Source organism: Pan troglodytes, chromosome 2 (genome assembly GCF_028858775.2).
Source record: "Pan troglodytes isolate AG18354 chromosome 2, NHGRI_mPanTro3-v2.0_pri, whole genome shotgun sequence".
Classification (NCBI taxonomy): Eukaryota; Metazoa; Chordata; class Mammalia; order Primates; family Hominidae; genus Pan; species Pan troglodytes.
Genome location: NC_086015.1, coordinates 90,485,142 through 90,557,230, shown reverse-complemented (window position 1 = coordinate 90,557,230; position 72,089 = coordinate 90,485,142). Strand labels below are relative to the sequence as shown.

Below are 72,089 nucleotides of genomic sequence, written 5' to 3'. Positions count from 1 at the left end.
TTATAAGTGATAATATAATTTTTACTATACTAACAGAAAATAAAGAATAGTTGTTAGAGACCTGAATTTTGTATACAGAGCTGAGTTTAAATCCCATTTTAATTATTAATTACCTATAACAGTAGGTAAGTCATACTCTGGCTGAGCTCCTTCATCTGTAAAATTAGTGTTTGGAGAGGGAAAAAGATAGATTACTTAAAATGAGTTTGAAGATGACTACCTAATTATTTGTGAGAAAATAAACATGGATACCAAATGCCTTAAACCAAAATAAATCCCTTGTGTTTAAAGATTTAAATCTAAATACAAAACCATAAAGTAACTAAAATTATTTTACTTTGGTTATTATATATGTATATTTTAGAGTTGAGGAAATCCTTTATACCCATGATGAGAACCCAAAAGCTACACAGAAAAAAACATATTTGATAAATGTGACCACACAACTTGTAAAAAATCCTTTAACAAAATATATACAATTTTAAAGGACAAAAAATAAAATAAATTAAATATACAGAAAATAAAATGAGCAAAAAGCATCTAATGTCCTTAATATGTCAAATGCTCTTAAAATCAGTGATCAAAATTTTAAACTATAAAAAATGAGCACAATATTAATAGCAGTGAGATAAAGACAACAAGAAGTGAAAGAAATCTATTAAAATATATTTAAGTATATTTTAAACATGAATATGATGTTTAAAAATGCTTCTCTGTCTTTTAAATATAAATCATTTGGCAAAACTTTTGCCCACTAAAAGCATCTGGAAATTGGAGATAAAATTATTTTAGAATCATAATTTAATTCATAAAGAAGAGTAAGAGGAGGAGGAGGAGGAGGAAATAAGAAAGAGAAAGGAAACACAAAAGTAGAATGGTAAGAATGTAAGCAGATACTCTCATTACCCAGGGAAGCATTTATTGCCCTAGGGAAGCTAAAGGATTAGTTTTGACTTTATACAGGTAGATGAAAGGGCCATAAATCTGTAAAGGATGAGAAGTAGAAATGTGACCAACCCTTGAAGAGCTTACAAGTACGTAGATGGCTTGATGAGAAAAAGCAAAAACAACAATAACAATACCCACGGGGGAGGGAAATACCAAAGAACCTTGTATCTTTTTGTTGAGAATTTGACGTGTAGCTGTGCCAGTGACACCCACAGACAGGGCATGAAACTTTACAATAACTTTCAAGGTCTGGAAATCCTCAAGTTAAGAAATCAATGTAAAATTTTGTTCCAGCAGGTGTGATGGTTAATTTTATGATTCATCTTTGCTAAGTCATGAAATCAAGATATTTGGTCAAACTTCACAATGTGTCTGTAAAGGTATTTTATTAATGGAATTAATATGTAAAACAGTAGACTTTGAGTAAAGTCAGTTGCCCTCCATAATGTCGATAGGTCTCACCTAATTAGCTGAAGGCCTTAAGAAAAAGCCCAATCTGCCTCAAAGAAGAGGGAATTCTCCCTAGATACTGCTTTGGACTTGAACTGCTACTCTTCCTCCTTGGCCTGTGCTCCAGCCTGCTAGCCTGGTGCTTTTAAATATGAATAACATCAGTAATATGGTAATATACTCTATGTAATATTATAGTAATCTGAAATCGAACATAAAATAAGTATATTTAATATTATTACAGTCATAAAAAACATACTTGAATGCTTAAGAGGAAGAAAAACTACCAGGAAGATTTGAGAAAGACACAAATAGAACAATTACAAATAAAAATATATAGACAGTGAAATTAAAAAAAACAAAATTAGATTTATGTTTGTAATACGTAAATTATAAATAGTCCAAAGATAATTGGATAACTGAGTCACTGCACTAATTAGCTAGAATGCAACAGAGAGAGACAGAAAATATCACAGAATAGTGAAAAGACATAAAGACATTAGGACTAAAATGAGATAATCTAACAAAACACTTAATTTCTTAAGGAAAGTATGAAAAAGAGGCCAAATGCGAAGATAACACAATAGCACACACATTTCTTATTACATCATGTATTCTTTGTCACACCACAGTGAAACTACATAATAATAAAACATACAAAATGCTATTGAAGCCACTGGAGAAAAAAACCACTTATTTGAAAAAAAAATCACACTTAGATTCAAACTTGAACTTCAATCACAACATTAAAAGATGACAAAAAAAATCTTCAACTTACTAAGTGAAAAGATATATAAATCTAGATGTCTATACTTTGAGAAACCCACTAAAAACTGAGGTTGAAATGAAATTTCAAATGGTGACTGCATAATAGTTACTGTTTCTGGACCCAGGCCTGCTATTCAACAGGTATACCAGAAAAATTGTATTAGCTGTTAGAAAACTGAAATAATTCCATATCAGTTGGAAATCTGCTGATGCACCAAATCTTGTGATGGCCTCTATCTGAATAGCAGAATGAGACAGGAGAAAAAAATTAATTATATAAATTGTCAAACATTTAGTTAAAAATGAATCCAAAACCGACTGAATACAGCAGGAATATTATAACAAAAAATATTTCAATTATGAAATGAAGATGGAATTAAAACACTGGTAAAAAGTAACATGTAAGATAGAAGAAAATTTACTTTAACATCATTATAGTATCCTTAAATTTTTTGTTAATTTTAGAGATTTTTAGTTTATTCTTTGCTAAATCAAGTATGCCAGTTAAAAAGAAATAAAAATTGACCACCAAAACCCACGTCTCCATAAATGGCAAAGAGTAATCAAACAGACCTAATTATCTGACTCCAGAAAAGTTAAGAAATCAATAACAATAATAGTGATAATGCTAAATCATTCTATGGGAACTTAACTTAAAATGTACGTTAAAAATATTCAGAACTCAACCATGAAATCTCTACACATCAATGCCTGTAAAATGCAAATAAAGAATACATAGAAAGCCATTATGGGAATGGTCCAGAAATAATATTGGCCTAAAACCAAATGGTTTATAAATGTAAATAAAATAGGGCTTGTAAAAAGCAAGTACAAATCATGTTGGAAATAGCATAAGTCAATGATTTTTTGGACAAAATATAATTATTCACAACTTACTTAAAAAGCTATAGGGAAATCTCAGCAGCCCCGTGCCATTAAGAAACTCAAGTCATTAGTTATAATTCTTCATCCTTTCTTACCCATCTTCTACAATAAATATTTCAAAAATATCTAAATCCAGCCATTTTACAAGGAAGTATCTGAAAGTCTTTTAGAAAAAGATATTTGTCTTATTCAAACTTAGACATTAGAAAACAAAAGGAAATATACCCAACTAATTCTTGCTTTGATATGAAAACTAGATAAGGACATTTTAAGAAAAATTGTAGGTAAGTTTCAAATAAAAACACAAGTGTAAAAGTTTTGTAAGAATATAATTTAAATGAATAAAATATTAGCAAATCACCACTAAGTCAAAATTATTTGAGGAATACATGATTTTATATTTAAAATATTTAAGAGACAAAGAGTACTATCAACTCATTAGAGAAGGACATCTCTTTCTATTTTATAGTAGTCAACGTTTCTTCTTGATTAAAGAAAAATATTTTATACAAGTAATTGTGGTAGGCTAAATAATGGTTCTAAAGATATTTGCATTGTAATTTCTGGAATCTATGAATTATACCTTTTATGGAAGACAGAACTTCTCAGAAGTGATTGAATCACACATTTCAAGATGGGGAGATTATCTAGATCATCAAGTGGGTCTTAAATGTAAACAGAAGTATCCTTATAAGAGGGAAGCAGAGGGCTTTATTACCATAAAAGAGAAGGTGATATGATGATGAAAGTAGCAAATGGAATGTTGTGTTTTGGTGATGGAGGAAGAGGCCACAAGCCAAAGTAAACAGGCAGCCCCAAAAAGCTAAAAGAAAGGCAAGGAAATGGATTTTCGTACCAGAGCTTCCAAGAGAAACCAGCCTGCCATTACTTTGACTGTAGATGGTAAAACTGATTTAGAACTTCTATTTTTGGAGCTTTAAGACAATCAATGTGCATTCTTTAAAAGCCTGAAATTTGTGGTATTCTGTTACCACATCAATAAGTAACTAATACAGAAATATGTGGGTGCTTTGTATGTAATCTTGTGAACATTACAGGTCAGATAACAAAGGATGAACTGATCAGTGAGCATTCTAGGACAGGTGAAGATACCTTCAGATCTCCATCATCTCCAGATACCTCTTCATTTTGTTTATAAAAATTAAGGGAGATGTACATTTATCAATAATAAAGGTTTATTGCAAGCATATAAAACTTTTTAGATGAAAATAAAACAACATTTATGTTCTTGGGTAAGAAAAAATAAAAAAATAGCTTTATAAAGGAAAAGAGAAAATTCTGAAAAATGATCATTTTGCATCAAAAGTGCTATCACCAAAAAAGACTATTTCTAGGTAGAGGAATAGTATCCAATACACACAAACATATACACACACGTATATACATATATTTACTATATGTGATATATTTTCAGTTAGTAAGGAAGAGGCAATGATGTGATGATGTGGGGAAAAAAGAAATATAAACAGGCCCCTAAAAAAACCCAGTGTATCCAAATAACCAATAAAATTTGAAAGATCCTCAATCAGATAGTGAATTAAGCAAATGTGTAATAAAACAATAATAATTATGTGCAATTTAGTCTCACTAGTTTGGCACAATTTGTGTAAAAAGAGTTGGTGAAGATGTAGACGCACTCAAATTCTGGAAGGATATAAATTAATACAAAAACTTTAAAGAAGAATGAGCAATACTAGTATAATTACTCTATGGCCAGGCAATTGTTTTTTGGCTATCTCATTTGTAAGTGAAAAAGTAAGAAACAACCTAAATAGAACTACCTAACTGCTCCTTAGTATGGAAATGAATAAACCATTCTAATGAGAATAAGTATTGTAATAGCACCAAAAGTTTCATATGAATGAACTATATCAAAAAGTATTAACATGACTAGGTTTCAAAAACCTAATGTTAAGTCAAAAACATTTTCAAAAGTAAATATACATTATGATTACATTTATAATTTTTTGTAGAATATACAAAATATTGTTACATATGTTTGTGGTAAAAGTAAAACATGAGTGTGAATACATACCCCTATTAAATCATTCATTATTCTTTTGACATTTATTTATTGAGTACCTAAAATACGCCATTTTCATCCTAGTGACTGGGGATTCAAAGTGAACATGAGTCACTGCCATAATGTTGCTTACATACTAATGGAGAATGAAGATGAAAAGATAACTGTAAGAAATATAATACGTTAAACAGAAAAAAATTCTTCAGGATAATGTTTACCTGAAGTGGGGAAAAGAAAGGAGAAAATATAGGGTCAGAATTAAACTGTATATGGAAATTCTATTTTCCAAAGGACATAAATAGAAAAAAAAAAAAAAAACTAGAGACCTGAGACAGCAATGGTCAACTATTAAAATCATTTCAAACTTATCAGTACCTACATGTATTTTATATAATTTTTTGATATATTTAAAATGTTTCATAGTTTTAAAAATGTAAAACAAAAAGTGGTGCTGAAACTCTTTAGAATAATAAATATATACTTAAATGAATTATCATTTTTAAAAATATCTAGTGTTGATGAGAATGTGGAAGAGAATAAATGGTTATGCTTTTCGGCTACTCATTTACTAAAAACTATGAAATAGTACATACTCTGACTAAGCAATCCTTCCTCAAGTAATCTGCATTAGAGAAATAATACAAAGACAAATAAACTTCTGTGAATAAGGATGTTCACTTTTGCATTACCCATAATAGCAAAAACTGGAAATAACCTAAATCAAATAGTGATTATTTAAATAAATTACGCCTCACAAAAACAATAGCATATTATGTCACTGTAGAATGAGATAGATCTTTAAGTACCAGCATGGAAGTCTGCCTGTGATTTATTGCTGAGTGAAAAAAAGTAAGTACCAGAACCATATGAATAGTGAGAAGCAATATTTTGCTTAAAAAAACTACCTATTTATGTATTCATAGAAAATGTCTAGAAGGATAGACACAAAACTATTTATAGTGGCTACCTCTGAAACCTGGAATTAGAACGGGTTTTAATGTGAATTTGTTTATTCTACCTTATACCCATTTATAGTGTTGAATTTCACTACTAATATTATTTAAATAATAATGATATTAGAATGAGCAGTACCAGGTGAATAAGTTATACATGTGGGAAATTGATCACTGACCTTTCACTTTCTACTCCTGTTATTACTCATCATACTAATTTAGCAAAACTCCACCTCTAGTTAAGTACAACTCACTGCTTATTCTATGTCTGTATCAATACAGCTGAATATGCTTGGAGAAAAATAGCCAACCATGGTGCTGGGCACACTTTAAATTCATAATCACTAAACTTCCAGTGTGCCCTTTAGTGGTGCTAAACAATCAAACTGCTTTTTCCTAAATCCAATTAATACCCCATGCTCTTCAGAAAGCTATTGTTTTCCTTTTTCTCTCCAGACTTCTAGCTCTGTCTCCCGAGTTATCACTCCCAGTAACCTTCTTTCCTATTTCACTGAGCAGGAAAAGAGCAATCAGGAAAGAATTTTCACCAGCTTCAACCAATCTACCTGCTCCATGCTCCTTCCCTTCTGTTATTATGCATGAATTATGTTCTGAGATCAATCCTTCCCATATGCATTTCACCCTGTTCTTTTTCATCCAAAAAAGGCATGACTTTAGTAATTCTTTTCTCATTCTGGTACATCATTATTAATTAATCTCTACTGAATTACCTCCAACAGCATATCAATTATCTGTAATTCTCCCTATTTAAAAAAATAAAATTAAAATACAAACTTCTTGGCTCCATATGTCTTTCTGACAATACTCCATTTCCCTGCTCTATTTTTAAAGCAAAAACTTTCAACATTTAGTTCCCTTTATTGGTTCTCTAATTTTCTTTCTTCCATTTTCTCTGGAATTCATTGTGTTCAGCCTGTTGTCTTTACCACTTCATTTAAGATTATTCTTATGAAAGCTACCAATCACCAGTTCTCAATTCTCTTATGACTTGGCCTATCTTAACATACTCTTGACTTTGCTTCCAGATCACTCTTACAGTTCTTTCCTACCTTCCTGGTTTTTTCGTTTTCTTCTTGAGCACTTCTTTATTCTCTTGTCTTGCCATTGGAGGGCCTTAAGGATTAATCCTTTCTCCTCTTTAATTCTCTGTCTTCACTCGCTTGGTAATTTTATTCAGTCTCATTTCCTTAAGACCTACTCCATGCTGACAACCCCCGTACATGTATCACTACTTCAGACTTCTCTTCTGAACTCTATGTCGAGTTCCAGTTATCAATTCAATATTTCCATTCAGAAGTCTCATAGTCATCTCCCATGGTCCTTCCACCTTCTCCAGTCTTTGTTTTTGGTGTGTCTGTTTATTTTTTATAAACGGAAACTAGATCTTTTTAAGCGATTAAGCTAAAATATTTTTGCCATACCCTCAGCCTGTTGTCAGAAAATACTATTGTCTCTATTTTCAAACATGCTCAGAAACTGACCATTTACATTGTCTCTACCATGAACACCCTGGTTCCCACCATTGTTACTGCTTATCTGGATTACTGATATCGATTCCAACTTGTCTTTCTAGTCCTCTTTTCTCCCCTACTGCCTAGTCCCAACAATGTTCAAACTGTTTTCTTATGTAAGTCAGATAACGTTATTTCTCTGCCCAAAACCCTCCAATGGCTTCCCATCTCACTTACAGTAAAAGCCAAGTTTTTTTTTTCAATACCCTACAGGGCCCTACATGATCTATTTTCCTTTTTATTACTTTTCTGACCTCTTCCCCAACTACTCCTCCCCTTACTCAGTTCATACCTGCTGCTTATTGAGAACACTAGACAAATTTCCTCCTGGGTGACTTTGTCCTTTCTTATCTTCTGTCTGAAATATTCTTCCACTACAAAGACACATAAATGCTTGTTTTCTTATCTATTCCAGCACTTTGCTCAAATTCTACCTTCTAATTGACAACTTCCCCAGCAATCTTACTTAACATTGTAACCCTACCCCCTACCCTGGTACTTCCTTGCCCTCTTCTCTGCTTTATCTTTTTCCAAAGCACTTGTCAATACTAGAAATATTAGAGTTATTGGTTTATTCCTTATTGACTATAGTATGCAAAAAAACCCCACTTCATGATATAATGACTTGATTTTATTTCCCATTCTATGCTCAGCATTTAGGACATGCTTGCAAATAGTAGATTTTTAATAAATACTTCTTGAATAATGGATGAATTGATCCAGTTATAGCAGATCCGAGACAAATATTTTCAAGTCATTAAAGAGCAAACAAAGGTAATTAACTATTTTTTTAGACAACCAACCTAAAGAAAAATATAAACCCAATCACAGATACTTGTATATGTAATAAAATAATCTTAGTTATTAAAAGGTTCTATTTTCTTATTAATACAAATAGTTTAAAGCATTAATTTTCTCAATCAATGATAAGCAAATTTATTTTATCATTAGGACTTCGTGTTCTGCTGAGGATCTAATATTTATTTTTAGGTCATTTAATGATAGTTATTAATTTATACAATGACATAAAACCAGATATATTACAAATATATTATTTAATTTTATGTTGGTCCTTGGTATGAGCATAAAAACTCTTTATACGAACACTGAGAAAATCTCCTACCTATGCAGTAAATATCCATATTAGCATCAGATGGTAATATTATGTTAAAAAAATAGGAATTATTATTTTTTTTTTAGTGGTCTTGATATGTGATCCTGTAGAAAAATAAAGTGGTAGCTTGGTCAAAACATTGTAAAGCTCTGCAGGATGTAGACTCCTATCCAAAAGACACAAAACAAATTATTATAATATGAGAATAAAGATATTCAGTATTAATCTATTTAATGGGGTTTAATTCACAATTTCCTCAAATCATTTGAACTTGGAACTTTTTTACTTTCCTAAAGCAAATTGATATACCATGGACTTAAAAGTCTATTGAACATACATAAATATGTTATTGATTTGTTTGGTACATTGAGAATTTTGTGTTCAATATAAAATTCAAGAAATAGATGTATGAGAAAATTATTTTAGAGCAGAATATGTCATCAATATCGTATTTAGGGAATCTTAAATTTTGTAATATTTAGCATCTTATCATGGAGACTGTGAATTTGTCAATATGTTATTTAATAATGATATGGACAGGAAACAGGGAAATACTGGTTAGAAGAGGGCACTTCCCTGGCAGAGGCCCCACCCTCAAGCCTGGAAACTCAGGCCTGAAATGCCTAAATGGAAACAGACATTCCTGTTTTCTTGCCCCAGAGTTGCCTTTTGGCCCGCCACGCCCCCTTGTCTTGTACCCATATAAACCCCAGACCCTGGGCTCCTGCGCCTGCCCATCTGTGTGCTCCCCATCCCATAAGGGTTTTGAGCACACATGGTGGCCTAAGAGAGGAGCCATACCGCTGTCGCACGACCTGCAAGTGGGGTCAGGGAACTCTTGCTTTTGGTAACATATATAACAGTTTCTGAGTAACTTTTTACAAGCAAAAGAAAGTTATATCATTTCTGAGTGGATGTGCATCAAGTCAAATTTGTGCTCACATATATGTGCAGACAAAGAATATATCAATATTTAGCAAGAGAAGTCTGTCTAGAAGCTGGTACTGAATAGTTTTCTAGACTTCTTTTTTCACAAGCAAATAAACTATATATAATCAAATTTAATAAATTTATTAATTTTACTGAGGGTAGAGTTGATAACCAATTTTTTAAGTACTCAGCAAGAATCAGAAATTTGAAAAAGGAGCTACTCAAATCTTGGCTAAAAAACTGTGTTTAGCCAGGCGCGGTGGCTCACGCCTGTAATCCCAGCACTTTGGGAGGCTGAAGCAGGTGGATCACCTGAGGTCAGGAGTTTGAGACCAGCCTGACCAACATGGAGAAACCCCATCTCTACTAAAAATACAAAAATTAGCCGGGCGTGGTGGTGCATGTCTCAGGAAGCTGAGGCAGGAGAATCGCTTGAACCCAGGAGGCGGAGGTTGCAGTGAGCCGAGATATGGCCACTGCACTCCAGCCTGGGCAACAAGAATGAAACTCCACCTCAAAAAAACAAAAACAAAAACAAAAACAAACAAACAAAACTCTGTTTAACGTGGAAAAAAAGTTCTCCCAGTCATATATATTCAAGTGAATATTGTTTTCTCAAAATAGTACCCCAGGCTGACCATAGACTCGTTCAAATTTCACTGCTCTGCTGATCATGCTCAGTAATGAAGAGTTTTCATTTTTTGAAGATAATTTGGTAGTAAAAGTTTGGAGATTACAAACAATGGAATTTACTTTCTCTCAGAACTCTAAGCCATTTTAAAGGCAATTCCCCCCAAAAGGATGTAAAAATGTGGCTTGAATAACAGTATTTTAACAGTGCTACTCTCCCACAGTGAGTAAGCTAACACCTACTTGGATATTTAAATTATGTTGTAGCCCTCAATCAAACATATCATGAGTTTGGAATTATGTTTCTTGCATATATGTACAACCTCTATCTACATTCACAGGCATTTCTCTTCCTAAAACTAAAAGATGATGTTGTAAACCTCCAAGGACTTTAAATGATTCCTTGTTACCACTCAGATATCATAGAAAGAGTCTAGTGCAGCGTGCAGCAGAATTTCCCAAGCAGGGGCATCTGCAAACTAAATCACAGGAAATTCAAGACTTCTCTATCATATTTTATAAATATTTTGTTTTCACTTTGATATAATCTACAAGATTTAATATATCTGGATCTTCTGAATGATTGCTCATACAGCCAAAAGCCAACTGACAAAGAAGTTCATTGCTTGAGTTTGTTAAAATCACACTGACGCCTTATTGAACTATTATACGTTCAATATTGCAGATTAACCAATAAAAGAAAAGTGGTGACTCCATATAGAAAAAAATCCATTCTTGCCTAGAAAGAACAAATAATAACACTACGTGGTTTACTAGCAACCATGTAGTAGTTTAAATCAGTATGTGACAGATGTTGAGCTAAAAAGAACATGCTCAAAGAAGCCAAGTTTTTATGCATGCTTCAAGCATTGGTTACGTTTAAGCAAAACATATTCATCATATCAAATTTATGTTGATTATAGGCATGTAAGCGTTTTATACAAATGTACACTTGTGTGGATCCTATAAACATATAAGGGCTGTAAGCTTGAGAGATGTTCAACTAGGTTTATGCTTGCACATATTTAATAGTGTATATAAAATTAATCAGAAATAAAAATAATTTGTCCAAGTAGGGAACTCCTGAGAATATTTTTCTTTTATTTATTTATTTAAAAACTTGTACACATTTATAGGGTACATGAGAAATTTTGTTACATATATGTGATGATTTTTTCTGTTAAAATGGATCTCTATATTACCTTAATTAAGGAACTATGTCATGTACTATTAACAGAGCTGTCCAGTGAGAAATCACTAACACCATGTCTAAAAGGCACTGAAATATGGCTAGGCAGAATCGAGATGTGCTATAAATAGAAATTACAATCAGGTTTCAAAGACTGAATTCAAAAACAGTGCAATTTGTTTCATTAATAATTTGTGTATTGACTCTATGTTGAAATGATAACATTTTGGGAATATTGGGTGAATAAAATATATTCTTAAAATTAATTTACTAGTAATTTTTACCTTTAAAGTGTGGCTTCTAGAAAACATATACCTGTGTGGTTTGCATTACATTTCAATTGGGCAGCATTGCTTACAGTTATCTCCAGCCTCTGTGTCAAATGTACACCTTACTCCAGTTACAGCAAACTTTAGGTCATCTTGAACATACCATTGTGTTTTATTTTCATTCCTCTGTGTTTTTGCACTGGCCCTCATATCTTCTGTTTTTCAAGAAGCCCTGCTAATTCTTCATTACCTAACTCAAAAGCTAATATCTTAATGAAAACTCTGATTTGTTCCAAGGTAGAAATTTTCAGAGCTCCTCTGACCCTTATGCATTTCTATAATTCAGCACCTGTCACAACTGTCACTCTTTCTACATGCTTCTTCCCTGTCGAGATGTTGAAGATAAGGTATTGTTTTCATTAGCTTTTCATTCACAGGCTTTAGCACACAGCAAATGTTTGGTAGACATTTGTTGAATGAATTATTGATTATTATTTTAAATGAACAAATATTTACAGCTGAAAGTGTATACTTTATATTGATGTATAACTCTGATGTCTACTGGGTTATCTTTGCCCTTCAGATCTCTGAAAGATAGGCTAAATCTGAAAAAGTTTACAACCCTCTTTATTAGAGATATGAATTCTCATGTTGCCTAGATTTTTGATGTTCTGCTTTGTATTATCCCACTTAACACTGCCTCTCTTTTCTATGAATGCTATTTCTATTCCTCATTTTGTCTATACATGGAATTTACTCCATTTCCTAAATTTCAAAAAAAAAAAAACAAAAAACCACACACACATACAAAATCGCACAAAGCACTTGTGTTTGCCATACATCTTCTTTGGGTCTTAGATCAATGAAATGAGTTTAGAATACAAAAATAAAACAGCTTTAAAAGAAAAATCAGAAATAACCACTTAAACATCTTTTTAGGTATTCCAACACTGGAATATATATATATATATATATATATATATGTTTAAATTTTTCCCCACATAGAGTCCCAATCGTGTATCTTTTTTCTTTTTTGCTCCTTGTATCCCTTCTCTCTAAAACTATTTTCTCCTTCCTTTCACTCTTAAACATCCAGGTATTTTCTTTGACTTTTTTAGACATTTATTTTTAATTCCTGACCTTACTTTCAAGCTCAGCTCAGATGTGTCATAACTATCAAGAGAATGCAAAGAATAGAAAGATATTTTATGTATCTCTAATCATCATTTACTGGATGCACATACTCCTGTTTCAGAATAGGAAGTTTTGTACTCTACAACACATAGATGGTTAATATTATTCTTTTGTTGTTGTTGAATTTAACACATTGTAATGATTTCAGCATTTGTAAAAACAATTGCCTAGAAAGAATACTGTAAATTTTTATATTATTTTCCTGGATTCTAAAACTAATTGCTATATTCAATTTAATGTTTTATGGGATAAATGTGAACTGCCCCAGATTTAGATTTTCTACCAGTCTGCAAATTATTTAAAGTTTTTGCCAACTGGCAAATGTACTACTAAATAGTAAGCAAATTTTGGTAAGTGAATCGGTAACAGGGTAAAATAGTAGCTATTTTCATAAAGTAATTGGCATAAAAAATTCTAGAACCTCAACACATAAATAAGTTTTCAGGTTCAACATAAAATAATCAAGAGTTTAAAAGAACAAATAAGTATTTTGATTACCTCCACTTAGTGTTAACTATATATTTAGAACAGATAAATATAACATTTATTTAGAGGAAATTAAACATCTGTTATTCTATTGCAAAGTAATTGCTCTCAAGAAAAATATATGTGTGTATATATATTTAAAGCAATTTGTAATTTTACTCCATTCTGTGGAGCATCAGAATTAACTCAATTTTATTTTTATTATTTATTTTTGAGATACAGGGTCTCACTCTGTCACCCTGGATGGAGTGCAGTGGCAGGAACATGGCTCACTGAAGCCTCAACTTCCTTAGCTAAAGTGATCCTCCCACTTCAGCCTCCCAAGTAGCTGGGACTACAAGCACACACCACCATACCTGGCTAATTTTTTAAATATTTTGTAGAGAAATGGTCTTGCTCTGTGGCCCAAACTAGTCTCAAACTCCTAGGTTCAAGAAACCCTCCTGCCTCAGCCTCCCAAAGTTCTGAAATTACAGGCGTGAGCCACTGCACCTGGTCTAATCCAATTTTATTTTAAAGTGTGTGATTCACTAGTGCTATCCAACTGTAATGTGGGGCTTCACTAAGTCAAGAGCAGTAGCCAAGACGCTTCAAAGGGAAAAAAAGTATTTATGATACATTTAGAGGATAGAGTCAACATAGCATTAAAGTGAACTGGATGTGGAACTTGAATGATGACTCATCAAAAGATGAGTCTCACCTTTTGAGGTGCATACAAATAAAAGATACATTTACAGATATGAAAGGCAGGAAACATTATCTCTATTTTACGAAAATTAGAAAGTGAAGTCATGTGTTTTGAGACATGAAGGATCTGGTGGAACAGGGTGTCTTAGTCAGCTCAGTCTGCTATAACAAAATATCGTAGCCTGGGTGGCTGAAACAACAGAAATTTGTATCTCACAGTTCTGGAGGGTTGGAAGTGCAAGATCAAGGTGTTAGCCAGTTTGGTTCCTATGAGAACTATCTTCCTGGCTTGCCAATGGCTGCCTTTTTACTATGTCCTTACATGGCAGAGATACAGAAAGAGCTCTGATCTCTTACTTTTCTTATAAGGACACTGATCCATGGGGGCGCCCATATAATGGCTTCCTCTAAACTGAATTACCACTCAAAGTGTCCACTTCTAATGTTATCACATTGGGGATTAGGGCTTCAACACATACATTTTTGGGGGAAGCAAGTATTCAGTCCATAACACGGAGTAAACATTTAGAACAGCAATTGTTAGGAATTTTGGAGAAAGCTCAGCCTAGATAATTTTGGAATGACCACAAAATGGTGCTAAGTATCCACTTGAGGTTGCAGGCCATAGTTCCTCAGTGGCAACAATAAGCACATTCTTGAGGTCTTTTCCAGAAGTGTTCATGGGACAAAGATATTTTAGCTGAATAGATTTTTAGAATAGGTATGACAAAACGAGTAAGTGGAAAGTAATTGAGAGTTGAAAATGATAGGACTTGAAAAATGCATACTGTTTTAATATCAATATTTATTTATTTACCCTGATAGAAAATACAAGTTTTCTGGATTAGAAAAATTCCAATTATTTACTCGTGTAACAATCTTAGCTCTGATATCCCATGCCCAAGTTCCTCAAGGGACACACAGTGAGGATCAGACAGTACCTTGTATACATGGTTTGTACAAAATTATCTTCTGACCTAAGCATAGAACTTGAGTTAATGTTTGTTAAGCAGTTATTTGCAATCTTATATTAATTTCCTCAACATTCAAATTCATTTGTAAGCAAGTACTCAGAAGAGATAAAAGAATGGTAGACATTCGTTTTGAAGACACCGTAGAAAGCACCTCCACACGCAGCAGATCTGTGGCTGTGGGCAATGAGGAGGGCTCTGAGAGGAAGCTGGGGTCCGGATTAGGAGGAGCACGGAGACCTCTCTCAGGTCGGGTTTGTCTCACAGCCTTGGACAGATATTTAACTAAAAATCAAAGAAACTGGAGAAACCGCTACTATTTTACTATTTTTCCTCCTTCCTTTCTCCTTGAGCTTCACTTGCTCTTTCTTTTCCCTTATTTTTTGCTTCACCCCCCTTTTTTATTTTCTGAGATGGAGTCTCGCTCTGTCCCCAGGCTGGAGTGCAGTGGTGCGATCTCAGCTCACTGCAAGCTCCGCCTCCCGGGTTCACGCCATTCTCCTGCCTCAGCCTCCCGAGTAGCTGGGACTGCAAGCACCCGCCACTGCGCCCGGCTAATTTTTTGTATTTTTAGTAGAGACGGGGTTTCACCATATTGGCCAGGATGGTCTCGATCTCCGGACCTTGTGATCCGCCTGCCTCGGCCTCCCAAAGTGCTGAAATTACAGGCGTGAACCACCGCGCCCGGCCTCCTCCTTTTTTTTTTTTTTTTTCTTTTTTTTTTTTTAACTTTTCTCATTTTCTTCATTCTCTTTTCCAGAACATTGCTGACCACCTCCCATAAAAAAGGGAGAGTTGTGTTTGAACTTTTCAGCCTGTTCTGGTCCAAGGAGTAATATGCTTCTCAGAGGTTCTCTACATGCTCTATTTAAAAATCTATATTTCCAGTAACTGCTGATTGGCCTTAATTCATGTGACCCTATGCTGAGATATTGGTCAGTAGGTGGAAGAAGACTGAAGTGTTATGACGTGGTTCCTAATTTATTACTGAGTCCCAGTTTAAGTGAATGATAGTGCAAGTGGCAGTGTTGGAACCTTAATAATTAAATCTGTAAGGCGAATTCCTCTAGATTACTCATCTGTATTAATTCTTCTTTTGGCAACTGAGTTTCTGATACTAATATACAACCTTGAATCACATTTCTTTTCATTGAGATCCTTACCCCTACTTTAATCCATATTGCAGAACAGGCAGCTGCGTATTTATTCAGTCTGCTCAGAACATGACTCATCTAAACAATGCTGCAATGATCATTGAAATGGGAAATAACACAAAATGTACATTGGCATGCAATAAAATATCCAATACTCTTCCCCAAAAATCTTGTTGAAAACTTAAATGTTTAAGTTTTTTTTTGTCTTTAAGTAAAAGTTTTTTTCTTTCTTTCTTTTTTTTTTAATGTTTACTTGAGAAAAAGAGAAAAAGACCCCAAAATGAATTGACTTAAAACAGTAAAACTCATCCAACTTAGGGTTTTAAGTTTGGATTATTAAATTTTGGTATATGTTTTATTTGATTTTTTTAGTACTTCCCATTTAATCAAGTAACAAGATGTCCTCAAATTTTCATTGTAAAAACAGGGCATATGAAATTTGAAGAAAAAATGAGTTTCTGAAACTATTTTAATTCTTTTTTTTTGGTGTCATTTTAGTTCAAGTTTTGGGCAGAGATTCAGGCCAGTTCTTATTTTATCCAAACTAGTGCATCCCTAATCATAATGCTAGCAACCAGCTGTGTTGATTCACTTGCATTTGGTACATGTTTTATTGGGTTGCAGAGAAAAAGAACTTAATTTTATTATGTGCTCAAACAAGGGTACTTTTTAAGTGAAAAACAACACAGGACCATCTTTTATTTTTGCCACACTTCTTATGACAGTAATTAATAATCACATTATTTGCATCTTTTACGTTAGTCCATAACTAATTTGAAATAAACATTTTTCCTTACTAGAATATAAAATGTCTTTAATCTTTTTTATTATTTAATAATTTAAAATATCAAATCAACAGCCTCTTCCTTAAGTTATTGGTTAGAAGAATATGTTGAAAGATGCCCAAAATGACATTATATCCTATTATAAAGTCATCTGTCCTGTTATTTTTATTTATGTGCGTTCAAGAAAAGATAATGAAAATGTGGAAATTGACGACATAAGAGTTCACATATATAAACACACACACGTGCAGGTACACACACACCATTCAGCATTAGTTAAGTATCAATTTGTTTCCACATTATTGAAAAGAGACATCACTTTCAAATTGACTTTATACATAAATTCAGCTGACTTTGATTCATTTATAAATAAAATGTAAAGTAGAGTCAGCTAAATAACTGGCAGTATCTCAGAATATTTTACCTCACCATGTTATTTTAAGATACAATTTTAAATATGTGTGACTATGGACAAATTACTGCTCAATTAGGTGCCCCATGCACACATCATATTTGAGACTAACTCCAATTAAATTCTAATTAAATGCAATAAAATAAAATTATATTGTGTTCTTCAGATACCCCAAAATTGCAAATTAGGTAAACTGCTTCCAAAAATAAATGCAAATATGTATATAGGTGAGGGTTTCCATGATATAATCTAAATAAACTGGAAAGCCTATTAAGTTAGAATCTATACTTTGTAGTACTTCAAAATTTCCTATATTATATTCATAACAAAGTTATTTTAATTACCTTGATATATAGGACTAGTCTGCGTAAAATATTGTGTTCCTCTAGAATTGTTTTATGTAAACACATTTCTGAAACATCAGCGAATACATATTATATTTCCATTTTATTTTTATGATAACAAAAGCATGCATACCTGTTTGATAAGCAAATGATACATATTGTATAATGCATAATTCAGCATTTTAATATCAAAATAAGACTTTACATGATGCAACAAGGACTCAGAATCTGAGAATATAAAATAATAAAAACAGTCTATATTGTTACTGAGCAGTCTCAAACTGTAAAATTATTCATTTCTTGTCAAATTACTAACATATTAAATAAAACAATATTAAGAAAACAGTTTTGTCCGTTCATGCAAATAATTCTAATTCCTTTTCTCTTCACGTTTTTCAAATCTCAGTCCTTGGAATCTGTGGTCAGTGAAGGGCAATTCCAGCAGGTGGAGTAATAGTAAAGGAAATACTCTGTGTGACTATAACTCTCTGCTTCTGTTGTCATCTTGGGCAAAAATTAGCATAAATCAGATGAGGTTAATATAGAATAGAAGCAAAAAGCATAAGTATAGATAAACACATTGCTTTGCATGGTAAATGTATTGCTGTAGAACAAAAACATACTCCCTTTAGTCTTCAATTTTCTCTGTATTTTTCCTGTGCACTTTCAAAAGTTTCCTGGAGAACTTGCATTTAATACAAAAGTCTGAGAGACTAGCTCATTATCAGCAGCACCAAATTTGACAGAGAGCTCCTGTGTAATGTGTTGGGGGAAATCAGAAAGGACAGGCTCAGGCAAATTCAACGTTGGTATTAGGGTCGTTTGAGACTTCAGAGAGAGGCTTTTCTAATAAGGTCATGGCCTTGCCATCTCACACTAGTTTAGCCTGGTCAGAGCTTTCACTGGCCTGTGCAGAAGCATGACAGAGAGCTCTTTGCCAAGGAGAGGGGAGAGAGAGACACACACACACACACACAGAGGATGGATGTTCTCTATGCATCTAATTCTGTTTCTCCTAGGAATCATATTGAGCTTAACCAGAAGTTTACTTACCAAGCAAATATAGATAAATATAAAAATGTTAATTTATTTTATATCTGTTTTCAAAACTGAAGAAGAATATACATTTTCATACTTGACTGCCATCTTCCATGATTCAGAGCAGAAGTCTCCCCACCCCACGCCTAAACTCTGGTCATGAAATCTTACACAGAGCTCCACTTGAACAAGTAAATATGTGTCTGGTGCCAAAAGGAAGGCCGGGATCACTCCTGGAATGGACGGCAATTTACAAGGTCTCCTTCTGTGTGCTTTTTAGTTCCTGTAGGTAAATGTAGAGACTACTCCTCAGCATGCCAGAATATTCTGGTTTAGAATCGTAAAGATCTGATGGCTAGCTTGTTTTTATATTTTTTCTTTCGCCTGTGAAGCGGAGTATTTTAGTTAATGCCTTGAACTTTAAATTACATATACTCCTGTAGTCATACACAGAAACATAAAGCACCTTCAATCTTTTTATATATTCAAAGTACTACAAATAAATAATTGAGATCAATTGAAAAAACATACATTTCATTAGTCTAAATGTTGCTTCTTTGTGTTATGTCTGACACTGTCAATAAACCAGATAAATAAATGTAGGCATTATTTTACCCACTATGCATGAATGGGAAAACATTATTATAAACCATGGATCCCATATCCTGTAATAATTATTTGTTATCAAATATGTTCCTTTAAGATAGTTTAACATTATAATTCTGTATCATCACAGAAATAAAAAAGATGATGAAATAGTTAACTAGTATTCTACTGAAATTACTCCAAATAAACCACAAATACTTAAATTCATACTCTCACTTTTATTCTCTTTATCTCCCTGTATGTAGCTTCACTAATTTAGGGGAAAATATATAGGATGTGGCTTGTACACTTCTACAGTCTGCTTGAATTTACCTCAGTGAGACTCAGACAAATGAGCATAAGATTCCGAAAATCCAAAAGCACCTCATAACGGGCATTTACAGCAGCATAATTGAATAGCACAGAAGTTAACAAAAAATGTCTTAAGATCTAAACAAAAGTAAGCCTTTAATCAAGACACTCTTGATTCTTTTTATAAATGTTAAACAGAGAGAAAAATCAGTGCTTTCATGTAAATATTTTCCACATCATAATCAACTCAATTTTTTGCTAATTTCTCTTGTCTGTGTAATTCCATATCCCTCACAAGCACATAACCATTTTTGAACAGCAGAGCTGTAGAATCCCAGAAGACACATTGACATTTTTTCCTCATTTTGAGGGGATAAAAAATTTATGAGTTACTACCAGGAGGATAAAAGTATCTTATCTGGGAATAGCCAATCAATTAAGTGAAATAAATTTTATTGGAATATATTGTGTTGGTGGGAACTCTCCCTCTCTCTGATTTCATATGAAAGTACTTGTGTTAGAATACTACCCTTATGACTCTCACCAGCTTTTGTTTCTGTATTTACTGACTACCTGACTGGTTGATAACAAGACTGTCATTCACTGACAGGTTCATATGTCTTGAATTTGTAGAATTAAAGCATTGAAAGTTTTCAATTACAGAGCATTTGCTTCTTTTTTTCCACCTCAGCCAGAAGAGGCAGCTGTCTTGAAAACTCAAGTTGCTTTGCAGACACAGTCTTTTCCTCAGAGAGATGGGTTGTTCCAAGATATTCACAAGTATAGAAAATGGGGATAATGTAGGAAAAGGAAAGAATAATACCAAAAAAACCCTTTTAAACAGAAATCTAAAGTGACCTATACATTTGTGTGTTTATACATTTATATCCATCTAACTGTCTCTTGTGTCTTATTTCTCAATTAGCCTTTAATTTAGGAAGGAAGGAAATAAGTGCTATGAATTGACTGACACCCTCAATCCCTAGATAGCTTGAAGACATTCTGATAACAGCTCTGCTCTTAAGTATGGTATCAACTTCAAAATACTTTGCTTGAAATAACTCATTTTGGTTTACTAAAAATGGGAACATTATATCAGAGAAAATTTACATATTATCTATCATATAATCTAACTAGTAGTGTCTCCTAAAATTATCTTTAACCAGAAGATAGTTGTAAAATAACAGTACACTCAGCTGATGACATGACAATATTTTCCTTGATGAAGCAGCCATTTAAATGTTAAGGCCTTCTTATTAGGCCAATGTAACATTAACATGTTGAATCTTTTCTAATAAATTTTGGTTACTAGATCATGAATGAATTTTTGATAATATATTTCAGTTTAGGCTATGCAAATAGAAGAATTCATTTTGTCAAAAGATATCATACTGTAGCTTCCTGCATATGAGGCTTTAATTTACTAAAAAGCTTCAATGAAAGCATTGATAAAATAATATTATTTAAGATTATATAAAGGAGTGATAAATTAGGATGATACTCTCAGCACAATTAGAAGTATAATTTTATAATAATTAGGTCAAACTTCTGTAATGTCTTTCTCTTCAAACTGATATGCTATATTACCTTACAATCTCCTCTAGAGAAAAATGGGTAGTTCTGAATAATTTTACAATCTCTGCTTAAAGATAGCACCAATAGTCTTGAATTTTAAGTAAAAATTAAAACTGGCAAAAAATTGGTCTTATGGCCCTATTAATATATTAAGTCACAAAACTCAGGAGAATTAGCTCAACAATAAGGAAAAAAAAAACCTGCACGTCTATATTTGCAGACTATTGTTCAAGGATAGAAAGCAGACTTTTTTCCCTTACAAATGTAAAAGATTAATGAGTTTGTGGATAGGAAAGATATTCTAGAGACTGTCTTCCTAATCTCTCTGACATACAGGCACACACTTGTACAATTTTCAAGGCATAGCATGGTTTAAAGTAGAATATTATACATGGCACATTGTGACTTGAAAATGATGTTTCCAGTAGGAATGTAATGCTAGCACAAAGAAAGTACATTTTGGGGAAGGAAAAAAAATCATTATGTAGTAAGATCCATCTTATCTAGATGGCAAAAGAGGTCATGTCAGTCATGAAGGACAATTCCAAACTATAGTAGCTGAGCAAAATTCCATTATAAATCATCTCAATATAACATCTCAATCTACATAGAATCAATTTTATGAAGTCATCAAATTGTGACCTCATTTTGATAGTGATATTATATAAAGTAACTGCAGACCTGGTTTCACTACTGACTGGTTGTACAATCATGGATTGACGCTTCCGCCTTTTGAATATTATTCTCCGTATCTGTAAAACATGAGGATTAGAATAGGTGATCTCTAAAGGCCCCTGTGGCATGAACACTCTGTGTTTGCTTTCCTAAAAACACAGAAAGAATGCACTCAAAATATTATTCTTGTTTCTCAGTCAGCACTCTTGAATGTGATTATGTCATATTTTAAATGAAAAATAAACTATAGGTTTAGTTAAGCTACATACATCAATTACCTAGAAATGTGAGTGAATTCTCCATCTTCTCAGAAAAGAAAGTCACTTATGAAATTATTTATTTAACAAGCAATGCTTTTTGATATTTTGAAGCCTTCTAACTCAAATCTATATGAGTTACTAGTTCTCAACATATATACATTACCTACTAAAAGTATGGATATATAATAACCTCAAATGATTAAGTGGTTTAAGTTATAAAAGTAACTTGTATGCTTATAAAATAGTCTTCTGCTGGATTTCTCAATGTCAACACTATTGACATATTGGGCTGGATAATTTTTTGGTGTGAAGTGTCCTGAGTATTGTAGAATGATTAGCAACATCCTTGGCCTCTAGATGTTACTGTCAACCCCTCCCAATGAGTTGTGGCTATCAAACACGTCTCCAGGGAAGCAAATATCTTCCAGGAAGTAAATGGTCCCTGACTGAGACCCACTGGTCCACTGAAATGCTGTCTATATATGTATGCTATCAGGAAAGTGTTCCTTAAAACACTGTCATCCTAATGGACATAGAAAGTAGAATAATAAACATTGCCAACTTAAAAAGGTGGGTAGGTGGCAGGGATCAGAAATTACTTAATGGGTACAATGTACACTATTTTGTTGGTGGCTACATTAAAGCCCAAGCTTCATGTATACACAATATATCCATGTAACAAAACTGCACTCGTACCCCCTAAATCTATTATTTAAAATAAAGTTTTTTAAGAAAGTTTTCATCCTAATTTTCCTGAATATGTGCTTCAATCAGTTTTAAATGTTTATTACATTTTGTGCAGAATTCTAGCAGCATAACAGTTAAAAATCCAAGATTGCTTAATCTTGATTTTCCTAAAACTTTGAAAAAAATTATAGTGAAGCCACATACAAACCCAAATAGGGCTCCTTCTGAAGAACTGAATTCAACAAAGTACTTACCTTTGCACAAAATCTCCTCTTTACTGGACGAACAGTCTTATGTTCCTGTGTGCTGTATAACTAAGAAGCAGCTGATTGAATTTTATGTCCTTCTTCATGATCTCTGCACTCAAAATATTTTATTATGCTAAAGAAAATCATCCTTTTTACTACTGGTTTTGAGCCAGCAAGTTCTTTGGTTCCTAATGAAAATGCTTTATCTACCAAGAGTTTTGTTTTGTTATGCCCTCCTTGTGAATCTGTGACATTCTCATTATTATTCATTTGCATATATTGAGGCTTATTTCATATATAGTAATATTTTAACAGTAAATATGATTACAGCTACCATGCATCTATGCCCTGGGGAATTCTATTGAGGCAAAGTCATAACTGGTATTAAACCTAGAGAGAATTATGCATGTCCATAGAGAGAATGTTATTCACTCAGAGCATGGCCACATGGTGACTTCAATCAGGTTTACTTTTCAAGTGTTAAATGGACTGAGTGACTCTAAAGGTTTTTGGATCCTGTCCAAAACTGGAGTTGTGTAGCTTCTGTTGTAAGTTCAGGTTCTGTGGTTAAATTGGAAGAATCTTTAATATGAAGAAAATAGGTCTAATTCCTAAAAGAAAATGTATTACGCAAAATAAGATTGTAATTTATTTATATGCTAATTAGTAAAGCATGTTGCAAATCCAAAGAAGGCCATGGAGTTTTTTTCTTCTGAGCGTGAAGAATACAACCAATGCTCCTTATGCACTAATAAGGTTTGTTTTCTTTAATAGTAATGATCCTCTTTCCTTCATGCCTTACTCATCTACTGAAAAGCATGTCAAATAGTACATTTTCTTATCAACTGTATAATTTCTAAAACTTACTTGCCACATTCATTCTTATTAAAAAAACAAATATAAAGAATATTTAAAACTATAATTGCTATAGATCTAAATACAGTTTAAAAGAGTGAACTGAAATATTCCCCTGCAGATTTAGCTGTTATTCTCCTCACTATCCAATTACGTAGTGAGGTGAAATTACAACTGACCATTTATCCCAGCTACTATTTATATTAAAATTCCACATATATTTCATAACCTGTTTTCTATTTGTCATTCAGGTATGTAATTTTTACCAAGTATTCTAAAAGTAAGGCAAACTTAATGTTTAATGTTTTTTGTTTTGCTTTAACCCAGGGGAAAAAAAGATTTATTTTTAAAAACTATTTCTAAGTTCATATAATTTAAGGTATACAAAGAAAAAGGTTAATCAGATATTTGCAATAATTAGTTAATGTAGATAAATGATAAAGAGAATTCAAGTTTGAATGCTGACATTACCTAGTTATAAGGAGAATTATTCACTTTCTATCAATATTTTTAAAAAAGGTAGCAGTATTACAATGGACTACCAGCTCCAAAACAAACTGCCTGCATTTATCTTCTCGCTTCTATTTTCTTGCCTTCAATCATGGGCAATTTAATTAAACTCTCTGTCCCTCACTTTCTCTAGCTTCTTTATCCTTATTTTTGTCTAACATGTATTTGTGTCATTTAAATTAAATCAGACAGTACATGTATGTTATTTTGAACAGATAAGCATAGTCAGCACTCGATAAGCATTAGCCCTATTACTATGTAATTCCCACTTTTGCTGAAAATTATGAAAATATTAATTCATCTTCAAACACCAAAATCTCATCTTAAATTAACATGCGTTGTGAGAGGGACCCGGTGGGAAGTCATTGAATCATGGGGGCAGGTCTTTCCTGTGCTATCCTTGTGATAGTGAATAAGTCTCACAAGATCTGATGGTTTTAAAAAGGAGAATTTACCTCACAAGCTCTCCTCTTGCTTGCCGCCATGTAAGAGGTGTCTTTCGCCGTCTGCCATGATTGTGAGGCTTCCCCAAACATGTGGAACTGTTAGTCCATTAAACCTCTACTTTTGTAAATTGCCCACTGTTGGGAATGTCTTTCTTTATGAGCAGCGTGAAAACAGACTAATACAGACAATGAAATATATTGTGTAAGGACAATCATGCAAATTATTGTACATTTCATCATAAAATATATATTTATTTGTATATTTCAACACAACCTTAATATTTGATGGATACTTTTCCTCTACAAAGAGTAATAGATTCTAAAAATGAAAATCAAGTATTGTAACTTACTTTTTATTTCTAGTTGTTTATAAATCATGAAAATAAATGTTGATCTTAAAGCCACTTCTGAATAAAGAGTAGTGGAATATGCCAACCAAAGTATATCATTTGGCATAAGGATTACTTTGAGCTGAAGACAATTGAAAAGAAGCTGATACTAAAAAAAACCTCTTCTCCCCCCAACCCCATTTGCCTAAAAGCAAGGCATAAACTTACAAAGGTGTCCCTTCTCCCCTTTATACTGGGAAGGACAAAAGTTGATCAGCAAAGACAACCTTAGACCCTTATTATCCTGAAGACTTATTCATCCAGAAGAATCTATGTAACAAACTTTATTATCCTTTATCTACCATTAGTTCTCCTTATATTTGCCTTGCCGCAATTTGTTGCCCCTAAAGGCTTAAGGTCCTTTGCCTTTGTCTTTTCACATCTCTAAAACTGAATTGCCTTTTGTTGAAGATGACATACAAGCTGATGTTCTAAGTCTTTGAGAATTGCTTATTGCCTGGGTATCTCCCACATATATAAGAAATTAATGTCAATAAAACTCTTGTTTGTTTTTCTCTTGTTAATCTGTCCTTTATTATAGGGGTCCCACATAAAAACTCAGAATGGTAGAGGGCAGTTTATTTTTTCCCTTACATATACATAGGTATAATCTCTTTACCTTACTTTCAACTATAATATACACTAAAAATTGTTGGCATCTCTTGCATTGTTTCCTTTTGTCTGGAAACGTTTACGTATTTTGTAATTTAATCTTCACAATGACCTCATAATTTAGATATTGCTATCCTAATTTGTGGTATAAAAAAACAGAACCCATAAGTTCTAGGAGGAAAACTATGATTCAAAATCAAATTCATGTGATTCTTAACATATCGTAGCTTGAGTGAAATGACAGCCTTAAGTGTTGAGGAGCCCTCTCACTTGAATGCATGTATTTGCTTGAAGATTTATTCCAGGGAAAGAAGACAGAGAAAGATAAATACAACTTAAAATAAAAAAGATAAGTATCCCCAGTTTTCATGGCACACAGAAGCAAAGTAAAATTAGCCTGGGGTGACTTTCTGACTTTTTCCACCTATTTTTAACTCACCACTCTGATTTATCAGTCTCTAAAATATTCCTGTCTGAAATAAAGATGTGGGGGGAATGAAATCTTTCAAAGTAGCTGAGACATGTGCCAGGGGCTGTGCTAGGAATGATATCATTAACTACATGTTATAAAAAGAAAACCTTGGGGGAGATAGGGAGACTGAGGCTTACAGAGATCAGGAAATTTACCCAAAGGCTTGGCAAGTAGGGTTGAGATTTGAAAGTGATTCTGTGTAACACGAAAACCCAAACTTTGGAAGTGAAAATTTGTTCTTTTCAGTAAACTAGTTCAAGGATTTTCTGTTCCTGTGGACATAGATCCTTATTTTAAAACAAAAATGGTCAATAAAAATAATTGTATTTATTCTTTGTAACTCACAGTCACATCCCTTCATTAACCAGCAGTGGAATTAGATACATTGATTTCTGAGTTAAACTCTGATATCCTGAATGAATATTAATATGTAATAAATATTTTTACACTATTTGCACGGTAACTTTATGCTATTTAATTCAACTTCAAAATACTAATACATAAGAGTATTAAATATCATTCACCATGATGGTTTACAATTTTTAATGCAAAAAAGAAAATTATGAATCATTGCTTTGCTTAGTGCAATCCTTCAAAAACATCAAAGATATTTCAAAAGATGAAATAAGTGTTACTTTTTAAAAAGATAAGCTAAAATATTATCAATGAAACAAATTCACAGTAAGAACAGCTTACAGTGGGAGGCTGAGAATTAAAATTGCTCTCATTATAAAGGATTCTCAGTAGGAAGTTGGGTTATTTCTGAGCTTAGTACAATAGAGATGAAGCCTGACATGAACCTATAAGCAGTAGCAAAAACGACTTTGGATAAGGTTTAACTTTGCAGTAATTTGCAACTACCAGATCAATATTTCAAGGAAGGCATTGAATTCTACTTAACCTAATTCTGGTTTCTGAAAAATATCTAAATATGTAAGAGTTCAAAAACATAGAATACAATTATATATACATTTACAGCTATTTTCCCTACCGTAAGTATTTTCCAAATAATTGCTTTATATTATAGTCATGTAATGACTATAATTTTTTTCTTAATTGAAATTGGTTCTCTATTATATTTGCAGCTCATCTCTTCAGTAGGTGTCAAAAAAAAATCCAAGAAAGCAGCCATAGATTTATAGTTTACATCATGTGATTAACACTCACTTGCTGAATAAATAAATGAGTGCATGAACCGGTCGTAGATTTTTAAGACAATGTTTTGAAATGGAGATGTTATTTTCAAGGTGAAATTTTAACTACAAATCTGTGAATAATTTGATTTGATCACTTAAATATTTATTTCTGTAACATTAATCTTACCTGTTTCCCAAAAGTAGAAGTAATAATTAAGTTAGAACTAATAAGCCAGAAACACCTCCTGCAGGCTCACAGGAAAAGCAGTAATCTCTCTTTATATTTTGTTACTCCTATCTTGCTTGCAAAGTAAAATGGCCTAGCACCTGCTCAAACGTGAGAAAGAGTTCATTAATATTTAATTTTGAAGACTAAAAAGGGAAAAACATTATTCTTATGCAAAATTGTCTTTGTTTTCTCCAAAATGATTTCCCTGTTTTACATAAATGCCACAAAAATTCCACACAGATTTTCTTTTACCTAGCACTAATAAGACAAATTAAAAAAAAAAAGTTTTATATACTTTTTCAGCTTTGTTTTCAGCTTTGTTCAGGTGTGATTGACAAAAAACCTAATTATTTAAGGTGCACAATACAGTATATTGATATAAGTATATCTTGTATAATGATTCCCAAAATAAAAGTAATTAATATCTACATCATTTGACATAGATAGATTTTTGTTGCAGGGGGGTAGTTTTTATTCATTTATTGCTTATTTTTTGGCTAAGAACACTTAATATCTATCTACTCCTTTAATAAATTTTAAATATATAAAACATACAGGATGCTTCATGAATTTGCATGTCATCTTTGCAGAGGGGCCATATTAATCTTTGTGTCATTCCAATTTTAATATATGTACTGTTGAAGTGAGCAGTAGGCCTCTTTTTTTGTGAGAGGAAATCCTCCTTCTTTAGAAAATTTACTTTTTTTGTAATATTGAGATTTCAATACTATTCACTAAAACTTATTGCCTATGAAAACCTTTTAAATTGAATCCTAGAATTGATGAGATATAAACTTAGTGAGGCCATCATCTGTACGAAACATTATAATAAATACTAAAATTACAAGAGACATTTGATGAAAAGAAGAGCCCAGTAGCAGCAATAAAGATGACATCATAGACAAACAGATCTGCAGAAAAGCTGTCAACGGCAACAATGGAAGCTAGAAGACAGTAGAGTGATTTCTTCAGAATGACAGAAAAAACAGCTATCAACCTAGATTCACTGGCACAACAAAACTATCTACTAATACTGAAAGTAAAATAATGATATTTTGCAATGAAGTAGGCTTGATTTTCCTATTAATATTTCCTACCCAAAGAAATTTCTAAATGATATATTTCAGGAAGAAAAAGAAATCCCGAACGGTCTGTGTTGCAAGAAATAATACTGAAAAAAAAGTAGTATAGTAAAGACGTGAAAATACAGGGGTTTGAGGTGAACATGAAAATGCTATCTACAAACCTAGAGGCCTAGAGCAGATTCTTCCCGAACAGCCCTCAGAAGGAAACAGCTTGCTGACACCTGGTTTCAGACTTCTAAGTTCTCATTGTGAGATAAGAGATTTATGTTGCTTAAGCCACAAAAAAATATATAAATGTATGAAAATCAAAATAAGTTATTTTTATACAATGATAAAAGTAATATAAAATATGTTTAGCTAAAAGGAAGGAACTAAAATCATGAAATCTAGTCTGTTTGTGAAACAGACTAGGGTTGATCAGGTTGAAAGAGTTCTAAGGTCTTTTAATCATTCATATGGTGACTGAGGTCAATATTAGAGAATGAATTGAAAATAAGAGCCAGAACTCAAAACTTTCATGGTTTACAAAGTAAAAATCAATGAAAAATAGTGGAAAAATAGAAATGTTTCAGTTGATATATAAAAGGAAACAAAGGAGGAAATCAGGTCATAAAAAGGTAGAAAAAGCATAAAACCCTAAATAAAATAGAGGTAAGTCAAAATGTGTCAAGCAACAAAATGACTATAATTGTCAATTAAACAAAAGCATAGATTGTGGAAAATCAAACAACATTTCACAATAGTGTTACGAGCAGTATACAGAAAACATAAAGACCATAAAAATTGTTTAAATGCAGATTAGAACAAGAAACCCAAGTGGATATATTAATATCAGAAAATAAGACTTTAGGACAAATACATACAAAGGAAGGTGAGGTGCAGGTCACTACATAATGATAAATGTTCAATTAAATGGAACCCTATGGCAGTTCTATATTTGTTTACAGCTATTAAAATAGCAGTGTTAGGATTAGGTAAAGCCATGTGTTCTAAAATTGAAATAGTAATGGCTAAGTAGTTTATTTTCCTCTTATTTATCTAAAGTAGAACAGCTAACTATCCAGTGCTGGTGAGAGAATTTTGCGCCTCAATTCCTCAGGGATTAGACTTCTTCTACCTCATTTGTTGGTCACACTTAGGTATAGCTTTCATCATCATGGTCCAAGAAGGTAGAATTTCGTGTCCTATGCTGTAAACTAGAAGGGACCATAAAGAAGACAAAAGGTCTCTGCCAAGTATCTTTTAACAACTTTCAAAAGATACCATATTACACTGCTTATATTCCATTAGCCATTAGCTGTATCTTAGTGATAACATCATGTATAGGTGCAAAGGAGGCTGGCAATGGTAATCTGTACAGCTCCTATAATATTGAAGTAGAGAACAGGCTGGGCAGGGGGATACAACCAGCAGCCTCTGCTTAAATAATCTCAAAATATATAAAGCAAAAGTTGATAGAGCTGCAGGGAAAAACAAAACCGCTACCATAGTGAAAGATTTCAACTTTCCTCTTTCAAACATTGAGAAGCTAAATCACAAAAATATTAGTATGTATATAATACTATATACACAGTATTATATATATATAATTATCTAGCATGGTAGTTATATATATTTGTATATAATAATTATCATGCTAGATTAAAAGATATATATATATATGTAGCACTCTGAAACTCTCGAAAAATGTGTTTCCTCAAGAATAAAGTACACTCACAAAGTTGTTCAAATACTAGGTCATGAATGCGACAGATATTAACAAAATTTCAAAAAGTCTGTGTCAATTAGATCATGAATAAAATTTAAATGAATTATGTAGTAATTAAATTTATCAATAATGTAAATGCATATACTTAGAATTTGTGTATTCTAAATATTAATATTTAATAGATCAAAAAGTCTATAGAAATTTTTAAATAATTATATATATTTGTAAATGCATACACTTAGAAATTGTCTTCTAAATATTAATATTGAATAGATCAAAAAGAAAGAGAAATTTTTAAATAAGTATATGTGTGTGTGTGTGTTTCAGGCCTTCCTTGATAAACAAAGTGAAAACAGTTCTTCTGCTATTTTAAAAAAATGGAAATTCTTAGAAATTCAATGATATCACAATTTAAAAAAATGAAGCTCAAATATTCCTGAAAACAAACCGACTGAATCAGTTTTTTAAAATATTCCAAAAAGTGAATTCTTGGACCAAAATGTTTTCTCAACAAATTATAACCTTATTTAAGTCTTACATAAATTTTACTAAATAACTAAAATGAAGGAATATGATGCAAGTCATTATGTGAAGTTAGTGTAACCTTGTTATCAATGCCAGAAAAGGATATAATGAGAAGGGTAAACTAAAGATCAATTCTCCTTCTAAATATAGATGCAAAAATTCCAAACAAAATTTTAGTTAACTGAATCCAGCAGTGCATGAAAATGTACTACATCTTGTCTATGCTTGATTTATTACAGAATTGCAATGGTGCTTTCTAGCTAATTTTTTTTTTAAAAGTAAGTAGATTATCATATTAAGAGACCAAAGAAATAATTAAGTTAATAAATGCAGGTTTATTTAATTCTTAATTCAATTTTTAAAAATAGAGACAGGGCCTCACTCTCCCACCCAGGCTGGAGTGCAGTGGCACTATCATAGCTCACTGCAGCCTCCAAACCCTAGTCTCAAGTGATCCTCCTGCCCCAGTCTCCCAGATAGCTAGGATTACAGGAATCCACCACTGTGCCTGGGTTATTTTTTGAAATTCTTTGTAGACATATCCAATACAGTAAGACATGAGAAATAAATAAAATTTATATGGATTAAAATAAAAGAAATAAAATCCTCGTTATGCAAGGATTATATGGTTGCAAAGAAAATCTGAAATAATATTAATTAAAATTATTGGCATAAAAACAGATATTAAGAAAGCTGCTGAATGTAATATTAATGTAAAAATATTGATTGCATTTCTGGAGAACTAAAATAATACTTGGAAAATGTATTCTAAAGAAAAATATTGGACATCACTCACCATGGTAGTTACAATGTCATCTCTGGATAACCTAAATTATAGTAATGTATGATTGCAAAAATTTAAAATTGATTGTAAGACATTTAAGAAGACACAAATAAAAATATATAGTGTTTGTGGATGGCAAGGGTCTATGCAGTCACGTCTCTCCAAATTTACTATAGGTTCAATGAAATTACTCAAACATTTTCAGCAGATGTTTGTAAAACTTTTTGGAATTGCAAGGCGCAGGATCAGCCAAGAAACCCCCGAGGAAGAGAAGCAAGTTTAAGCCATCTTCTTTTATCAACTATCAGGATGTTTTAAAAGACGAAAATATTTAAATTAATATTGTGTTAGATTAGGAACAGACAAAACAGCTCCAAAATAAATCAATAACTCCATGAATTAAAGGTTATTTAACATATTATAGAAGAATCACTGCAATCATTAATAAATGATTGTTGAAAAAGAGACTGTTTAATTAGTGACACTGAGACAATTGATTAGGCATTAAAAAGAAAAACACGAAACAAGAAAAAAAAGAAAATAAAATTGGGTCCCTAGCTCACAAGTTCCACAGCAATCTACTTCAAATAATAATAATAGTAATAATAATAATAAAACCTTTAAAAGACGAGATAAAAGAATTTCTTATTGGCTTTGGGGTAAAAATAATATCCCACAACATTAAGTATTTACTAATTGAACCATATTAAAATTTAAACATATGTTCACCAAAAAACTCTTTAAAGTGTGAAAAAGGAAAACAAAAACTTGGAGAAGATATTTGCAGCACATATAGTTGAAATGGTATTATTATCCAGTATATTTTTCAATATACAAAACATTATGTTTTATAGAATGTCTCTAAACAAGAACCAAACAAGAAAACCAAAAGAATAAATGCTGACACTGCATTACTAATTAGGTATATGCAAAGTAAGAGTATAATGAAGAGTTTATATTCATAAGACTGCCAATGTTTAACAATTCCACACACGATGGAAATAGAAAACTATGTATACTGCTAGTTGGATAAATTACTTAAGAAACAAATGTCATTATTTTATAAAGTCATACATGTAAATTCTTAAGCTAGCAACTGCACTTATAGGATTAGATAAATTTATGCAAATTTGCACTAGAAAACACCTACCAGAATATTTACAGCAGCATCATTTGCATTAGCAAAAAATTGGAAAAAAGCCCAAAGTATTGGAAAACACAAATAAACATAACACATTGTAAGATATTGGCATTAAGTAAAAAAAAGTCATAGCAATAACATGGATGAAACTTAAGAATGTTGAATAATTAAATATAAAATAAAAGTATCAAAACTACATAAAGTATGAAAATACTTTTAAAGCTCAAAAGAAGTAAAATTAATAATACATTGTATAAGAATGCATATGTATAGTAAATACATACATAAAGCAATACAAATAAAATTCTGAATTTAAAAAAATTCAGATTAGTTTCAACTACAATGAGAGGCATGGCAATGAAATGGGAAATCAGTAATGATTTTGATTGTATTAATATCTATTTTTATTATGTGTTGTAATTTATAAATTTGTTACATATATTTTTGTTTCAAATAATGCATAATTGTTCTAGAATGAGCAAATGCAAAATACTGCTGCCAATTACAGCTACTTGTATTTTTTTGTAAAAATGACAGAACTTAATTACCAAGGTGTAGTTACAAAATCATAACTATTTTAATGTTTTTTCTCTACTGTGCCATCAACAATTAATGATAGTTCATCTACTTTGTGTGAATTAAAATAAAGACTTTAGTTAAAATTAATAATACACTTACATAAAGGAAAAAAGAGAGTGCATGAGGGCTTTGAAATTAAATTTTAGATTCAAATTATATTTCCTAAGTTAATATTCCATGTCATTTGATCGAAGTCTGGCTATCAAGTTAGAAGCAAGAAGAATGCTTCTTTCCAAACAAAAATTTCCTGAGTGTCAGCAAAATGTCCAAACCATCTATTTCACATCGATGTGCTTTTTAAAACTTTCCTCTTCAAATCAAGGGCACTTCTTTGTTCCAGATTTAAGGAGCAGATGAAATATATTCTAATAGATTCATATCATAAATCTCTAGTGTCTAAGTAGACCTGAAGAAACATCTATCTGTCCTGATCAGTATCTCCAGAGGCTATTATATTCCCATTTAAAAAAAAAATGTCATCTGTGTGGAGCCCAGCTCAGTCTCCGGCTTGTCAGTTCAAGAATATTAGAATAGTTTTTCAGTTTTGCTCATTAAGATGTATATCTTTTATGCTTCATGATAAGCATTAATATTCAAAAAATCCAGGAAAAATGCCATACGGCAAGTGCTTAAGCTAGAGACTACTACTATGCCAAACATTTGGAGCTCCCCAATTACTACTGGACCCTATTTTTGTCTGGCAACTGCTGTGTTATAAAACAAGTGCCATTTTGAGGCTCAAGTCAGCAGCGTCAATCTAACTGGTAGTTCAAGATGACTTTGTAGCCCTCAAGGATTGCAAGATGTGGATGATTGCTCCTTAGAGGAATAACTGTTGACAGGGCTGGTGAAACAACTCATGAATGATGAACTGAGAAAGCATCCAACTGTTCATGCAGACCTGTAAATGTGCCATACCGCAACCTCAGAAAGGATTACAGCAATTTCCCCACGTCTTATTATTTGCCTCTGACCAGGAATGACAGAGATGCACAGACATCACTAGGCATATCCTGGATATATATCACACATTCTGATCCCTTAACTTCTTTGTATTAAGCAAAGGTATCAAACTCTTAAAACTATTACATATTGAACACACATCTATTGCCTTTGTTGTAAAATTAATGATTCAAAACAACTCTAGCAATGTGTAAAATGAAGGAAAGACTCACCAAGAGTTCACCAATGCACTTCAGCTTCTATCCCCAAGGCTAGTAGCATGTGCAATGACTTTGATTAGAACCAACCAACCAATGACAACATTTTTAATCAATCTGATGCTTTATGAATTTATGTAAATATAAGCACACAATAGGCATGTTTTGAGTAGCTTTAGTTGTGGAAAAATGTTTACATAGTTTACATATCAATCTAAGAAGAATATAGACTGAAAAAAGAAGCATAATTTATTTCTCTGCTGTTAGTGCTCTCATTCTGGTAGCAATAGCTATAGTATTTACAAAAGGGACAATAATTATTTATGGTTTTATAAAAAGTTATTTCAGCAATTGAAAAAGAGGGTTAGTATACTTACAAGGAATAGAGTGATATACTATTTGACACAGAGATGCCATTCTGTGATGTGCCTGATACAAACACCACTATAAACTGCTCACATTTGCTCAAGTATCACAACATACACTTTAAAGTAGCAGTTTAAAATTTAGCAGTTGAATAATACAATCAGTATATAAGCAAGATTTTATTTTCCTTACCACCCTACATATTGTGTCATCCATCTCGTTTATTTTGTATTTACTGGTGACCTCCTTGTTAGCCACTAATGAGCTATGTTATCACAGCCTGTATCCCTCATTGCCTTCTACTTCTCATGTACTTTGTCTTCTCTGCTTCCCAGGAAAGATGCTCTGCGGCCCTTGCATTTACCAGCTGCTTTGTTCCTTTATGTCCCTTTGTTCCTCGCTAAATTCATTTGACATCTTTCTTTTATTACAAAATTTCAAATAAAGAACCAGTTCTACATGTGAACAATATTTGAATTGTCAAAAGACCTAAGTTGTAAAAAGAAAACCGTTGTCTACTGAAGAGATTTTGTTTGTGTACTAATTTATCTAGTAATAAATCTTTATAATATCAGTATTTTGTTAAAAGAAACTCTCTGCTAAGGAGGAAAAAATAGTCTGTGATATCTAAATATGTTTCTTGTCATCTAATCCATTAAACTTACGCTTTGTATCTAAATGAAATTTTTGATTGTTGTTTTCACTTTTCTATATTATTTCAATTGAAACATTATTTCAATATTTTCTAACCAGAAATAACTAATTTAGCATTTAAATGAAGACCTAGTCTCCAGGACGATGAGGTAACAAAACAAGAATTGCACTATTGCGGCTCTGGAGGGAGTAATTGAAATGATCTGCTTTCATTTTGTTATTATTATTTACTGTAGTTTAAAACTAAGGGGAAGGACAATTTTGCTCTATTGATCTATTGGTTGCTTGATGGTGGTTTTGATGAATATAATTAATTAATATTGATCTTACGTTGTTATAAAATTTTTTTCAGCAGCTGTTATGTGAGAATGCATATTTAGTTATGTTCAAAGTACACTTGAAAACAAAAAGTAGCATATAACTTAAAAGTATGGAACATTGAGAAACTTGTTATAGAGATTATTTTATTTTCAAAAGGAGCCATAATCCTTATGTATTACTTAATCCCTTGGATGAAAAATAAAAATGTGAAGCAAATATCTGTCTGATCCACTTGCCAATTTGAGAGCAATATTGGATCATACACATTTGAAAATCAAAGGTCCTGGGAGAGACAGAAAACATCATTTCCTAAAGAAAATACTTATTAAATGTCAGCTTCTAGGTTACCTTTTAAGAAATTTCCACTCTTCCCTGATATCCTATTTTGACATGACCTTCTAAGGAAACAGGTTGTTCATACTAAGTAAATTTACTAGAAAGTAATTTACAATGAAAATATAAAGGCCTCGATAGCTTTATATGTGGATCATGCTCTAAAATCTCCACTTAGAAATCCATGTTAATCAACATTTAGTAAATATGTATTTGCCAATGGATTATAATTTGTGATATATTTACAAATTAAAAGTGATGAGTCTTTGCTCAATCACTGTTTATGTATTCAGTTGGTTAACTGATAGTACCCATTTGTAGAAATAATACATTAATCAAAAATGCTTTCCTCTCTAACTTTCTAAGCTTGGTATTGTTTATGCTTCTAGGAGACACAAAGTGCTAAATTAAATAACTTGTTACCTATAGTATTCTTATATCTGTTACAATAACAATGACCTTTGAATGCATGCAATTAAAATAAAGTATGTTGATTTTATTTTAGTTTAGTAATTGAGAAATTTTGTAAAATTTTGTAAAATTACTTAGTACATGTAATAAACATAAAACTGAAAACATAAATAAACTGTGATCATCTCTTTGCTTGTGACAATTAAGTGGGTCATAATAACTAATTTATTATGACCATAACCCTTTTATCTGTAAAAGGAACAGAGTTTATTTAAAGAAAACTCTTTTAATGTTTGAATGTGGGAAAAAGTATATCCCTTTAAATTTGACAAAGTGTGCTTAAAATGAACATGAATGTTGGAGACAGAGAAACATTTTATTAAATCTTGAATTTGCTAATTACATAAAATGTAACTGTGGGTCAAAGTGTGAGTCATAACATCATCTTACTCTAAAAAAGTAGTCAAAATATGTGGTATAGATTATTATGGGAATTATATGAAAAAAGTTATATAATAACACAGGCAGTGTCTAGGTATCTCAACAAATATTAGCAAAGGTTTCTGCTTCCTTTATCAAAACTGCAGATAAACATTAGACTATTTTCCCCATATTTTTTTCTCAAAAAGTTTTGCTAAATATACATAACCAAATTTACTAAGATACAATTTTTATGTGTACAATTAAGTAGCATTAAATATATTCACATTATTGTGTAACTATGACCCCATGAATCTCAAAACTTTTACATCATTCCAAATTGTAATTCTTCCCATTAAACAGTAATTTATCTCCCTACAATCCCTGGTAAACACTATGCGATTTTCTGTTTCTATGAATTTGATTATTCTATACATCTTATATAAGTGGAATAATAAACATTTGTCTTTTTATGTTTGGCATATTTTTCTTAAAATAACATTTGAAAGGTTCACTCATGTTGTAGGATGTATTAGAATTTAATTCTTTTAAAAAGCTCAATAATATTCCATTGTATGTCCTTACCACCTCTTGTTTATCCATTCATTTATGTGTAGATATTTGGGTTGTTTCCATCTTTTGAGTATTATGAAAAATGCTGCTATAAACATGGGTATACAAACATTTGCTGGAGACCTTGCTTTAAATTATTTTGGATGTTTACCTAGAAGTGAAATTGCTGAATCATACGGTAATTCCAGGTTTAATCTTTGGAAAAAACACCATATGATTTTTCACAGCAGTTTCACCACGTTAAAATCCCACCAACAATGTGCAAACGTTCCAGTATTTCCACATCCTTGCCAACATATTTTTCTGTTTGTATAATAGCCATTCCAATCGGTATTAAGTAGTATCTCACTATGCTTTTGATTGGCATTTCCCTAATAACTCGTGACATTAATTAGTGATGTGTGTCTTTTTATGTGTTTATTGGCCATTCGTATATCTTCTTTGGAGAAATCTATGTTTAAGTCTTTTGCCTATTTTTAATTGTGTTGTTTATTTTATTTTTGGTTGTTGAGTTTTAGGAGTTATTTATATAGTCTAGATATTAATCTGTTTTCAAATTTATTGTACACAAATATTTTCTTTTTTCGTGAGTTGCCTTTTCACTCATTATTATTATGGGTTTTGTGCCTGATGGTACAAAAGCTTTTCATTTTGATGAAGTCTGTCTTATTCTTGTCTCTTCTTTGTTGCCTGTGCTTTTGATCCCATATCCAATAAATCAATTGCCAAATCCAACATCATGAAGATTTTACCTTATATATTCTTCTAATAGTTTTGGAGTTAAATATCTTGTTTAGGCTTTTGCTCCATTTTGAGTTAATTTTTTATATAGTATAAGGTAAGTGTTCAACTTCATTATTTTCCATGTGGAAATCCAGGTCCCCAGAACCATTTTTTGACAACGCTATGTTTTCCCCTTTGAATTGCCTTGTCATTGTCAAAGATCATTTGACCATATATATAAGAGTTTATTTCTTGGCTCTCTATTCTATTCTGTTGGTCTATGTTTATCTTTATGCAAATACTACATTGTTTTGATTTTGCAGATTTAAAGTAAGTTTTAGAATTAAGGCATGAGAGTCTTCCAAATGTTCTTTTTTATTCCTAAGATTGTATTTGATTATTTAAATTTATATGAGATTCCATATGAATTTTAGGATAGTGTTTTTTCTATTTCAGCAAAACTAAATTTGGACTTTGAAAGGGGTTGCATTGATTTGTAGATCACTTTGGGTAGTATTGGCATCTTAACAATATTAATTTTTTCAGTCTATGAACACAAAACATCTTTCCATGTATTCATGGTTTAAAAAAATTCTTTCAGCAATATTTTGTAGTTCACAATGTACGAATCGTTTACCTTCATGTCTAAGTACATTCCTGAGTTTTATTCTTTTTGATGCTATTGTGAATGTAATTGTTTTCTTAATCTCCTTTATGAATTGTTTATTGTTAATGTATAGAAATACACCTGATGTTTATGTATTCACTTAATATCCTGCGACTTTGCTGAATTTATGTGTTAGTTTCAGTAGGTTTTTTTGTGAAATTATTAGGGTTATATATATATATTTATATATATATTTATATATATATTTATATATATATTTATATATATATTTATATATATTTATATATATTTATATATATATTTATATATATATACATGCTATAAACATGGGTATACAAACATTTGTTGGAGACCTTGCTTTAAATTATTTTGGATGTTTACCTAGAAGTGAAATTACTGAATCATACGGTAATTCCAAGTTTAATCTTTGGAAAAAACACCATATGATTTTTCACAGCAGTTTCACCACTTTAAAATCCCACCAAAAATGTGCAAACGTTCCAGTTCATATATATATATATATGACATTAATTAGTGATGTGTGTCTTTTTGTGTGTTTATTGGCCATTCGTATATCTTCTTTGGAGAAATCTATGTTTAAGTCTTTTGCCTATTTTTAATTGTGTTGTTTATTTTATTTTTGGTTGTTGAGTTTTAGGAGCTATTTATATAGTCTAGATATTAATCTGTTTTCAAATTTATTGTACACATATATTGTACACATATATGTACACATATATATATTTTACACACATATATATATATGATTACATCACCTGCCAGCATAGATAATTTTACTTCTTCCTGTCCAATTTGGATGTCTTTTATTTCTTTTCCTTGTTTAATTGGTCTGGCTAGACCTTCCAATACTAGTTTATATAGAAATGAAGAAGGCAGGCATTCTTGTATTGTTCTTGGTCATAGAGGAAAAGCTGTCAGTCCTTCACCATGGTGTATGTTATTAGCTGTGGGCTTTTCTCATGTATAACATTTATTATGTTAACAAATTCTGCTGAATTTGGTTTGTTAATATTTTGCTGAAGATGTCTCCATCGATATTTATAAGAGATACTGGTCTGTGGTTGTTCTTGTTTGTTTGTTTGGTGTCCTCATCTGGCTTTGGTACCAGTGTAATTCATAAAATGAATTATAAAGTATTCCCTCCTCTTCAGTTTTTTTAGAAGGATATGAGAAGGGTTGTTGTTAATTGTTCTTGAGATATTTCATAAAATTCACTGAAGCTATCTGATCCAGGGCTCTTTCTAAGGAAAGTTCTGATTACTGATTCAATCTAGTTACTAGTTATAAGTCTATTCCTATTTTCTATTTATTTATATATACTTTTATGAATAATTTGTTTAGCTAGTAAACGAAGTAAGCTATGAATCCAGGCAAACCAAAATTTGCTTCTAGAAAATTTGCCTTCTGCTTTATGTACTTTTGTATTAGAACCACAGCAAGGGAATATATTTTTATGTGACTACTCTGTGACAAGGACTACCAAAAATGTTATATGCATTATTTCATTTGAGTCATCATGTTTATTATTATTCTTCTATATTATATATATCCTATATGCTCTTCTAAATTTATCACACACTTGCTATGTGTCTTCAAAGACATATAATTCTTTGAAACCTCATTATTTTAAATTAGAAATGTGTCTATTTGCACCATATTTGATTATTTTACAGATTTAGTGACAGTATATTTCAAAACTTCTAGCACAATCTCTAATAAATAACAAATTTGGTTATAGTTATTTCCTTTTGTTTTCTTTACATTTTAAAAGACAAAACAAGATTTAAAATATCTAAAACCTAAAAGTAAATAAGTAGTGAGTGACAGCTTTATTTTCCTTTCATTTCAGTAGTTGACCTCCTACATATATCTAATAAGTACTTCTAAAATGAAAGGAATAAACATTCACTTAAACATAAGAACTACATTTTAAATATTCAACATTTTTATCTCTCAATTTTTTATAGACATAACAGTACATGCATTTGTTTTTTTCTTATTTTTTAGAGATGGAGTCTTCCTATGTTGCCCAGTCTGAACTTGAACTCGTGAACTCAAGCAATCATGCTACCTCAGCCTTCCAAGCAGCTGGGAATAAAAAAGTCCACCACCACGTCTGGCAGCACGTGCATTTTTTTTAAGATTTTATGTTTCTTGAATAGCTACATATATCAATTAATCCTTATTTTAAATGGTTCCTTCATGAGAGGAAACTTTAAAAAATAGCATTTAAAATATATTATTGAAGTTCATTTTTACTCAATTATATGAATTCTGTGGAAAGTCTTTTATCATTGTGACACTCATGGCTTAATTTTTCTCTAACATAAAATAAATTCAGAATGCTAAATAATAATTTGATTTTAGCTATTTGGTCTTTTAATGCATGCTCTACTTGGAGGTTAAACTGAAATTTTAGAATAGTGGAGAGTTCATGAGGGTTATTTTTTCTTTCAGAGTAAAAGGGAACAAATTGTGTTTAAAAGGAACAAAAAAAAAGTCAGTCATGGTATAAAAGTGCCCCAAAGATTAACTACAAGTAAATTATAAAAGTAAAGGGATAAGTTTGCAGTATATAAAGTAATGTTATTACTTAAAAAATCGTGGACATATAGGTTACCTTAAGAGACTTACCTTAGCTTATTAGATGAATGTAATATTTTTAAATGCTAATGACAAAAATAAAGCAGGCACACACGACACTGGAAATTATTCAAGAGAGTGAATTGAATTTGCTCTCTCAACACATGCTTAAATTGTGTAGAGCAATGCCTTCATTATCTCCCTTGACTGCAATTTTATTTTCTCTGTGTGTGCTTAAGAGACTCCTGTACCCCTGTGTTCACAATATGAGCTAGTCAGATAATTCCCAACCAACAGTGCAAATGAGACCAAGGTAGGATTGAATAATTTTACAGATCATATGAGTATCTCATTCTTGTAAACCTCATCAAGTTCTCTTACTAAAACATTTGGCCCTCACAACCGCATCCATGTTGCTACAAAGGACATGCTTTTGTTCCTTTTCATGGCTGCATAGTATTCCAAAAATACCATATTTTTTCTATGAAATTCATTGTGCATGGTAACAGTGCATTTAAAATAAGGGGGAGGGTAAATTTAAAGTCCTGAGTAGCAGAATGTTGCCTTTAGTGTATATTTGCTACTTGTTTATTATAAAAACATCTATATCTCTTGTAAACCATTATGCATATCTGTTGTAAAATAATTTATAAAGTTTATATGTCATAAAATAATGTATTTCAAGTCTGTATGACTAAAATTATTAAATAGCAAGGTTATTAACATTTTTGATAGTGTAACTCTGATGTCAGTCATCCCACATCCAATGCCCTCACTGACATTTGCAAAGTGCTAGGATCTTATGTATTTCTTTCACTCAACTACAGTGTAATTTCCAACTTTGGCTAGACTTTGATTCTCCAATTTACATGTTTTAAGTTACTTTAGACTTTTTCTGATCTTCACACTGCACGTTTATTTTTCTTTTGATTTTTATTTTAGGTTCGGATGTATTTGTGCAGGATTGTTATATGGATAAATTGCATGTTACTGAGATTTGTTGTATACATGATCCCATCACCCACGGAGTGGGCATAGTACCAAATAGTTTTTCAACCCTTGCCCTCCTTTCATCCTCCCCCATCTGGTAGTCCCCAGTGCCTGTTCTCATCTTTGTATCTATGTGTACTCAATATTTTGTTCCCACTTATAAGTGAGAACAGGTAGTACTTGGTTTTCTGTTCCTGCAGTAATTTGCTTAGATTATGGCCTCCAGCTGCATCTGTGTTGTTACAAAAGACATGATTTTCTTCTCTTTTTTGGCTGCATAGTATTCTATGATGTACCTATACCACATTTTCTTTATCTAGTCCACCATTGATGGACATCTAGGTTGATTCCATATCTTTGCTATTGTGAATAATGTGGCAATTAGCATATTTGTGCATGTGTCTTTTGGTATGATAATTTGTTTTTCTTTGGGTATATAACCACTAGTGAGATTGCTGGTTCTTTTTTAAGATCTTTGATAAATCTCCAAATTGCGTTCCACAATAGTTGAACTAATTTACTTCTCACTAACAGTGGATACATGTTCCATTTTCTCCACAACCTCACCAACATCTATTATTTTTTGACTTTTCAATAAGTGCCTTTCTGACTAGTACACTACACATTTTAGATCTGCATGATATATTTCATACCTGTTCATCAAAAATGTGTTTACTAAGGTTCAAAAAAGTTATTTGATTTGTATATTATAGGAGCACTATTCAGAGAGTCAATATATATTTTAATAGGAGGCAAAGGCTAAAATAATGCTCTGCCATCCATTCTTCCTGCTCCTCTTCAAAAGCCTTCACACTATGGTAAACCTATAAGAAGAGAAATAAAATATTTTCTATACTTATCTTTAATTGAGTATTTGAGGGCTCCCAAGAAATATGCATATGCATTTAGAGTTTGTACCCACACTTCCCCCGCATTTGGTTAGTGGCTATGACCACAGGCACATCCTCAGAATAATCCTTCTTGACATTCTGAAAATCATATGCAGATAAGAAAGATTATAAATTCAACCACCTCTATCATATAATGTCATGACAACACACACATTTAATGAATAGCCTCAAAATGAATGGCTAAATTTCATGCCCCCACAGTCCTGTGTGAAAGAATAAGGAATTAATTCCTCTAAGAGGGAGTTAAACCTCCAAGGCACATTTCAAAGCCACTTTCAATGATCATAATTTGTGAGATTCCTTCAGTTATGAATAAATAACAATAGCCTCCCATTTCCAAAGTCAAATCTTGATGTTTTTAATTCTTCCACACCACCCTCCCAAAAAGACAGAAATACTGAATCAATGAAATGTGTAAAATTTTAAAACTCAGAACTTTGCTACACACTCTGTTTTCCTCTGTGAAATATTTATTCCATACATAAAAGTTTTCTTGTGAGATTTAAATATACTGAAACAATTTTTTACAAAGGAAATACCTACTAACAATAAATTACCATCCATGAATGCTTCCTATTCTTAGTGATACTACTTGTAATATCTAGAATTATTGTATATTTTCTAGAAATACAATATTCTATATAATATCTAGAAATATTGTATCAGTAAATCATCATACAGCTCTCTTATGCCAGGCTTATAGAGAATACAATTTTTAGCTCCTCTACCAACAGAATTAATTGGTATATATTTATCTAAAAATAAGAATCTCCTTGTCATAAGATGGCGAATTTCAGCTTGTGTTATGTGGTATCTACATACCTAGTTGGGACTTGAATTATTGTGCTACTATAGTAGACTGTGAAGGCTAAACATGTACCTCTTTACTCAATTTTACTTCTATTAAAGACGCTTAAAAGGCAAATAAAAAATCTAATTATAACCATAATACAAATGGTCATTATCTTTTCACATATTCTTCTATATGTGAAGTTTCTAGAGCTCCTGGACTCATTGGTTCTCAAAATATAGTGTGCACTAAAATCATTGTAGGAGCTTAGATGTAGGCTCCTCTCTCCAGAGATCAAATCAGCAGGCCAATGATAAGGCCCAGGACACTTCGTGGTCAAAGAGATTTGTTGGATGATTCTGGTGTCGAGACTCTGAGAATCAACAATTCTGGGATATAAAACTTCAGGTTCAGGATCCAGAGAAACCTGGGGAAAATTATTTAGAGATAATACTTTGATCTTTCTTTCATTATAGTTCAGTCTTGCATAATATTTTGCATAAAATCAAAGATAATTGATCATGAACCTTAAGTTGAACTCAATAAAAATATAGATACTTCAAACAAGTGTTATGTAGAAGGTTGGCTTGCAAAAACTAAGTGGGTTATGCATCTGAATAATATGGATGCTTTGAAGCAAAGAAGAAGAGGAGGAAGAAAAGGAAGAAGCAACCTCAGAAGAATCATCATTAGATGTGAACGTAGCCATGGAAATCTCCACTAGGGATAATGACATAAAATAGATGTCAAAATTAAACAAAAGCAACAATCAAAAAAGGAGCAGGCCAGGCTAGGTGGCTCACGCCTGTAATCCCAGCACTTTGAGAGACCGAGGCAGGCAGATCACGAGTTCAGGAGATTAAGACTATCCTGGCTAACATGGAGGAAACCCGTCTCTACTAAAAATACAAAAAATTAGCCGGGCGTGGTGGTGGGTACCTGTAGTCCCAGCTATTTGGGAGGCTGAGGCAGGAGAATGAAGTGAATACAGGAGGCGGAGCTTGGAGTGAGCCGAAATCGTGCCACTGCACTCCAACCTGGGCGACAGAGCAAGACTCCGTTTCAAACAAACAAATAAATAAAAATAAATAAAGGAACAATGTGAAGTCAGTATAACTAAGAAAAAAATTAAAGTAATTGGTAAATACAAGTATTAAGAACTCAAATACTGTATAAGTTGTTACTAAAAATTCATTATGTGATGAAAAATTTAGAGAAATCTTTTTAATCTTGTATCTTAAGCCTAATCAAACCTATAAAAATTATGTACATTGTGACTAATCACATTGTTTTCAAGTATAAACTGAGCAACACATTCATGGAAAAGACTAGGTGCTAGTAAAATGTCTTGTGGCAAGGTGATAATATATTATTAGTGGGTATAGTTTAGAAGATCAGAAGAGAGCAATACACAATTACAAGCAACAAAAAATGTCAAAAGCTTCATGGTGGTTCTTACCAATTATTTGTGTTCTTATAAAGTTAGGTACAATGTAAAGAGTGATCACAATGATAATTAATGTGTCCAATTTTTGTGGTTCTTTGTATTTGAGATGTTTTGTTGTTTCTTCTGATTTTCTGGTGTCTCCTCTATATTATAATATATTAGTAGAAAAAATACTGTTTTTTTATTATGAAATTTTGCTGCTGTGTCATACCATCTTTAATTACTTTACATACTGCTTTAATACATCAGTGAGGTGAGTTAGGTGGACATCTACCAAGATATTTGCTTGATAAATTGACTCCAAACATGGATGCCATCATCAGGTGGACCGGGCTTAAAATTGGATGTCACCAACAGATACGTATGCTCTGCCCTTAGCAAGCTGTGATGTAATTTTGGACATTGGCACTTAAGATATTCTTTCCTTAGCAAAATCTTCTCACCTGCATTTCTTGACCATTCTCAACTCTCAGCTTGACATGAGAATTCATACTTGGTAGTGAATACTTAACAGTGGCCAGTAAAAAGCTAATTTCTTTTAAATATTTTGTAATTTTTCAGTTCCATTCTCTGTCTGAGTCTTGTCGTTTTCTGATTAGCAAAGAACATAAAATAAGTTATGTAGAAAACACTATATTGAGCTATAAATTTTCAGTATTATCTTGTCCTCAGACTCAAATTATTCATATTTGAATTGATGGGCAATGTTTATTATATTTATTGTCAAATTAAGATCAAACTTGCCTTCAATAATTTTAGCAAAGATTTATTAAGTGCATTCTAGTTTCCAGAAATGGTTTCTGCATTCTGGATATGTAGCAATGTACAAATAACCCTGATAGATAAAGACAAAGCTTATATTCAATAGAATATTAAAAAAACAGACAACAAATAAACAAATGTTTGATATATCAGATGTATATGAGGGATAAACAGAAAAATAACACATGGTAATGTGGCTGTGCATTGTGTTATATAGGGCAGCGAGGAAAGATTTCTATGAGAAGACGGTTTCAGAGCACGCAAAGATCTTGCTCTACTTAGCGATGATCATTACTCTTATTGTATTTTGAGTGGTTTACTTTTCCAGGATAGACCCCTTACATTGCTCATCAGTGCTCTTTAGGTTTAAAACAAAAAGGAAGCTGTAAATAAAGATAAAATACCCAAAGAAACAAACAATCCACATGCATGAGTGATGAATCCATCCCATCTGACCGAAGAGTTTCAAGTCAGTTACACAGGTATTGTGAAACTGAAACTCACTCTCCTGAATGGTTGGTCATAGCTCAGGTCCAGTTTTTCTCATAGGTACAATTTAACCAGCAGTTGGAAATTTCAGTGAGTATGCATTTCTTTCTAAGCTGTTGACTTTATTAATGGAGATCAGATACAGTTCTGTCATAGCAAGGCTTCAAATTACAACTCTGGATCCCTCAAGAACAATATCACAGGCTCTCAGGTCTGTTCTGGCCCCTGTTCCCCTGTGAGCCATACAGCTTCAACTCCATTTTACTGCCACAGCTAGGAATCCCTTTAAGTGCCTGAAGATTTCCCCTTCTCCTCTCCTTTTCTCTTTTTTTTCAGTTATATCTTCTCTTTGATATATATTATAATTTCAATGCTGTATGTTTGAAGTTTTAAGTATGAAACTTGGTAGGGATGGAGGCATGTTCTCCATTCTACTCAGCATCCCATCAGAAGTCTCCTTCATTAGAAGTTAAAGAGTTTGCACAGTGTTTTCTGTGTACTAAATCCCAACCTTAAAACAATTCATAAGAATAACGAAGTATATGTAATATATTTGATGTACTTTAAATATTCATTTCGACCATTTAATTTACAGTGACAAATACTACCTTACTAGTTGGAAAGTACCTCAGTCGGTACCCAACATGTAAGACAACAGCCAAGTGTGTATTACTGCTGAAAACAAAAAAAAAGTAAGCTTAAGGATCAAAGTTTGGACAGGCCAATATTCATATTTGGCCTCCCTCCTTCCCTGCTAAATGTAAGGCTTGATTGGAGGAATATAACATACTGGCTTACTATCAAGGACATATTGGGTCATTGAAAATACACTTCAAAAGGCCAAACAAAACAAAGTCATTGTATGACTTTCAGACAAAGTCTGAAAGCCCACTGTGTAGGCTTCAGACAAAGACCTCAAGAGATTTAAGTTATGCTGCAAATTATACAACCCTCAACTACAAACATTTATACATCATGGTTATAAAATCCTCTCCCACTAAAGATCTTATGGAGCCTGCAGAAATACCTCCTTAAAAATATAAGAAACACATTGATTTAAGAATATTTTTTCCACTGGCTAGGTAGCAAGAAAAGTTTTCCTTTGAAGGGAATAAACAGACTTTCATTTTTAAGGAGAAAGAAACACTCTAAGCTCTTCTAAAATTCCCTATCACACTGACATATTAAAATGATCAGAACCAAGAATGTGCACTAAGTTCAAATGGAGAGTTATTTACTACTAAATCCAACAAATTTCACACTACAGTAGTTCCTCAGTATCTGAGGGGGATTGATTCCAGGAACCCCCAACAAAATGGAATCATATTTGAATATAACCTACAAACATCCTCCCATATATGTACTTTAAATTATCTCTAGAAACTCATGATACCAAATTTAATGTAAATGTTACATAAGTAATTGTTATACTGTATTGTTTCTTATTTATATTATTTTTATGGTTTTAAATTTTATTTTTAAAGTATTTTTGATCCACAGTTGGTTGAATCTGAGAATTCACAACCAGTGGATGCAGAGGGTCAATTGTACATGTTTGTTATATTTTCCAAGGTAAGTGGAAATCTTTTTAAAATTATATCACCAATTTTATATGTATTTCATCAAAATGTGCTAAAAATACATTCTATAAATCCTTGAAATAGATCTATTTACTGTGCTGCTTTAATTCTTTTTTTAACCATCTGTCACTTGTGTTTGTGAGTTTCTTTGTGTGAATATAATTATTATTTTTTAAACATAAGAAAAATTTCAGTTGAGTAGCTTATCTCTCCACCCTTACCCCTTCTAGAATTAATGTCTGCATTGCAAAAGAAATATCTCCTTAAGATGTTTTGTGAGACTATGAATTAAATAAAGAAAGCTATCAGGAAATCTATCTCCACCAAAGTTAATGAGACATAAGTTCATCGTTGAGATTGTTGTGCTTATATTTCATCCTTACTTATTTAGCTAGAATTTCCAGTTTCTACATACTTACATTTCAGGTCAAACAGAACCTCAAAAATGTTTTTGGCCCAATTCACACTTTGAGAAATCCAAGCTAATTCCCAATTATAGAATCTCACTCTCCTAAACTTCTTGGCATTTAATTTCTCTAGAATAAGCAGATAAGCACAAGTTGAGTGTAAACAATTTATTATTGTACTGGGCCTCATTTTGCTTGCCAGAAGAAGGAGTGGATGAGAAATGTACCCCTTTGGAATGGGCTCAGAGAGTAAGGGTATTCATATTCCTTTTAAAAGCTTATTTTTAAATCCCCTCTGTATTAGAGATTCTTAACAATCAAAGGGATAAACTGATCTACTCCATAAATGAAGAATCAGTACTCTTGCCATCCAGCTCAGTGCGTGTTTTATGGGCTCTTAAAAGTGTCCAAGATGGCAGAGATGTGGGTTTTTAAGGGATTTCTACTCACTGGGACTGACCTGACTACTCTGATTTACAGTGTATATTTCCAGCAGTGAAAAATAAGTTAAAAAAAAAAACTTACAGTCTTGATATGGCACCATGTCTTTAAGAGACCATTCTGAAGGCAAGCTACTATCCTATGTATCAATACCTTTTATATTAAAAGTTGAAGTTAGTTTTCTTTCCTAAAATAGACCTTATTCTGGCAATGATGTGCTTCATCTGCCTCTAAATGCTTTTGTCGGCACCTCTACTAATGAATTTACTAGATGCCTCATATGCTCTCCTGTTCTCTTATATAATTTTGACTTCACTCAGATAGATTTTCCAATGGAAAAACTGAAGCAACACCCTTATCCCCTTTGGATTCTCTAGTACTGTCTACTTTATCATCTAAATAAAGTTAATGTATTAGTCTGTTCTCACACTGCTAAATAAAACATACCCAAGACTGGGTAATTTAAAAAGAAAAGAGGTTTAATTGACTCACAGTTCATCATGGCTGGGGAGGCCTCAGGAAACTTACATTCATGGTGAAAGGGGAAGCAAACACATCCTTCTTCATATGGCTGAAGCAAGGAGAAGCTCCAAGCAAAAGGAGGAAAAGCCCCTTATAAAACCATCAGATCTTGTGAGAACTCACTATCACAAGAAGAGTAGGATAGGAGTAAGTGCCCCATGATTCAATTACCCTCCCATGACACAGGATTATGGGAGCTACAATTCAAGTTGAGATTTGGGTGGGGACACAGCCAAACCATATCAGTTAATTTTACTAAATTGTGTAATGACACAAATTTATCGATTGTGATTTGAATCAAATGAAAATTAACAATGCAGTTTTTCCTATAGATAGAATGAATGGGTCCCAGAACCAATGTTTGGGGTTGGTGGTGACTTCAGGTTTATACTCAAATATATACCTCCATAATATTGTTAATTTTTCCAAGGACCTCAGATTCTACAGATTTTTAGATTTTTATTGTCCAAGACATAAACACTTTCTACTAGTGGACCCAACAATAGCTCCAATGGTTAGGGATCTAAGAGCTGGTCACTATGTGCTATGTGCAACACTAAACAATAGGGAGAAAAAGATATTTCATTGTTGGTTGGTGATATGGTTTGGCTGTGTCCCCACCCAAATCTCATCTTGAATTGTAGTTCTCATAAGTGGAGATAATTAAATCATGGTGCAGTTCTCCCATCCTGTTCTTGTCATAGTGAATTTGTCCCCATGAGATCTGATGGTTTTATAAGGGGCTTCCCCCTTCACTGGAGTCTCATTCTTCTTCTCCTTGCTGCCACCATGTCAAGAAAGAAGTGTTTGCTCCCCCTTCTGCCATGCTTGTAAGTTTCCTAAGGCCTCCCAGACGTGCTGAACTGTGAGTCAATTGAACCTCTTTCCTTTATAAATTACCCAGTCTCAGGTATGTTTTTATTAGCAGCATGAGAATGAACTAATACAGATGGAGTATTTTGTAGTAATGAAACAGTAATAAAGAACAGTAAGATAACTACCATTAGGTAGAAACCTAGAAAAGTACAGTTGGAACCCAGGTGACCGGGATGCTGTCTTTTCTATACAATGTCCAATGTTATAGTTAGATTACAAAGATTACTTTGAAGAGGTTTGGTTCACACTCTCAGTGAAAAAGCAAAAATAACCTTATAGACCTGGTTCAGAAAGTTGTTACCTCTGCCACAATCAGTGAGGTGGGGAAATCAAGAAACAGCATTTGAGATGATTATATTCAGGAACATAGGATTCTTTTTTTTAAAAAATTATACTTTAAGTTCTAGGGTACCTGTGCACAACATGCAGGTTTGTTACATATGTATACATGTGCTGTGTTTGTGTGCTGCACCCATTAGCTCATCATTTACATTAGGTATATCTCCTAATGCTTTCCCTCCCCCCTCCCCCTATCCCACGACAGACCCAGTGTGTGATGTTCCCCTTCCTGTGTCCATGTGTTCTCATCGTTCAATTACCTTAACTTCAATTTAGATAAACAGAAACTACTATCATTCCTGCAATTGTTGGTGCAACAACAATGTCAACTGCTGAATCCGCGAGGGTAACCAGTCAAGGAACACATGAACCTCCCCTTTGCATGCTGACACTAGAAAACACAGCATCTCCATGACTGACATGAACAGCATGTCAGGAGAACCAGTAGAAAGGCATTTCCAACTCAATTTTACCTTTTAAACTTCACGCAAGATTGGCATTTCACACAAGTGCTACAATTGGTGGAAATTAAATCATAACCCAAAACCTAGTTACAAGGTCATCTGAGAAGTGAATTTGGTTTGTTAGTTGGTTGTTTGAATGTTTGTTGGGTGGGTTGTTTTTTTTTCAGACTCTGGAGGAAGCTAATACCCAAAAGTGGCTTAATGAATGTATTGATCTATACCATATGAAAAAAAATCAATTATAGCTTGGGAACCAGTTGCAGAAAAAAGATTCATACATTCACTTCATAATCCAAATATATTTTTAATTATGTGTGTCACTGATTTTCAACTAATCTTATTTCTACTAGTATATAAAGTGTATTTTAGGTAGACAAATTTATGTCTACAGTTTATAGACTATTACATTGCATTACAACATACCATAAGAAAATCACCCAAGGCATCACCCAAGGTGAAGGGATTGTCAATGGATTTAGGCTGTCACCCTGTAGAAATAAGATAAGCAGAGTGTGTGTGTGGGTATGTGTATACATGCAGGCACAATAAAACAATTATATAAATTGGGGAGAGTGGGAGCATTTTAAAATTTTAAAACTGTAGTGAGGAAAAGAGTTATTTCTGTGTGAGTGTATTTTTTTAATTGTAAACAAACAAGGGGTGGATATAATAGATATCTGTGGTTCCAACCAGTCTCTCATATCCCTGTTTTTTTAAAAAAAAATTTCTTCTTTTCCTTTGTGGAGTAATTTTCGTACCCCCTGTGTTATTTATGGAACTGTACATCAGAGATCTACCACTCTGCATGCTCCTTCCCTTTTCCCTTGCAGAGTGCATGTGACCCAAGTAGACCAATCATACTCTTCCTCTCAGAAAATTGAATCTTGAGCAGAATAACATGTGGATGAAAGGCAGATGAAATTTTCAAAAGAGATTATCATTATTGTGGAAAATATTAAGAAAAGTCTATGGATTCCATGATTCCTATGCTTTTCTCCATAGCTTTCTCTTTCTCTTTATTTCTGTATCAAAGTGTTCTTCTAATATATTCATTTATCCTCAGTTATTAGACTGATTCATACAATAATGAAATATCATTGATCAATTAATAATCGTTACAACCAAACATATACCCTGAGAAGTATGTTAAAAATTTCACATACTTCCTCACATTTAATATTTGCAACAATTTGTAAAATAAATATTATAATTTTACAGACTGGGAAATGAAAACTTTAGAGAATCTAAGTAACTTGAGTAAAAAATCAAACTAGACGCTAGCAGAGACAGGATACAAGCCTATGGCTCTGTGACACAAAAACTGTGCTCTTTAATAATTACACACACACACAAGGTCATGTTTAGAGCTGCCTTGCCCTTTCTTGCTATAACAAAACTGCTATAAAAATACCATTGAGTTGGCACCTTGTAAACAAACAAGCAAATAAACTATATATATTTCATATATGTATGTTTATATATCAGTATATGAGTATATTTATATATACATTTATATATAAATACATATTTCATATATATTGTTTGTTTGCCTGTGCGTGTGTATATATATTGTTTGTATATATACACACACACACACACACACACACATTTCTTTCAGCTGTAAAGGTTGTGGATTCCAACATCAAGGTGCTGGCAGATTTGGTGTCTGACAAGAGCCCATTTCATGATTCATAGATGAAACCTTCTAGCTACATCCTCACTTGGTGAATTTATAAGGGCACTAACCCCAAATATATGAAAGTTCCACCTTTAGGTCACCTAATCATCTCAGGTGACCGAATCACCTCCCAAATGCCCCATCTGCTAACATCATCACAACCACATTGGCAATTAGTTTTTAGCTTATCAATTTTTGGTGGGACACAAACATTCACATAATTATATTCATATAAATATGTTTATTAGTAGTAAAAATATATTAATACTTTCATAAAACCAACACTGTATCTTTATGCCTGCTATTTTCCTACACAGGATCTAGGAGATTATTAAACATTGAACCACAACTAGAATTGGGTCGTTTGATAGAGACAAATAAAGGCAAAGCAAAAAGGACATTTTCACCTTCTACTTTCTATGAAAAGAGGCTTAGGCATCTAAAGTTTGGGCTGTTAGGAAAAGATCAGCAAGACATGTTAAATGCTTTACTCAGTGGAAACACCAGTACTCAGGAAAAGGTAAACACACATATTTACATTAAGTGTATCTTATTACACACTAATATTTTCTAATGAGAATCAGAATTCTTAGCAGCAATATGTGTGCTGAGAAAAAGCTGTAAGAACAGGAAAATGTTGGCTGTCGAGTGATGAAATGAGAATTCTATGCTATGTATAACATGCCTTAAGGATGCTACCTATCCCAGTCTGGATAGAACTATTCTAAACAAAATCTATTTCAACGAATAAGATTAACATCTTGTGACCTATTGTGACCATATTAAACAAGTTTTGAATATTAAACAGTTCTTTCCCAAATTGTCTGTGTATCATAATCAGATATGACTTTGTCACTCCCCAGGCCTACTGAATAGAATGCAAGAGACCGGTGTTCTGGCATTTGTATTCTGAGGAATAAAAATGGGATTCAGATGGTCAATTAGTATTGATATATGTTACATGATAGTGATGAGTGAAGAGTCAGATTTGAAGCTAGTCCTGGATGTTCTTGCTCCAAGAAAACTGTGTGGTCGTAAGTAAGTTATTAAAATTATTCAGGCTATGTTGGTAGAATTAGGTAGCATGGGTAAATATTCACCAAAGGTATACTTTGCCTTTCTCATAATAAATTATTGAATTATAACAAGTCTGCTATAGCACTAGTATACCAAAAATGATTTTTTAGGGTTGCCATAGAGATAACGTCATCCATATTTATTTGGTTAGTATGTTTTCTTGTTTTTTGTTTGTTTTTTTAAAGCATCTTATTTTCTTCAGAATTCATATGTGTGAACTTGTATTTGTGTTCATAAATTTAACAATAATACCTATTCTAAAGTATACCATCTACATAAGATCACTGAGTTTAGGGGAGAAATTATAAGACAGGTGCCAAAAGATTAATTTAGATGTGTCTCAGCCTTATGTTGCTCACTTAACAGTTACAGATAGTATTACAGAATTAGACCTTGCTTGAACTTTAGTTTTAGTTTATTTCTTTGCTACAGCAAAGTACAAATGCCAAAAGCATCATTTGGGAAGCACAGCAGGGATCAGGGAGAGTGGGCGGCTGCATTGTCTTTCTTCTCTCATACTGAAAAAGTTATTTTGAAATGCTGATGGAAAATTCAAATTGTAGTTTGCCAAAAAAAAAGAACAAACTGTATTTTCACAAAAGTCTTTCTTTGTCTCTACATTTCACAGGGAAAAATCATTTTGTTATGAAACTAATAATTAAGGCTAAATTCCCTAGCTCAATGTAGGGTAATATTATAGGTTTTTTTTGTATCTGGAAAATAAAATGGCAGCTTTTATAGTATTCTGGACATAGGAACTGAGAGGCTTGTATACATTAAAATACAATAACAACTTTATAATATTTATTATAAAAGGCAATATGACCTTTTCTGGTTTTATTTGAATTAATCATTTCTATATGCTTGTGGTGTTTACCTAGATAGAACTTCAACTTATTTGCAGAACATTAAAATCTATGTAGAAAATATAATATATGTTAATTATTTTTCTGTTGAAGACAAATAATGGGTAGACTTCTAATAATTAAATGAAAAAGCTCCCTAGAAGTTTGGTTAATTGTTTATCTATGCCCATATTTCACAACTAAAAATGCAAATTACTCACAACAGCTGTAAGTAAAATGTAGGCTTCAAATAGTCATGTGGAATTCGGGGAATTGAAGAATGCTTAGAGAGTTTGTAAAACCAGCTTATTAAACAGTTAAGTTACTTCTTCAGAGGGACACAATAGATGTTGTAAAAGCTGAAGGTGGAGTGTCACTTCCAGGTTTATTTCAATTCAGTGTCAGTTCCTGGATGATTTCCTTTACTCTTGGCCTATTATTAAAGAATAAAGAAGAGGAAACAGATGTTGGGAAACAAAGACTAATAAATGCAACCGAAGAAAATAATTCAGATGAAAATATACATCAAAGGCTGAATTGGCTTTCACCATATGGAGATTAGACAAAATGTCCAGACTTTCCTTCTCCTGAAAGGGAGATGCAAAAGGCTCATAGGAATCATGTCAATAACATTGTCATCACCACCAAATGGATCTCAGCTTTCTTCAATTTTTTTTTCAGGTCTACAATTTTAGTTCTGACTTTTCTGTTCTCTCTTCAACTCACTGCAGTTTGGCTTTAGCCTCCCATTTCACAGAAAGTTCTTCTGTTAAGTTTTTAATGATCTTGATGCCTTTAAAATGAAGGACAAATTTTATCCTTACCTTATCTGACACCTTAACTGTGGATATATGTTGCTGCTATCTTCTTCTGGAAATATTATTTCCTTTAGTATTTGCTTATGATTTGCCTCCAATATGTCTGACCTTTCTTCCATCTCCTTTGTTGACTACTCTCCTATCCCCACGACTTTACATAATGGAGTGCATCAAAGTTCATTCCTAATCTATTTTTGCTTTCCCTATACTCTCTTTAGGAGACCCAATACATTCCATGGTTTCAGTTTTATTCGCTACATAAAACATAGAAAGATGTTACATTATACCAAACCACTCTTCCGTGTATGAGAAATCTAGTATCTAACTTTCATTTGTGATATACATGTAGATGTCTCCAAGGCCCTTTGGTGTTTACTGTCCAAAAGTAAACTTATGATCTTCTTCCTTGGACACAAATTGCAAAATGACATGCAGCTGGTATATCCCTAGCATTATTCAAAAGAAACTGTATCCAACACAAATGCAATTCCTATAAGCTCCATGAAAGTTATATTTAAGAAAATAATTCTATCAAATTCCCTTTAACAAATCTCTATTCCAAGCCACTACCAATCTTATATTGGTTTCTCAAAAAGCCTTGTCTGCAAAAAAAGAAATAATCCCCTGTGTTGTAAGTATAACATATAACATTGTATAACATTGTATGTAAATATCACTTATAATTAATTAATGGGTAACTCATTATTTGTTTAACAAATCCTGAATTTATAGCAATGAAATACAGAAGATCAGGCCCCAGTCTCATGCAATTTATAGTCTAATGGGAGGGAAATTATTAGTAGTTCTGTGTGCAGCTAAGATGATGTGACATAGCAATTAAACTTTATGTAGAAAATTAATCAGACAAATGTATACAAGTTGTCATGAAACTTGGTTCTTCTCTAGCTTGAACGTGGGAACAGGTCTTTAAGGAGGCAATGTTTCTGGCATAACTAAAAGGATGAAAAGATCCAGGGAAGAAAAGACCAGAGAGAAGAACAACTAAAGCTAAGATATAGAAGTTCAAGTGGCCTAGTGGAGCAGAACATAGCTGAGTGTGCATGCTCAGAAAAAAAAAAAAAATACAAGAGTGGACAGAAAGTGATCAGGAAAGAGTTTGTGTGGGGGAGGGCAGTAAACCAAATAAAGTATGGGGGATTGAAAGAAGCAATAACTCATGTAAGGTCTTTATCTGTGGAAAGTTTGTATGTTATTCTAAGTATAATGAGAAGCCATTGGAAGTGAGGAGTTTAAGAAGGGCAGTGATGTGACTTGATTTACCTATTTATTTATGTATTTATTTATTTTTATTATATTTTATGTTCTAGGGTACATGTGCACAACGTTCAGGTTTGTTACATATGTATACATGTGCCATGTTGGTGTGTTGCACCCATTAACTCGTCATTTACATTAGGTATTTCTCCTAATTCTATCCCTCCTCCCTTCCCCCCACCCCACAACAGGCCCCGGTGTGTGATGTTCCCCTTCCTGTGTCCGAGTGTTCTCATTGTTCAATTCCCACCTGTAAGTGAGAATATGCCGTGTTTGGTTTTTTCCTTGTGATAGTTTGCTGAGAATGATGGTTTCTAGCTTCATCCATATCCCTATTTAAACGCTTATTCTAGTCAGTTAGGGAAAAAATGTGCTATAAGATGTAAAGCAGTTAAAGACCATGACCTCCACCTTAAGAAGAAGCCGAGCTACAATAAAAATTAAACCACTAGTCAGAGAGAAGAAAAATGAAAGACAGTAATTGTTCTTCAATAGTTTTCTTTAGATGAGTAACAAATTACCTCAAATCTTAAGTTAAAAAACACATTTGTTATTTGTAGTTCCTCCGCATCAAGAATCTGGCAAATTTATCTTGGACCTCTTCTTCACGGTGTCTTGCAGGCTGCAAGCAAGTTGTTGGCTGGGTTTTGGCCATCTCAAATCTCAACTGGGTAAAGATTTGCTTCCAATATCACACAGTTAATGGCAGGATTCCGTTCTTCACAAGTCATTGAACTGAAGACCTCAATTATTTGCTATTGGCCACAGGCTGCCCTCGGTTTATTGCCACATGGGCTTCTCCAGCAAAGCAAAAACACACATGCTGAGAAGGCAATAGAGAGAGCATACTAGCAAGACAGAAGTCTTTTAAAACCTAATCGTGGAAAATGACATTCCACAACTTTTGCTATATTCTGCTTATTAGAAAAGAGGCAGGAATACTGGGAGATAGGGATCATTGGAAGTGATATTAAATGACTATCAAAGTTCACCCTCTGGCCTCTAATGATTTTTTTTATTTCCCTACCAAATGTGAAATAACTCCTCTCAAGGTTCTCAGACGTCTCATTCCATTATAACATCAACTTGAAGTATAGAATCCTCATCGTTAAAATCAGCTCTCACTCTTTGTTCAGTGTCTCTCAACCTGTGACCTGTGACTATTCAGACTAGCCCCATGACACCTATTTATGCCATATGGAGAAAAACACCACCTAGAAAAGCCTTCCCAAATTCCTGAACCTTAAGTGTGCAGAATTTAATAAAATGGTTGTTATTTAAGTAGCTAGATTTTGTGGCATTTTGTGATATAGGATTAGAAAACCAGAAAAATTTCCTAGGAGTTCCTAGAACACAGAAGTGCAGGACCACAAAATACACTTCACAATAGGAAAGTGGCAAAATTCTTGAAGCAAAATATTCTTATCTTTCATGATCAGATGTCTAGAGCATTTCCTCTGGGAAGTAGATTTTGAAGGCCTAACAGCACCCTGGGCAGGTGCAATCACTGACATTGCTCGCAGAAGGCTTCTCAATATGGGGCACACAGGTAAAGCTATTCAGAGGCTGAAAAGAAAATAATTCTGTCAACCACTCACATGAAATCCATTATTTCTGTACACATCAAGGTAGTGGAAGAGACATTGTTTTTTCATTTCCCGTTCTCCCCAACCTTCTCATACAGAGTGGGTAACAAGTAAATAATATTTAGCAGCTCATTGTTTCTGAAGTCAAACAGGGCCCTGGATGTTACTGAAGCTCTTATAACATTTCATTGTTTAGGAGAAACATCAGATGCCTCAAGGTCTAAAGTTGGTTGAATTGGTTCAACATGGTTATGTCTTAGGAAGGCCACATACTTCGTTTACCGAGTCTGTACACACAAATACTCAACTTTGGTTTGTGAAGCTTTGCCTGAGCAAGAACTAGCTGTTTGTTTTTGTTTTTGTTTTTGTTTTTGTTTTCAGAAGAAAAAATCCTTGGACTAGCTGTTGAGTAAAATTTGCTTTAGTTAAGAAAACAAAATGTACCACTGAAGGTTAGGAGATAGGAGCAGTAGGATTATCAGCCTGGTAGTAGGGAAATGTAACAATGTTCATGGTCGTGGCAGGATTTTTTATGGTAGGATTTTATGGTAGGACTTTGACTCATAGGGAAGGTCTTTAACATAAATGTTTTCTATGTTAAGGGCTTAGTCTTGAGACCATCTCCCCCAATATACGCATAGACTCTCTCTCTCCATTTCTCTCTCTCTCTGTTTCTCTCTCTCTCTCTCTTACTCTGTCTCTCTCCATACTCACTCTCTAGCTGCTATCATACAGTCTTATTATCCTAAAGATCTTTCTGTTGATAAAACCCAGATTTTTCTTTCTAGTTTCTACTTATTGAATAATACAATATTCATATTTCTACCTGGTTACATCTTCTCTTGGATTTCCAATTTACATCTCAAACTTTACATATCTAAAACAAAATGTTTTAGTTTTCTTCCTCCTAACTCAAATCCTCTCTCATTGATTCCCAATTTCATATGAGATGCCTCCATTTACTCACCCAGCTGCATAGACAAAAACATTGAAATTACCCTGGCCCCTCTCTTTTTCTCACATCCCATGTCCATCCATCAGATAATCATGTTCACTATATCTTCAAATTTATCCTAAATCTGTTTACTTGACTTCATCCACAGCAACCCCTCTAATTCATGCGACCACATTCTTCAAATGAATATTGAAGTAGCCTTCTGACTCGTCTCTCTCCTATTCTTGCAGCCTTATAGTCTAAACTACTGTGATACTTTCAATGTAAATCTGATTATGTTAAATTTCGGAGTTCAAAAATGTATGCTTTCTATTCCTAACACATTAGGTTAAAGTCTGTCACGTGTAGATGTTGTCTCTGGTCTCCTCTCCTGCTTTAGCTGCATTGCTGGTATTCATCACCAGTCAAACCACTTCAATAAGCCTTATCTTCATCATGATCATAAGCATTGTTTGAATGCAGATGCATTGCCAAAGATACTTTCTAGTCATTTCTAAAGTTATTGATAATTGTTAATTGCAGCCTCCTCTCCAATGCTGTGATACTATTTATCCCTTCCCTCTGTCCTTGCTCAGAGCTTTCATCAGTTCCCACATATTTCCCTTTATGTCAGGTCCCCCACTTGAACCCCCTCCACTATGGGCATGTTGCACCTGAGCTTGAGGTTTCTTGAAAAGTCTTTTGGTAATAACAGAAGGCAAGTATAGTTCAATACAATGTCAGGGGAATTGGTGCTATATTTTATTAACAATATTCTCAGACTTGGAAGGTTTGCCTGCTTTGAAGAGAAATATGAAAGGTAATGTGATGAACTGACTTCCTACTGTCGAGTTTACAAAGCTCCTTTTGTTTGTAACTTATTGTTACTTTCAGTCTTTATGTTTCAAAGGTTTTAGATTGCTCCTTAGAGTTTGGAATTTATCTGTTCAGAACATTACAATGTCATAAAAAAGGGGGAAAATATCCCCAAGTTCAAACTTCTATTTTCTATAATAAAGGCACAAAAATCCCACAGAACTCATTCTTCATGGTAGAATTGTGTGCCCCACAAGCTGAGACTAAGGACAAAGAAGTGCATACATCTCCTCTCCCTCCGTTCCCAGCAGTTTTCATTTTCAAGCAACCACTACAAAGTTCTTTTTCTAGTTACCAGAATGAATACAGAAAAGATTTAATGCTTTGGGGCATTTCTGTATAAAAAAGAAATCATATCACCTGAATAACTAATGCAGACTTTAATGTGATATTCAACTTTATGATTCTAGTATAGACAGAAAGAAAACAGATAAATTACACTTGAATACATCCAAGATATATTCGACACTTCAACCTATAAAGTAATTTTTCAAATGAAAACAAAAACTGTATATGTCTTTTCACATGTCAGGGGAGCCTGATTTATGACAATTTCTATGTTTATTCATACCAAAATAACACCAACAAAAAACATCCCACAAAATGTACCACCACCACCACCATGTCTCATGTGCTACAGTGACAGCTCCTGATTTTTATCTGTATCTTCATATAATTATACTGATCTCTAATTAAAAAACAATTATAAAGCATCAATTTCTATAGTTCAGGAATCTAAAGTACTTGGAAACTTTTGAATGCACATAGTCCATGTGAGCACTTAACTAATACCAGAGTACTTTATGGAGTAATTATTACTAGTAAATTCCCTTTGATTAAGAATACCCATCTTTTCAGAGGACTTTCCATAATAATTATTTCAAAAGAAAAAGGAAAAAAACTTTCTTTAATTGCATTTAAAAAGCAGCTATTTACTTTTATTATTGTATACATGTTCAAGTTGTTAAAATCTAACAGCTCTAAAAACAAGAAAAAAATCCGAACATGAGTATGTAAAAGAGCCACTATGTACAGTCATTTTATTTAAAGCTTCCCATCATGAACTTAAATCATGATTTCTCAATTGCAAAGGGTAAAATAATACATAGATACACATTTTAACTTTCCTGTATTTGTCAATGACAGCAGTAGTGTTGTGGAAAGAATCTGATTTGAGAAACTGAGTTTGAAATCTGCTTTGCAGCTTACTGCTCAATGATACTAGGCAAACTAGTTGGCCAATTGCAGTCTCAGTTGCAGTACAGAAACAACTTCTTTTAAAAATATCCTACGGGAAGGAAGATATTTAAATGTGTATCTCTGGATTTCAATTGTTATGACAGAACTAACATGTACAAACATCATTTTTAAATTATTATTATTTTACTTTAAGTTCTGGGATACATGTGCAGAACGTGCAGGTTTGTTACATAGGTATACATGTGCCATGGTGGTTTGCTGCACTCATCAACCTGTCATCTACATTAAGTGTTTTTCCTAATGCTATCACTCCCCTAACCCCCCACCCACCAGACAGGCTCCAGTGTGTGATGTTCCCCTCCCTATGTCCCTGTGTTCTCATTGTTCAACTCTCACTTATGAGTGAGAACATGTGGTGTTTGGTTTTCTGTTCCTGTGTTAGTTTGCTGAGAATGATGGTTTCCAGCTAAATCCATGTCTCTCCAAAGGACACGAACTCATCCTTTCTTATGGCTGCATAGTATTCCATGGTGTATATGTGCCACATTTTCTTTATCCAGTCTATCATTGATGGGCATTTGGTTGGTTCCAAGTCTTTGTTATTGTGAATAGTGCTGCAGTAAACATACGTGTGCATGTGTCTTTAGAGTAGAATGCTTTATAATCCTTTGGGTACATACCCAGTAATGGGAATATTGGGTCAAAATTTTCTGCAAGGTAGAGGTGCTGAATTAGTCAGCATTCTCTAGAGGGACAGAATTAATAGGATAGATGTATATATAAAGGGGAGTTTATTAAGGAATATTAATTCACACTATCACAAGGTGGGGTCCCACACTAGGCCATCTGTAAGCTGAGGAACAAGAAAGCCAGTCCAAGTCCCAAAGCTGAAGAACTTGGAGTCTGATGTTCAAGGGTAGGAAGCATCCAGAACAGGAGAAAGATGTAGGCTTGGAGGCTAAGCCAGTCTAGTCTTTTCACGTTTTTCTGCCTGCTTTTATTCTGGCCATGCTGGCAGCTTATTAGATTGTGCCCACACATATTAAGGGTGGGTCTGCCTTTCCCAGCCCACTGACTGAAATGTTAATCTCCTTTGGCAACACCCTCACAGACACACCCAGGAACAATACTTTCCATCATTTAATCCAATCAAGTTGACACTCAGTAACCACCACAAGTAACCAAAGATGGTATGGGTTGTCTCAAGAAGCAGTCAGCGTACATACCCACCTTAAGCTGATACTGAGGATCCCTTGGCAGAAATCCGGGAGAGGAGACCCAAGCATTGAAAGCTACACTGGACTATAATTTCTACTAACGCTAAGATTTATGACTTTCTGGCTTCTAATCTTCCTCAAATACCACTTCCATCAGAACACTTCGTTTTGCAAAAGCTCATTACTTTAAACCATATTGAATCAAGTTCCTTTGAATGATTGATATAGCTCATGATCTCCATTTAAATGTATTATCTCTCAAAAACGCTTTCTCCTCTAGCTGGAACAGCCTTGTTCCCCAAATACACAATAGTAATGTCTACCTACCTCCATTCTTTTTTTTTTATTTCTTTTCAGTTTAGATGCCTGCTTACTATTTTGTTTTGTCTAATTCCTGCATTCTTCAAGAACTGTTTTTGTGTTTTAAATACTGTATTAGTATGTTCTCAGGCTGCTAATGAAGACATATCTGAGACTGGGTAATTGATAAAGAAAAAAAGGTTTAATGAACTCACAGTTCCACGTGGCTGGGGAGGCCTCACAATCATGGCAGAAGGCAAAGGAGGAGCAAAGTCATGTCTTACGTGAGAAAGCTGTGCACAGGGGAGCTGCTCTTTGTAAAACCATCAGATCTAGTGAGACTTACTCACTATCATGAGAACAGCATGGCAAAGGCCTGCCCCCATGGCTCAATTACCTTTCACTGGGTCCCTCTCATGACACATGGGAATTATGGGAGCTACAATTCAAGATTTGGGCGGGGTCTCAGGCAAACCATATCAAATACCTCCTATTTACCCATTAGTGAGGGAAGATTCCTACCCTAAGGTTATGGGAATGGCTGAACACACAATAGCCAACTTGGACCGATGATATTGGCAGCAGTTTACTAGTCATATACTTCCAGCCTGGGGGAGGAGATCACACACCAGGCAGGGACACACAGGGGCTGTACTCAGAAACAGGGTGAACAACCAGAGGCTGAAAAAGGCCAGCACTGTAGTACCAAGAGGGTGAGATGTTTCCCGGTTCCTGGAGAAGAATGTTTCCATGGGCTGGCAGGGAACTGAACCTGCTACTTTGTAATAAGCAAGAAATTTACCTCATCTGTTCGATAAGGAAGTTTGCTTGGCTAAGGTACCTATATCTATGCAGGAGCAGCGTGGAGAACAGAACTTGCCTTTTGAGGTCCTCCAGGTATCAAGACAGTACATAATACTGGACCTCTATTTTAGGCCTTATACCACAAGTATCTCTTGTGTTCCCAATAAATCCTTTTGATCAAATGAGATAAAGAACATGGATATAATTTTTAAATTACTAAACTAACTCGTTTAGTAATTTGAACAAGTTACAAGTTACTAGACAGGGAATTACTTACTTAATTTCCCTATTACAGCTTTCATTTATATCCCCCACCAAATAAACAGTAAAAATGTAAAACATTCTTTACATATGCATTCTTATTACGAATATGCTATTGTGCTCTTGTTCTCTAGATTTTACATCTCTTATACTTTTATGTATAAAAGCCATACTTTTGATTTGCATTCTCTACTGTACAGCATTGAGGAGCTAGCAGTCATTTGACTGATTTCATCATTCTAAGGGAAAAAAACCTAACTAATAATTTTTAAAATACCTAGTGCATTGTAATAAACTTGTTCATTCATTTTCACTTAACGGAATAGATGCACTTCAAGAAATCTAGTTATAATATGGTTTCCCTTTCCTAGTGCCAGCTGTTATAAGATTGGAGATTTCTTTCCATGTAAAACTATGGCGTAACAGACTGTGTTAAACATCTCTAATGTGAAAGTGATTAAAACAATAGTCACATGAAATGCTGAAAAAGGAAGAATTATTAAACAATGTTATGGACTTTAAAAAAATTAAAATAATTGGAAATCAGCAAGGATTTATCACCAACAAGTGGCATCAAAATTGACTGACTTGCTTTTTAGCAGGTTTGCTGGTATTATTGATTTGGAAAATGTCATATAGTAAATTTTAACTTTGGTGAGGTATTTTACACAACTTTCTTAATATCCTTGAAGATCAGGAATAAATTTATAACTGGTAGAGGAGTACACAGAGCGTATTGATTCATGTCAAGTTGACTAGAGACCTGATAGTTTGATGAAAGATTGTGTCTTTGGTCCTGATCTGTACAAAAAAAAAAAAGTTTAATGACTAGAATAAGGCACAGAAGGTATAATCATCACATTTTTAATGACATATAGTTGGGAGAGATGACAAATGAAAGCATCAGATGCAAATCTATCTCAATAGGCTAGAAATCTTAGTCCAACAAAACAAGATTAAATTTAACAGGAATATTACAAATACATTTAGTTTAAGTTGAATTTAAATTCAGTTAAGTAATCAGTTGTGGAAATATGGGCATAACTGGAAAAATATATATATTTAGCCACAAGGTTAATATGAAACTTCAGTGCTATAAAGTTAATATGATCAAAGCGTAGGGCCTGGATCAATGAAGCGAGACGGTGAGGCACACTGCTGCGCCAAGCTGCTCTGGTCACTTTTACAGGCTCCTCTGTTCTGAATGTCCAGAGAAGACTATGCTATGTCAACAATCTGACTAGGTAGAAGATCTCACTTGGCTTAAAGTGAGAGAAGTTAGAAGAAAGGAAAAACACAGTATATATATATATATATATATATATATATATATATATATATATTTTTTTTTTTTTTTTTTTTTTTTTTTTTTTTTTTTCTGATAGAGTCTCGCCCTGTCGCCCAGGCTGGAGTGCAGTGGTGCGATCTCGGCTCACTGCAAGCTCCGCCCCCCGGGTTCACGCCATTCTCCTGCCTCAGCCTCCCGAGTAGCTGGGACTACAGGCGCCGCCACCGCGCCCGGCTAATTTTTTTTGTATTTTTAGTAGAGATGGGATTTCACCGTGTTAACCAGGATGGTCTCGATCTCCTGACCTCGTGATCTGCCCGCCTCGGCCTTCCAAAGTGCTGGAATTACAGGCGTGAGCCACCGCGCCCGGCCACACAGTATATAGTTTTTTGAATAAAATGTTAGCCTGGAATTTTGAAATAGAAGTTTAAGGTTTTATTTATGTGTTTTTTATTTTACACATAATTCTAAGTGAAAGAGTGGGAAAGCATTATCAGTTATAAGAGATTACAGGAGAATAATATACACACATTCTGGCACATATATCAAAAGAGACAAAAATGTCTATGAACCCAAAGTTTATCAATATTCATTTACCAGGTTTTCAAGTCCTCTTCCCCGGATCACCAGACTAAGAAAACAAAAGTATATTCCTGAAGTCAAAAACCACTCAGAGGTCACCCACAAACACACCTTCCCCTAGATAGCTAACAAAAAGGTAATAGAAAGAAGCTGCAGGAAAGGAAAGATAAGAGATAAGATAATAATAGTGTGTTTCAAAGCTGTGAACTTCAAAAAGAGAAAGGTTGAAGGGGAGAAAGGAAAGCAAAGAGAGGGTTGATGTGAATAGGGGGAGGGCCAGAGCAAAAAGAACTTATTAAAATGACTTTAGGTTCACTGCCTCTTGTTTTTTTTTTTTTTTTTTTTTTTTTAATTTTTCCTTTAAGCTTGGCCTAATTTAAAATGCAACTCTGGTGAAGGAGATTTTCCAATTCACATATTTACTTTAAGATATTCCAAAGTGTCAGGCAAATTGGGTTTTTATTTATATTTAGCAAACTAATCATTTGCCCTGAGAAACAGAAAGCTCTGATGTTCTGAGACAATTTTACAACAAGTAAAAAGGTTGATCTTCTCTCAGAATCTCTTGAGCTATTGAAAAACTAAAATTTGACAGAAAAATAATTTTGTTATGCCAAAGAGCCTGACAGGTGGGCAAAGTATTTGAGGGGAATTGCAGTGACTTTCAATTATCTATCCTTAGACACTTATCTGTTCCTCATGGTGTCCTACCTAATGAATAACTCTTCTGCAGATGGTGAAAAACCAGGATTCTTAATTGCCACCAGGCTAAAATTAACAACAATCATGAGGAATGCTAGGGGAGGAACCTGCCAGAAAATAGTTCATCTATCAAAAAAAGGAAGAGGAATATTTAATAATCACTTTAGCATTATGCAACTTTATAAAATTATACAGTTCTAAGAGCATTAATAAAAGTTGTTAGAGTAACTGTTAACAACTAGGTCTAGGGAACATATTAATCCAATAACAATAGTTGTTATTTTCACTGGATTAATATGTTTCCTAAACATAATTTACTATTGATATTTATCAGTTGATCTTCAAAACTACTTTGGAAGCAAATGTAATATTACTTACCTGTATCTCAACATTAACATCTGTATTATAAGTTAAGAAAAAAAAAGTCAACATTAGCAATTTAAACTGTACAGACCTTCCTCTCCCAAGATTATAGTTCATAGTTCGGCAAATGCTGCCATTGTTTCTCATATGACCTTGCATTTTTGAAGGAAATATAAATGCAAATAAATGCTCAAAAAGCAGTGATAGAGCTCATTATAATGGTTGCCCACATGTAATATCACTGTCATTTTATCATATGCCATTGTTTATAAATAATCTAAAAATTGGGATAGTAATATATGATTGAAAGAACAGAAAAGTTGAAAAGTAGAGATTGAGTAAACAGAGAAATCTTTTAAAAAATTGATTTCAGATAATAGTCTAGATTTCAAATAATTTCTGTATTTTTGCTGCTGGATTTTGCAATCAAATATTGACCAGTTTAGAATTTTGCATATTGCCTGTTTCTAATCTCATTTCTTTATTATAACTTGAGAGAAAATGGGATGAGAAAAGGGTGGCAGGAGCTTGCACAGTCTTTTAACTGTAGTTCTCTGTTTAACTTTTGTATCAGTACTCCGAGTTCTAGGTCACGTACATAGATACAGTCAAAGAATCTAATAATTTTTGGAACAGAAAGTGAAAGTGAAGATTCTCCATTCTAAATCTCTCTTTTTATTTGTGAATTAAGCAACGTTTATGAGATTAAAAACTTGGTTCAAGGTTTCTGGTGGAAAAGTAGGGAATTGAATCTATGTCAAAGCAAATCAGAATACAGTACATACTGGGATCCTTGAGATGATTTAAGTTCCACCCAAAAGCATCACTGAGCACAAAGAAGGACAAACATAAGCCTGGATGTGTCTTCATGGACCACTTCCATCCTGAGGTCCTCTATGCAAAATTCTTCCTTTACGTATTTCTATACCAATTATGGAGCCATATCACAAAATTGACACAGAGGTAAGTGGCTCAAACATCAGAAAAATACTCACAATTTTCATCATCAAATTCTCATTACTGTGGGAATTATCAAATATTAAATATCTATCAAAATAACTGAGCGTGAAGACATTCTACTAGCTAGACCCATTTCTATGACAATCTGTCTAAAACTAAGTAGAATGACAAACCTAGAGAGCTATTGTTGTATTTTGTTTTGACTATGTTTACATGGAATCTTTTATGTTACTTTAACCTTTGCAGTTCTTCAAGTAAATGTAAACTGTGTAAATTTTTCAATATTGAAAATCTTATAGAATAAAAATAAAAGACTAATTAATTTTTGTTTTCATCCTGCAGTCATGTTTCTTGATGACCTCTCTTCATGTTATCTACTGGTTATTTCTGGAAAGCTGTTGCTGTAAAATCACAGAAATTGAAATTTAATAATTCTTCTCTAAGCCTTTTTGGGCATTTAAGGGCAAATAAACAAGAAGCTATTGTGTGTTGTAAGAGCCTCCAACGTAAGCCCTCTCTACGAGCTGCAGAGTAAAGGACTGCATGAATAGGAGAAGAAATTAGAAGCTCTTAGATATTGTCTTCCAGTAAGACATGACATGCTTTCTTATACTACACAGTATTTATATTATTGCACAAATATTAACTGGCTCTTAAGATAAGAGAGGATATTTATTTTATTGTGGGAGAAGTGGAGTTTTCATTGTTGTTGTTGGCTTTTGTATTGTTTTGTTTTGGTTTTGTTCCTCATATTGCCCAAGGGATTTAAATAAAGCTACTTGGGAAATTATTTATTAAAAGATAGCTAAGTGACATGATGCTTTAGCAAAAATCTCTGTTTGGCTTTTTAAATTTTAATTACGTCTTCAAGCATGTGGATATAATTTCAATTACTGTCCTTGGTGTCATCTATATTCTTACCAAGAGTTGAAAGAAACAGTACTTGTGATATTCTTCTGTAGTTTAATGTTGCAGGTTTTACTCATGATTCATTTTGGCTAATGTCAGTACGCCCAAATAAAAAACTTTACCCATAAAAACAAATAAAGTTTTCTGGAGCTTACATTTTTGTTCCATACTTTCCATTATCTTAGATAACTTGTCTATTCCACCACAATGGAGAAATGTTTTCTTTCCTACTTGGCATTAGATACATACATTTTACTTTGTAAGACGTTTATCAACAATCAATTCTTAGGAACTGAATCTCTTACTAACCTGAAACAGTGGAATGCTGTCTTGATGAAAAACAGAGAAGGTCAGAGCCACAACAACAGTCACTTGGGCAGACAGAAAAGCTAACACTTATATGCAATTTCTGATTTTTTGGAAAGGAATTATTGGACCTTCTTTAGTACTTTTCACTTATTCTGTTGCCCCTCAGGTCTTTCCTTTTTTTGCTTTTAATATTAGACTCAGGGAGATTCAATTGACTGTCGTGCCCTACTGCCTAATCAGTCATAAAAAAGCACCAAAGTCAGGAAAAATATTTTAAGAGATGTCGGTTCCATAAAAGTCAACAGTGATAAAGAGATTTATTGCTTCCATCCTCACTGCTGACCTGATTCTATTGGAGTCGGAAATCAAGAAAATCCGATTGTTTGTGTGTGGGTATGAAAGCAAGCAAGCAAGCAAGCATGAGAAATAGATTTAGTTTGTAGGGAAAAGGGAATAATATTTATAAGTTGTCAAAAATCCCTAGAAGTTGATATTTTACTGTGCTACCTGAATTTCTGGAAACTTTTTTTTCCCCTGGCACAGAAGAAAACAAGATAAAATAAAAGGTCAAATATTCTCTTGCTACATTTATTTGCTCCTTAAATCATGTTCTTTATTTGATCAATATTTATTATCTTCATTGTATGCTTGAAGTTGTACTAGCCTCTAGAGTTATAGTAGTGAACCGATCTGATTTCGTTCTATTTGTACACATTAAGGGAAAAGACTCACATTAATCAGTCATTTCATAGAAAGAAAAGTGAAAGGAATTGGAATAGAGAAAGTATGAGAGAAGCTGCTCAAGTTGTAGAGCAGCCAACTCCAGGGATTTCTGTAATTATTAAGTACCGTTTAGGTCAGATTTGAACCAGAAAGGAATGGGAATCCAAATTGAATCCCTGGGTGGTCCAAACATCATCTAAGATATTGATGTAGAGATATCTGAGATGGAAGGGAATTTAGAGGTCATATTACAGTCCTTCATCTTACAGATGACCAAAAAAAGGAAAAAGAGAGAGAGGGATTGATTTGTTCACACATATCACTACTGGTAGAGTGAAAAAAATAAAAATCCAGTTTCCCATTTTCCTATGGTGTCTTCATTTCATAGTAAATCCTGCCAGAATGTTTAATGGACCCTTACATAAGCAGCTTCTCTCAAAAGCTGTTCTTGCTGTAAGAATGAAAAGAATGAGAGCTATAGACTGCATACTGCAAGGTATGTGTTAGTTCAGACTCAGATTGAGTTAGCTAACTCAAATATTGCTACTCACATATATCTCAAGACTTTACTATATATACATATATCAATGCCAAACATTTTAGCCTTATTCACTGCCATAATCACAATCACACCAAATGATGCAAATATTCAATAATTGATTAATTCACTAAAGAGGAATTTCCTGCCCCTTTCAAGTTACTAAGTCTGTACAGTGAATGCCCTGTCACATTATTTAAACTCTCAAAATATACTAGTACACACAATCCACAGTGCCTGAACGTTATAATCATGTTTTCTTATTTAATATTTTCTGGGAGAGGGAGAGAAAAGCAGGAGAATGAAAATTACAGAGATTTATCATCAAAAACATACATGCTCAAGCATTATGGGCCTGCTTAAACCAAGGTAACACTAGTATGCCAGAATAATCAATCATCATCGCTTACCCTCTGAGTTCAATTTAATAATTTATAATAAATATATTTTAGTTCATTTTAATAATAAATATATTTTAGTTCATTTTGAACACTTTATAAATATAAGTATAAAGGTATAGTGAAAAACAGGTAACAGGTTTTGTAGAAACTTTAATAAGATTTTGAACATAGCAAATAATGGTTTCAAGTTCATATTTTTTCCAATTTTGAAGGTATATACTCAAAATGCACAACATCATTTGAATGCATCTAACCATTCACCAATTCATATGCATTAACACTGAACATGCCAATCTTGTAAATACTGATTCCAAGTTTTAAATGTATCTCAAAGAGCTCTAGTTTGTCATTGCTCTTGTTTTTCTTCTTGTATTTATCAAAATATGGGACCTTTGAATATTTTGACAACTTTCAATTTTTAAAAGAGAAAATGGTGATCAACTATGCTTCATAATTGTAAAACATTTTAATTTTTAGATTTATGATCACTAATTAGAATTAACAAAGCCAATGAATTATTTTCCATTTCAATTTCATCAATTTCCTTTCAATCATCATTGCATGTACATCAGCCTCAGCTTTTGTTAACTTATGAAACATATGTACGTTGTGATAAACAGACATCCCAAAAAATGA

General features: G+C 33.1%; 1 long non-coding RNA gene and 1 other non-coding gene across 2 annotated transcripts; both read right to left on the bottom strand.

Moving 5' to 3' along the window:
• Window positions 1–18,808: 18,808 nt before the first annotated feature.
• Window positions 18,809–27,868, bottom strand: LOC107970491 (uncharacterized). The gene is made up of 4 exons (XR_001713084.1): window positions 27,733–27,868; window positions 24,946–25,112; window positions 21,937–22,007; window positions 18,809–19,167 (listed from the first exon to the last, which is right to left on the bottom strand). It is a non-coding gene; the product is annotated as an uncharacterized LOC107970491 (long non-coding RNA).
• Window positions 27,869–28,321: 453 nt separating this feature from the next.
• Window positions 28,322–28,427, bottom strand: LOC112208776 (U6 spliceosomal RNA). The gene has a single exon (XR_002943345.1). It is a non-coding gene; the product is annotated as a U6 spliceosomal RNA (small nuclear RNA).
• Between the last annotated feature and the right edge of the window lie 43,662 nt (window positions 28,428–72,089).